The sequence below is a fragment of the Odontesthes bonariensis genome, chromosome 3, assembly GCF_027942865.1.
Source record: "Odontesthes bonariensis isolate fOdoBon6 chromosome 3, fOdoBon6.hap1, whole genome shotgun sequence".
In the NCBI taxonomy this organism is placed as follows: Eukaryota; Metazoa; Chordata; class Actinopteri; order Atheriniformes; family Atherinopsidae; genus Odontesthes; species Odontesthes bonariensis.
Window position 1 is genome coordinate 35,733,113 of NC_134508.1, and position 61,302 is coordinate 35,794,414.

Below are 61,302 nucleotides of genomic sequence, written 5' to 3' on the forward strand. Positions count from 1 at the left end.
CATGTCTTTAGTTTTTTTTCTCATGTTTTAGGTTCAGGTCTTGTTTAGTTTTCATGTCACGCCACCCTCTCCTTCCCTGCAATCAGCCTCACGTCCCTCACCTGTGTTTTCCCCTTCAGCTGCACTCAATCCCTAATCACCCTCCACAGTATTTAGTTTCCAGGTTTCTTTTCAGTTCTTGTGAGATCCTTCCCCGTCACCATCCATGCCACGCCACGCCACGCCACGCCACGCCACGCCACGCCACGCCACGCCACGCCACGCCACGCCACGCCACGCCACGCCACGCCACAGATAAGTTTCCATGCTTTTGTTTTGTTTCGTCATAGATATTTCCACAGTTAAGGTTTTTGTATTCGGCTCAGCCGCGCTTTCCTTTTGATACTTTGTTTTTGTTAAATAAATCTATTTTTACTTTTGGAAAATCCGCATCCGTGTCCTCCCTTAAAAACCCACACCCTGACACAGACTTAGAGAGACTGATCCATGCGTTTGTCTCCAGCAGGTTAGACAGCTGTAATGGCCTGCTCACTGGGCTCTAAACGGGCTGTAAGACAGCTGCAGTACATCCAGAACGCTGCTGCTCGAGTCCTGACTACACTGGAAAAAAAATGCCCCCTCCAAAAATAAGTAAAAAACAACAACTAATAACAGAACGTTTTTGCTTGAAATAAGCAAAAAAAAATCTGCCAATGGAACTAGTGACAATCGGCTTTTTAGGACTTTTGAGTTAAAAGTGATCTTGAAATTAGCTTAAAAATCTCTTCAAATGTAAAAAAAAAAAAAAGCTTGTTTCATGTGAAATATGAAAAGAAGATGTTTTCAAGACTTTTTCACTTAACAAGATATTCAAGACAAATATACTTGGTATGATTTAGATTTTTTCCAGTGTAGTAACAGGAAATACGACCATATTAGTCCAATGCTCAGGTCTCTGCACTGGCTTCCTGTCGCTCAGAGAATAGACTTTAAAACAGCTCTGCTCGTGTACAAGTCTCTTTATGGTCTAGCGTCAAAGTACATCTCTGACATGTTAGAGCCACATGAACCCACTGAGGCTCTGAGAACCTCAGGGAGGGGTCTCCTGCTGGGGCCCAGAGTCAGGACTAAACAAGGTGAGGCTGCGTTTCAGTTTCATGCTCCTAACATCTGGAACAGTCTTCCAAAATGTCAATAGAATGACCATAGAAACACGTTTACACATGGCTCTGTTTTGACAGATGGTCAGTGAGCACTGATTGGTTACCAAGTCCCACTGAAAAAAAATAACATCAAAATTAAAGACTGGACAGTCTGTAGTACACACAGAGAAATGGGGTGATCTTTTCTGTACTCAAAAGGTACATTAAACCGAAAAGTCCCCTGTAAGGTACAGAAATGGTCCTTGACGTAATAACTGTGGACCTTTGTTTCATTTTAAAGGTGCAAATTCATGGCTGATAGCAAAAGGTACAGATGTGTACTTCTAGCAAACTTAAGGTACAATCAAATGGTGCAGCAACTCAGTGCTCACAAAATCTCAATTTAAATATGTAGTTGTATTGTTAGTAATTGGATTATTTTGTAAATAATTATGATTACAATGAATTGAATTCCAATCGGCTTAAATTGGACTTCATTATTTAAGTGCCTTGAGATGACATTTGTTGTATTTGGCGCTTTATAAATAAAAATTAATTGAAATTGAATTTAACACCGTTGTAATAAGGAAACAGTAACTTGTTACTACTCGATACTGAAAAAAGTAGCACAGTTAGTAACGCCGTTTATTTATAACGCCGTTATTCCATCACCGTTCAAATGCCAAGAGGCTGTCACCCTCCTGCCGTTATTTCAACAAACCAACAGAGGTCGGTGTTCTAGAATCCTCGCCATCTGGAGTGGATTCCGACAATGCATTAGAAGTTCAGACGGCGGATATGTCGACCACTTCTGCTTTATCGAGCTTGTCCACAGATGAGCTAATTAAAAAAATAAAACTGAAGCTGGAATACAAATTAATGAAGAGGAGGCAAGGAAATTTAAGGGTAAGTAACATTCCCGCTCACACTACTGTAGGTAATTAACTTTAACTAGCCTGATTCAGGCAATGTATGTTATTGTGAGCTAACTGCTAACATTAACTGCCATTTCTCGTTATTCCAGAGTGATTTTAGTCAAGTGACTGTCAATGTTTGGTAGTTTTATCCTTCAAAGTCTTTGCTAAGTAATGTTGCAGGGTTGCTGGCTGCCATTTACTTAAATGTTCTATATTAATCCGGCTTTTTTTTATGCAAGGTGAACGATGTAATGTCCGCCAGTTGTTAGCTAGCTAACTACTCGGTTTGGTGTGTGTTCGCTTTGTTTCGGGATTCTAGACTCCATGCTGTGGTTTTGGTTTAAAGCTGCAGTCTGCAGGATTTGTTATGTCATACGTAAAGTCCTACTTTTTGGCATTTTAAGAGTTTACATGATCTATCAGAACGTTTGAAGTTGAAAACGGTGACCTCCGTAGTCGCAAAATGCAAGAAATGCTTATTTTTGAACCGAAAAATAAAAAGTTATTCAACTTCCTGTCCCGCCCTATCAAAACACATGAGAACTCGTGCACGTAGACGTGCACGCCAGTTGCGCTTACACGACTCCTCATTCATCAACTCACCTGTCATTTGCGATCATGGAAGACACAGTAAGTAGACTAGCCCGTAATGAAGTTCAATAGTCTAGATAAATAAGCATGGGGACGAGCCTACCTTGTATCGCGCGTGCACAATCGGTGATTGACAGGCAGCAGAGCCCAGCTCGTAAACCTGATTGGTCACCTTTTACCGGTCCGGTCTGCAATTTTGTAAACAAACCTGCTGGCTTTGGAGGGACCTAGCGGGACATATAGGAGACCTAGAGAACTCATTTTTTTTTTGTATTGGGGTATTTTAATGTACTACTTTCAGAATCCCCGGACAGTTCCAGGCATTATGCTTGAAAAAGAGTTGCAGACTGCAGCTTTAAAGACCCCCTTGATGAAAATCGTATTTCATGTTCATGTGGCATTTTTCCGATGCTACAGGCAGAGGTGTCAAGTAACAAAGTACAAATACTTCATTCCTGTACTTAAGTACACTTTTTAGGTATCTGTACTTTACTCCATTACTTATTTTTCTGCCTACTTCTGACTTCTACTCATTACATTTTCACACAAGTATCTGTACTTTCTATTCCTTACATTTTCAAAACAAACACCCTCGTTACTCTTGGCTTCAATTTCCTTTTTTTAACTCTTGGCTTCAGTTTAATGTTTATGTATTTCACGTCATGTGCGCCATCCACACCTAGTGAGAACGAGTGTAATTGGATGAATCATATAACGCAAACACTCATCAGTTAGGCTATTTGTCAGAAACGCTGGTTTGAGTGAGTTTAATCAACTCTGAGTACTTCACCTTGAGTTTTGCGTGTGCGCCACAACTTCAAAAAGCCAGCATCAATGAAGCCCCGATTCGACGAGTCACCATGGCAACGGTGAAGAGGAGGGGCTACGTTTTTCACCAACCTCGAATTGGAAATCGAGGTTGCGCTCATATGGCGAGTTTCAATACGTTTTTAGAAATAAGTGCAACACCGCTGCAGCAGCAAAAGTGTAAGTTTAAAGCAATACTATGTAACATTTCTACCTTAAAATAACAGTTTGAAAAAAAATTGTGCGGCTAGAATGAGTTTTAATATTACGATTGGCCTGTCTCCTATGCCCTTCGGGGGTCTGAGTTGGAAAAACTGTGCTATGTAACTTTGCTGGAGCGGCCTGGGAGCTGAGCGGAAGTACTTCGACTTGCTTTCTGGCACACCTACCGCAAAAACAAATAGACCCCTCTCACGCTCCCAGGTACATTTGATTACTCTTCTTGGTCGGCATAGCTTGCACCTTCTGACTCCTTGCCGGTTCGTCAACAAACGTGAAACGTGAAAGCGAAAGGGTGATGTATTTACGACAGTGTAATCGTACATTACCTCCAAGCCTGTAGGGGGAGCTCCATAATGGCCTTTTTGAGAAGTTACATTGTATTGCTTTAAATGTAGTCCTTTGCAATCAAAATAATATTACAGGGGAAACTGCTTGAATGGTAACCCATTCATTTATTTAATTTAGGTGCAATCTCGCGGGGGAGAAGTGCACTTGGCAGCAGTTTAAGATGAAATATAAAAACATTGTTCAAACAGGTGAGACCTCGACATGGAGGTACCTCATTTTGATCATGTTTTACACTGTAAAATAAATATTAAGAGGCTATTTGACTGTGCAGTTATTTTATCCCCAACATAATGCTGTTTTCACACACATAAACTATGTCTTCTCATCTATATCATGTTCTGTTAAATACTTATGCCTATTTAAACTAACACAGACTTCTACTGAGCCAACAGAAAGAAGGCAGATGCCCGTAAAACGGGTGGTGCCCAGCACCACCACCCCTAATGGAAGGCCAGTGGCTGAGGGAATCCACCCCAAGACACGAGTGTCTTTATAAAATATAATAGGCCTATATATGTCTTTTTTAAGCCTATTCATACGAATATTTATTTGTCTTTTATGTCTTTTTTTTCTTTTGTCCCAACAAAATTCTGATGGTGCCGCTCAAAAAGATAATTGTCTGTAAATGCAAAAATCAATGCGCGGTCTGATAACCATCTCCCGACGAATATTTATTTCTCTGCGCAATAATGCTGCACCTTCATCCACGGGATCGTTGTCAAAAGGACATGTTTGTGAAAAAAGGCATCTCCTACTGTGCGTAATGGACTTATAGAAGTAGAAGAACTCGCTATGCTAACTGAATGAATGAGGAAATCAAATGTTGTGTGTGGCTGAAAGAGGGCGGAGACAGAAAGAAACTCAATGTTTCTTGAGGAAAACCTGGTCCCGACCAGGTTAGGTTCAGAGAGTCTGTTACTCTGGTAACCGAGACGTTAAGTTACCTCTCTTTGTGAAACAGGCTAGAGTTACCCCTCTTTCTCGGGGTTGAGTTACCTCCCTCTGTGAAACGGAAAACTCAGGGTTTCCCTCATTTCAGGGTTAATCAACTCAGAGTTTTCACTAAACCTGCTTCGTGAAACGGACCTCTGGTGTTCTACAAACTGCAAACGCGAAGTGTGTACGCCACAATGTCGGATTCAGAAAAAGATGGCGAAATGTCTCAAAGGTCGGACACAGGCGAGAGCGTATCGGGAGATGGAGACGGAGATCAACAAGACCTTCCTCATCCTTGGCCCTATCTCAAAGAATTTTTCGAAATAGTCAAGTGCAAAAATGACTCGTGGAAAATGCAACGCAAACTCTGCATACCCAAGACCCACGTGTACAACTAATTAGTTTTCAAATTAAGCTTGCAATCCATATAGTGGCATCTTTCTTTTTGTGTGGTTTTTTTTAAAAAAAAGTTGTTTTTTTTATTTAAAGGTTACTTTATACTTTAAGTACGTTTTGGAGCACTTACTTTTTCACTTTTACTTGAGTAAAGAGGTCAAGTTGATACTTCAACTTTTACCAGTGTTTTTAAATTGCATTATCTATACTTCTACTTAAGTAACAAATGTGTGTACTTTTGACACCACTGGCTACAGGACATATCAGCAGAAGAGTAAGTTCAATTTTGAGTACTTCTATCTTCACATTGTTATGAACCAATGGCAGACGCAAGCTGGTAGGGTGGCAATTTTTTTAGGAAGCCCATCTTACTTTGTACTTTATATGAGCCCATAAACAGTTTTTTCAACACCCAAGTGTGATAAATTCAATATTTGGTCTACATACATGAGCATTCCACTTTTTAGTACATTAAAACAGTGTTTCCCTTGGGATTATTGTAGCAGCAGAAATTTTTCCCCCCCATTAACAACAACAAAACATGTATATCAACTGATTGCTATACAGTATCAAATTTACAGAAGCTGTATGCGACGATTGCTGTGCTGTGCAGCAAATCTCTTAAAGGTAGGGTAGGAGATCCTGGATTTTGAGTCCAGCGAAGCTGCATTTTGAAAATACACCGGTGAAAAGTCCCAACCCTTTTCTTCACTTTCCCCCCGAAGGCACGCCTCTAGAGTACATGAACGAGCACGAAGGTGCACGAACGCTGTTCTGACAGCAAGCATCGATCGTTGCCCTATTTAGTATTTAGTATATGCTAACTATACGTTTAATAATGCTAGGTGCTAGCCAAGCTGGCTCTAGTTTAGCTTCCTGCCAAGCTTCTGGACGCGTGATTCGTTCACGGAGCAGGGTACGCGCACAGGGGGAAGGAGGGGGAGGGAGGAGCAGATTGCAGTTTGATAGACGGCATCAGTATCCAATCATTGTGAACGGTCCGTTCACAACGATTGGATACTGTTTTTCCTAGATTGTACGTTCCAGAGCCCACTAAAGCTTTTCATATTTGTGTCAAAACTTTTAATTAATTGGTTGCAACGGGGGTGTGAAGAGTATTTTAAGCAATATGTAAAAAAAATTCCAGAAAAAGATCCCCTACCCCACCTTTAACAAACTCATCCAAATCTAAATTTCTTGCACGTTTAGACTCAATACTGAGAATTCCTAAACCTGTGAGTCTGTTCTCTGACATAGTTGAACGCAGATGATTTTTGATGAGTTTAAGAGCTGAAAAACTCCTCTGTATGGTTCCAAAAAACACAGAAATTCTGCTAGCCTTAGCCACCACTAGCATACTAGCCAACGCCAACTAGCAGACTTTTTAAGAACGGTTCATAGAACAACAATGATATGAAATGCCACAACTTCAATTGGTTTCAGTTCAATATGTCAAAAGCTAGCCAGTAGCTAGCTAGTTATCAACGTTTTTCAGTTAGGTAGCGCCAGCTATTTAGTTACCGAACTGGCTTGAAAAGCTATCTTGTGGCTAACCGTGACATAAGGTAAGACGTAGCTAGCAGTTATGTGGAGATTTTTTTTGTGCAAATCCGTTTCATGAATGAGACCCGAACTGGCTTGAAAACAATAATAATAATACTGTAGTGACTTCACGGAGGCTCTGAGACTGGCGGTTGCCGAACTGCTCTTTATTAAGTTTTACACCAGCAGTACAATCAAAGAACACGGGTGACTTTCAGTCCTGCTCCGCAACCAACCCCAGGAGAGCACCAGACCTGCAGACAGACTGGCCCACGCCCACTCCTCTCCCCCAATCACCAGCCCACACCTGAGTGACATGACCTGCGGTCACTGCTTGTCAGTCGCATTGAACGACCAGAGGGGGTGGGATCACCACGATACTTGGTATTCATTGGATGCAGTGTTGTTTTTGACAACCATCTTAGATTTAATCTTAGTCATAGGCTGTGTTCGAAACCGCCTACTTCTCCTACTAGTCCTACTTTTTTAAGTTCAAGGATGTACACTAGATGCATACTAGATTTGCCGAAATGTTGAGTATTCATCATGAGGTTACTTGTCACACTCAAACTACCCAAGATGCAACGCAACGTGACGTTGCCCATCGCCATTTGAACGGTCAAATTCCGTTAACGGGACGACAGCAGTCAAAACGGCATAACCGGAAGTGCGTTGCTCACTGCGACTAGCTTTAGCAGCGCCGAATTTGTGGGAACACAATTGTAAATATCTGGTATTTTGTCAGATTTTCAACACCTTGGGGGTCTAAATGACTAATTTTTGCCTGAAAATGTTTCAAATGTTGCTAAAGTTATATATTTACAGAGTTTATAGCTTAAGCGAAATCAGCTTTTCAGGCTGGCTGATTTCGGCTCGGGCAGGAGTGGAGTGCACTGTGTGTAAACGCTCTGCATACTGTCTGATCGATCAGTATGCCGTTTTCAAGTATGTAGTATGTAGTAGGCAATTTCGAACACAGCCTTAGTCTTTTGGACTAAAATGCTTATTAGTTTTAGTCACATTTAAGTCACTTCTATATGTGATAGATTTAGTCCAGTTTTAGTCGACGAAAAGTCAAAAAGGTTTTAGTCAAAAAAAAAAAGAAAAAATAAGTATAGTCTTCCGTGTTAAGAAAATAGTATGGTTGTAACTGTCAAACAAACAGAACAAAAATACATAGCTTATTAACTGACCCTGTACTAAAGCTTTCTGATTTTTCATTCTGTACAGTGCGTGTCCCAACTTTACTGTAAGCGCACTAAACGCACAGGTCCTGGTTAGGGCTGCACAACGTCACTTGTGGCTTTTAGGGCGTATTCTGACCAGGAAAGTCCGATAGTTCACTTGCTTTGGTCCGAACCTTTTTTTTTTCATTTTGGTGCGGTTTGCTTTCAGACTGTACATTTCAGTAAACAGACCAAAATATGTCAACAAAGCCTCGCGCCCTGAAGTCGTTCGGCTATTGATCAGAATCGACACGCGCAACACAAAATGCAAAGTCCAAAAGTGAATGTAGCCATGGACGCTTTCCGTGCCGTTATTGCTTTTAAAGCTATGGTAGGTAATCCTAGAGAGCTAGCAAGAGAGCTAGCAAGATTCGAAAGTGTCCCCTCCTCTAAGCTCCACCCCCCCTCCCCATTCCGTCAGTGCTTCATCCAAAGCCGGTAGAACCGCATGCGCACACGGAGCAGGGAGCCGACAGAGGGGGGCGTAGGCAGAAAGCAGAGGCATCTGATTGGTTTTTTGTAGGCGACCGATCCGAGATCTCGGATTGGTCAGCTTTTTCTCAGTCCTGCAGCTGCCACAGAGGTCTGATTATTTTCGTCCCTTTTTCTAAATACATCTTGTATAGATTTCTCTCAGGACAGACGGACCATTTCACCCAGTATTACAAAATGTGTTTCTGAACAGGATTACCAACCATGCCTTTAATATAATCAAAACTATATGTTTTTCAACGTTTTGCTATTTTCACAACTGTGTAATTACTATGCTGCTGTACAAGTAATTTATCAACAACGACGACAAAGGGCAAAGCGGCTACGGAGGAGAACGCTGATTCGGTCTTTCGTTAGCTTTACCACAGCCGGTCTAGTAATTAGAAGAACGACGCTCTGTTCTGTTACCTAGCAGCAGACAAACAACGGATGCTCCCGAGGTACAAAAAAGCAAAAGTCTGGGATTAGGTCCGGTCTGCTTTCACACCTCCAAAAGATCCGCACCAGGGTTCATTTGATCCGGACCGAGTCCGACCTTTCAGCTCGGTCTCGGTCCGCTTGTTTGGTCCGGACCAGAGTTCGGTGGTTTGTATTCAGACCATCCCAAAAGGTCCGAACCAACGAAAATCTGGTCTGTTTGGTCGTTTGGTCCGGACCAAACGAGGTAGGTGTGAATACGCCCTTAGGCTAAAGCTAGCAGACTCTACGTATAACAGTAACTCGACCTGTTAACATATCAAGTTACGTGCAGACAGAACGTACACACAAAGAGATAACCACACCGTCACTCAATGTAAACATGGCTGTTTAAAACCTGCTGCTAAAGTAACACATACATAATGAATTGACGTTAGCGTAACAAAAGCTAACTTTAACCTGAAGTTAGCAGCCCATTTGCGCCAGGAGTATGCGGAAAACGTACTAATATATTAGCTTAGGCCTACAATGAAACGATTATGTTAACAGCATTTGTAAATTACCTTCGAAAAAATATCCCTGTGGCGAGCCTTACGGTGCCGCAGCAGATACTTTTTAAGTTTTAATTGACACACACAATAAGCAGAAATGTCATGCATTTTAAACGTCTGACAGATCACCCACTAACATTTTCGTCCATTCTCATCTTGTCAACGAAAACTCACACACGTCTCGTCATGTTTTTGTCATCAGAGAGCTATGTTTATCTCGTCACCGTCTCATTATCGTCATGAAAAAAAGTGGCGTCAACGAAATGATTTCGTCATCGTCATCATTGACGAAAATAAGACTGACTGGATGTATTTGTGTGACGATGCCAGACAGGAATGCAAATCGAAAAGAGTTGCTTCGGTGCATCTCGATCTCGACTCTGCTTTGGTTGTCCCTGGTCTGATCTGAGCCTGTTGGGCGCTGCGAGCCACCGTCCAGAAATATATGTAGTAGGTGGAATACCAGAAGCAACACCAAAGACAATCGTCCATACGGAGTGTTAGATTCGGTTCTTTTAATTGGAAGCTCAAGAACGGACCGGAGTAATTCAAGACTATCTGTGCGACTAATGCTAACGCTACCCTGCTTTGTAATAAAACTCAGTGTCAGTTGGAATGGAGAAAATGAGCTATGAATGAAAGTTAGCGCATGAACGAAAACCTTCAAATGTACTATAGTGAGGAGTAGGAACATTTTTTTCCTCTATAATTGTAACTGTGTCCTCGTTCTGCTTGTCGCTGGTGTTGGTTAAACTTACCCAGGTGCTGGGACTATTTGAGGAACCTTGTACCCACAGGTCGTGACCTTTGGCACAGCTGCTTATTTTGACAGATGAAGGTCATCAAATAGAATGTCCTTCTGGCCCAGAAGTAGGCTGATTTGCCTTTTTGTTTTTTTTTTTGTTTTGGTTATTAGCTCACGTGGTTCCTTTTTCACTAACCATGGCACGTAATTGTTTCTGTATGTACGCGTAGATACAGTTTAAGTATCAGCATCTCTCTTTACCTCCGCACAATCATGCTTTGAATATCTAATATCGAGAGCCATAGTATAAGCTCTACTACAGTGTCTGTGTTTAGTATTGGTGTTTTTGCTGCTGTTAAGTCTTTTTCCCCCACACACTAAAAGGTAATCTATCTCTCTATAATCAGTTAAAACAACCACCATAGGTCATCAGAAAAGAAAAACAAATCCTAAGTATCTCAGCCTCACCAACCATATTTAAAGCCAGGCAGCTGCAACTCTCACAAAAAACTCATTTTGATGGATGTTTAAAAAGTGCATCTAATTCAGCAGAAGTGGCTCATGGAATGTATATAAACATGGTAGTAATTATCATATATATCTCCTCTCAGATGTGAAGCTAAAACAGACGTGCTATGAAGTGGAACACCATTGAAGGTTCCAGCAAACTCTCACTTAACAAGGATCAGCTTCTCTCATAAAACACTAAGCCAACGATTATCTACAAGTGATTATTAGGATCAAATCTGGATTTGTTTCTCCTGATATGTCCACTGATGGTCATTTTGGAAAAATTTCTGTACCTAATATAAATGGATATCTGGTTCTAAACTCGATGTTGAGGGTTAAAGGTCAAACCTGAGGCTTGAGAAAGTAAAAAGTATTTTGATGCTGGATTGTTTTGTTGTGGTGTTTTTATGAACGTTACTGTGTGCTTCTTTGTAGAGCATTCCTGGGAGCCAAGACAGATTTTAGGGGCATAAAAAACATAAAGCCTCACCTTGTTTAGTCCTGACTCTGGGCACCAGCAGGAGACCCCTCCCTGAGGTTCTCAGAGCCCGAGTTGGTTCATATGGCTCTAACATGTCAGAGATGTACTTTGGCGCTTGACCGTGAAGAGACTTGTACACAAGCAGAGCTGTTTTAAAGTCTATTCTCTGAGCGACAGGAAGCCAGTGCAGAGACCTGAGCACTGGACTAATATGGTCGTATTTCCTGGTTCTAGTCAGGACTCGAGCAGCAGCGTTCTGGATGTACTGCAGCTGTCTTACAGCCCGTTTAGAGAGCCCAGTGAGCAGGCCGTTACAGTAGTCTAACCTGCTGGAGACAAACGCATGGATCAGTCTCTCTAAGTCTGGTTTAGACACTATTCCTTTGATTCTGGCAATGTTTTTTAGATGGTGAAAAGCTGCTGATGTTACAGATTTAATGTGGCTGTTAAAGTTCAGGTCTGAGTCCAATATTACCCCGAGATTTCTAACTTGACAGTTAGGTTTTAGAGAGAGAGTCTCAAGGTGACTGATAACACTTTCTCTTTGTTTCTGTGGGCCACAGACAATGATTTCAGTTTTGTCTGAGTTTAGCTGGAGAAAATTGTTTTGCATCCACATACTGATCTGTTCGATGCAGCGACACAGTGTATCTACAGGCCCGTGTTCTCCTGCCGTCAGTGACACGTAGATCTGAGTGTCACCTGCATAATTGTGGTAGGACACATTATAGCTGCGTATTAGCTGGCCTAGTGGAAGCATGTACAAATTGAACAATACGGGTCCCAGGATTGACCCCTGGGGAACCCCACAGGTCATAGCCATTTGGTCTGATACACAGTTACCAATTTCAACACAATATTTCCTGTCCTCCAGATAGGACTTGAACCAGTTTAAAGCACGACCAGAGATTCCCACCCAGTCTTCTAACCTCTGTAATAAGATTGCATGGTCAACTGTGTCAAAGGCAGCACTCAGGTAAGGCAGAACTAAGAATGTGACTCTACTTGCATCTGTGTTCAGGCGGATGTCATTTGTCACCTTGATCAGAGCTGTCTCAGTGCTGTGGTGGGGCATAAAGCCTGATTGGAAAGTATCAAAAGCATTGTTAGACAGGAGAAAGTCACTAAGCTGTTGGTATACAACTTTTTCTAGGACTTTGCCTAAGAATGGCAGGTTTGATATGGGCCGGTAGTATAATAACAGCACGAAGTATGAGGCATAAAACATAAGAACAATGTAAAAGCAATAATAAACAATAACAATATTAAAACAATAAAAACAATAACAGAATCAGAGTCTCATGCTGGGTCAAAAGCCAGTGAATAAAAATGGGTTTTAAGACGAATTTTAAAAATGAACAGTGAAGGGGCTTGTCTGATTGGGAAATGGGAGATTGTTCCACAGTTTAGGACCGGCAGCGGAAAAGGCTCCGTCTCCTCTGAGCTTCCGTTTAGCCCTCGTTGCCTCCAGGAGCAGCTCATCAGCTGACCTGAGGCGCCGGGCAGGAGCATAAGGATGGAGCAGCTCAGAGAGGTAAGGCGGGGCTAAAATGGGAGTAATGTGCTCCCTCTTACGTGTTCCAGTTAGGAGGCGAGCGGCAGCATTTTGGACTAACTGGAGACGTGCGAGGGAGGACTGGCTGACTCCAAGATAAAGTGCATTGCAGTAATCTAGCCGAGATGTAATAAAGGCGTTGATTACTGTTTCAAAGTGCGTATGTGCAAGGAAGGGCTTCACCTAAGACCAGATACACTGAGACTAAGATACAAAAAAAGCTGGACTTCACTATTGCACCAATTTGCCGGTCCGGTTTAAAATCACTGTCCATCTTAAAACCCAAGTTTGTGACTGTTGGCTTCCTGTATTGCACCAAGGGGCCCAAGTCAACAAGAGGGGATTTGCAAGAGCCACTGGGACCAAACACCCATCACTTCTGAAACAAGAAGGAATGCCGTTGGACCATCGTACAGGATGTGACGGACCACAGTTTCTGTTGAGCATGAAAAATATAGTTTATTATTTTTGACTGGACCACAGGAGTTGGTCCTAAATAGGTGGACTTTGAGCCTTCAGCTGCTGTGCAGACGGGTGAAATGGATCGGTCATGTCAGCTTCAGGGCCTCCTTTTGAGAAGTAGGTAATTTACAGTTTTTCTCGATTGGTTTGGCTCATTTCTTGAAACTGAGATGATATTCCTAAAACTATAGGGTCACTTGGCCAAACAGACTTGCAGTTCTTCGCAACACTTGAGATAACCAGCAAAATGTCATATGTCTCCCAAAACGTTCATTCTTGCTTCAAAATGAAGTCCCTGTCCCATATAAATAGTCAGTACCATAAAAATGGCATAGATCCTTCTCAATTCTTTGGCACATTTTCATTCATTTTGTCCTCCTGTCAAAATAAACTGGACGGTGCAGCACAACTACATGGATCCTCATCACATACTCATATCGCTCCAAAAATAGTTTACCCATGTGTCAAAACTAAATTCCTTTCTCACACAAATCATCAGTGCTTCCAAAATGCATTGTCCCTTTGGCATTGTGTAAGCACTGCAAGTCAAAATGATTAGATGTTTTGTCTTTATGGAAAAGATCTAGCTAAAGGAATACAATTTTCACACCACACACACTGCACTCATTCTGCTGAGGAAATTGTAACTATTTTTATTCACAAGTACATTTTTACACATTACTGTAGGTAGGAAAGAAAAAAACTACAAAGGAAAAGGTATACAATATAGGCCTATGTATACAAAATACAAAAACCTGCAAGAACCAAAACCAAAACCAAAATACATTACAGTAGCCTATGTTACAGTAAAAAAAAAAAAAAAAACAGTCAAGCATCACAAATGAAATACAGTAATATTCTGACTACTCTGTGTCACTTCCCTCTTGCTCCGGGTCACCCTCCTCATCTTCCGGGCCATCCATCCGCTGCAGTCTGTTTGGCCATAAATTCTCGTCAACATCGCATCTGATGTCTTCTCTAGCAATGCACCGTGGAAAGAAGCGCCTTGAATGCCTTAGTCAACCTCTACACTGATCGCCTATGATATCCTCACAGGCAGCATCCTTCGCATTGAGGTGGGACCTCTGGTTCTGAGCATGATGCTCATACACTCTCCATCTCCAAGCAGAGAAAAATTCCTCAATAGGGTTAAGGAATGGAGAGTAGGGAGGAAGTGGGACATTATGCATCCTTGAATGTGTCTCGAACCATGCCCTGATGCGTTGGCCACGGTGAAAACTGATGTTGTCCCACACAACAACAAACTGGGGTAGGTGGAGCCCTTCGAGACCCCTCTCGTTCTCTGGAACTAAATCTAAATATAAACGGTCAAGGAAACGGAGGAGCTTCTCAGTATAGTATGGGCCCAAGCTTGCCGTGTGTGGCCACACCATTTTCAGAAATGGCTGCACACATGGTAATATCCCCCCCCCCCCGCTGGCCAGGGACATCCACTGGTTGAACCCTGCCTCATCAACGAATACAAGTATATGGGGGGTGTCATTCCCCTCTAGTGCCAGGATTCTCTACAAAAGAGAAAAAAAAACAAATCAGTCATATAGATGGGTCACCACACGGTCAATAATACTCTTCACAAAGTATATATAACCTACTGTTCCAAACCTAGAGTGCAGGCATATGCAGAGGTTCTGCAGGTAGTTTTTTCACACAAATAGAAGGGAGACATAATGATGAGAGTGTTCTGTTACAGTTCTTTGGCAAAATACTGGGGTCAGATACTGAATTGTAAAGCTGGATTCCAAAGGTAAGGAGGATACTGGTAATCCTCAGAAATTGGAACCTCTGCATAGTGTAGGCTATACAAACTGATAGAGCATGAATAACTGGCTTACCTGCACATACTGGTACCGCAGCTCTTTCACTCTGTCTGTGTTTTGATCGAATGGTACTCTGTAGATCTGCTTCACAGTCATGAGGTTTTTCTTCAGTACACGGTCTATTGTGGAAATGCTGATGGAGTTGATGTTTTGGAAGACTGTGTTGTTTTGGAGGATTGTGTCACGGATCTGTGTCAGTGTTGCATTATTTGCAATGACCATGTTGCAGATCTCTACTTCTTGGCGATCGGTGAGCAGTCTTCTTCTCCCACCTACATGACGCTGTCGCCCAATCCTGCACATAGACAAAGACAATATGACTATTTTTTTAGTGTTTGTCTTGTGTCTTTGTTACATATTGTCAATCACTGTAATGGCTGTATTGTGTACTGCTTCATTCTGCTATCATTCTATAGCTTTTGTAGGCTACTTACAAATGTACTGCAATATTGCACTACTGTAAACTGAAACACATGTATTTTGTCTAATTTACATTACAATTGTATTTTGTTTGTCATGCTACAATAGTGTGCTGTATCATACTGTGACATTGAGGTGAGATTTTGGACTGGCCTATGGGCCCTCACATACACACACACACTGAATCAAACACGGTAACAGTACAGTAAGGCTTTCTTAGAGAATTCTGTAGTTCCTTCATTGCCTGAGTGCATACCTGTTTTCCCGGCGAAAGGTTTGTATGATGGACGAACCCTCACTCCTCCTCTTCCTCCTCCTCCTCCTCCTCCTCCTCCAGGTGGACGTTGGCCTTGTACTTGCGGTCTGTCCATGTTGACATTGGAAAAAGTACTAGCACCAGAACAAGCTGTATATACAGTATACAGCAATGCCAGCATTCAAAATCATAGAGAACACCTGTCAGGTAACTCACCAAACTGATGGACTGGTCACCTGTAATGTGGGACACTCCTCTTCGTCAGAACCTGCTTTCACCTGTTACCTACTCACCTGATTGTCATGAACGTATGAAATGTTCCAAAATATGTGTATTGTATTCCAATTTCTTAAAGAATTTTGACAATTGAGCAGACTATTCTGCAGATGATGACTTATACAATGAAATTGTGCTGACATGTTTTGGAGAGAACAACCATGACACTGAGAACCAACCAATTGGGATAAATCAGCAAGATGCACTTTTTTGGGAAATGTTCTAAATGTAGGCTGATTGTGTTAAATGTAGGCCACTTGTACATAACCATTTGCAAAGATGTACTAAGTGCTTGAGACATGTACAAAGCATTTGAAATGTGATGAAAGCAATGACAAATGCCATTCTGTTCTGAGACAGTGCCTGTTAGTTTGGGGATTTGTCCATGTCATTTTGAGAATGTCATCTCAGTTTCAAGAAATGAGCCAAACAAATCGAGAAAAACTGTAAGTTATATTATTGATCTTTCTTTTCTGTTGTAAGCTGAACAGATGTTGTATTAAACTTACTCTATGCACGTTTTGGGAATAACTTGTGTGTGTATTAAAATATTGTTCAAAATGTTACTTTTCAACAGGGGTGTACTCATTTTCACTGTGCACTGTATCTTAGTTCATGCACTAGACCAGATTTGAGTTATGTTGTAAGCAAACTTTCACAATATTTCAGTGCGCCAACAGAAGAGCAGTGGACGACTGTAAAACATGTACTGAAATATCTGAAAGGCACAATTGACAAGATGCTGTGTTACAGGAAATGTGATGATGGGTTACAGTTGGTGGCTTATAGTGACTTGGATTGGGCAGGAGATGCAACTGACCGACGTAGTACATCTGGTTATTGTGTTAGCCTATGTAAGAATGGTCCTCTGATTTCTTGGAAGACCAAAAAGCAGCCAACTGTAGCACTGTCAACATGTGAGGCTGAGTACATGGCGTTAGCTGTCACTACACAAGAATGTTTGTACCTGTCTCAAATGCTTAAACATCTTGACTCTCATTATGATGTACCTGTAATTTATGAAGATGACCAGGGGGCAATTGCATTGGCAAAGAATCCCTTTAGCCGACAGAGATGCAAACACATTGACATCAAATATCATTTTGTAAGATCTACTGTAAAAAATGGTGATGTGTTTTTGGAGTATTGCCCAACAGATCAAATGGTTGCTGACCAAATGACAAAACCAGCTACAAAAGGGAAGCTTCTTGCCTTTTCTAGGTTTCTATTTAGGTGATTGCCGAACCAAAATGTGATTTTGCTCTTTGCAATGTTTTTGTTTTTCTTGTTGTAAATGTGAGAACAAGTGGGGGTGTTGATTGATGCTTGTTGAGGGCCTTAACTATCTGAGTGTGCTCTCAATTGACAACCTTGATTGAGGCCAGGTCATGTGACTTTACTTACTAACTCTCTCTGTTCATTTTCACCCAAACCTGTGTTGGTGCCTGTTCATTTTGGTCTTTGTCTCCAGGTAGCAGTTCAGTTTGTAACACAGGGTCTGCATGTGTTCAAGCAAACTTTTATTTCTTTTACTCGCAATGTTTTTAATGTAGGAATCCTAAGACAAGGCCCCTCCTCGCCTTGTAAGGCCAACAAACATGACAAATGTTAGGAGTGACTAAAACTGGAGTGGTGTGAGGAGAGCTCTTGGCTCTTGTCATCCTGTTTTTATAACCTCAGCTTGGTCAAGTCATTTTTAACACCCAACCTTAATCACATCATTTTCAGTACCAAGAAGTTTGTAATGTGTAAAAAGGAGATGAAACAGTGGGGGAAAATGCAAGGAAAGACTGAAATTTCTCAATGAGCACATTGTCCTTACATATGTGATGCAACAGTCCATATGTCACAATTACACCAAGGCTGTGACAATGCGTTGACAGTTATTTTCATGTGCTGTAGCACATAAAGAAAAAGCAGCAAAATTTGTCTGTTGACACAATAAATGGATTATATTTATTTGAAGATTTCACACCTTGTCATGATACCAAATTGCGAGTAGTGACATGAACATAGACAAATTAAACTAATAACGTTCAATATAGTGTGAAACAATAGATTTTAATATAATAGTTATTGCTGCTTTCAAGAGTAATTGCAGGATCAGTATATATGTAAATGCACATATTCAACAGGTAACACTGGTTGATGAACCTGAATCAGACAACTAAAACTGGCTTGCCATCCTTTATGGCCAAATGAAAACAGCCCCCACCCTTTAGCAACGTTTGCTTTGACGTGTGACTTCCTAAAATGTCCCTTTGTTACTGATCTAATCGAGGGTTTAACAGTAAACGAGAACTTCAGTAACCTATTGTCTGTTTGCTTCCTCAGACACTGAAATTTCTATAAACTGCATGTCAGGCTTTCTAAGCTATTCAGATCTGAGCAATTTAAAACCTGAGGGGTTTTCTGGAAAATATAAACATATCAACAAGAGTATTTTATTCCAAATCATCTCAAGAAATGAGAAAAGCCTAAATTAAGAAAGAGAAAATTACATTTACGAGGTAATATCTTAAGCTTTCATTGTAAATGGATAAGAACTCATATTTATCAGAGGCAAAAGCATGCATGTAGTATACTGCATCATGTCCGAATGGTTTTTGATGTACTTCTAAACTCTGAAGACAATAATGACAAATTATGGACACCAAACTAATCTCAATGGACTACCCAAACAAAGTTAAACATTTCAGATATAAACTTGAACATCAGTGTTGGCACAGATCTTTTACAACAAAATGTTGTATTTGGTGGCAGGAGTCTCAATGTTTGTCACAGTATGCTTGTGTTCTTGTGTTTTTATTCTATAAAATGATATACATAATGTGTTCTATTTACAACCAGGATCTACATAAGACATGAAAAAAGTGTTAAACATAGTGCTCAACATTTACTAAAGTGAGAAAAAGCAAGTTTTTGATATGATTTCAAACAGTTTTAGACATGAAAAGGTTCTGCATTCTCTGTGTTAGTTAAAGCTACATAGAATTTTTTTGTTTAGTCTGATCTGGTAAAAGACATTCAAAATGTACTTGTCTGTTGTTTTTGTTTAAGATATTTCTCTCTGTAAAATATCTGGTCAAAAGAAAGAAAGAAAGTCATGCAGGAGTGTGAATAGCTTGGTTTGAATTGATTTGTGATAGTGAATCACCTTTAAAGCTTCCACTGATCTGCACACTGTGCATCTTTAGTGAAGAAAAATGATACTTTATGGAAAAGAAAAGCATATTATCACATCTGGCCCATGATTCTGTGCAAGCATCGCTTGGAGGCTGTGTTCCAGATCAGCAGGGCAGTGTTTGAGTTCAATGTTACCTTTGCTTCAACATTAATCTCACACATTAGAGTGACTGGCTGTCAGCCCGTGACATGTCTTTCATGGATTAACAGTGTTACTGGAACGATTCTTTGTTCCTACTAATGCTGTGAGCAAGGTATCGAGGGAGCTATCAAACAGCAGATAATTAACTCAGGGGCCGACCGAGTTAGTAATAGAATGATGAATTATTCAGTATTTGTAGGCTCTCTCTCCTCATATTGCAGGCAACACAATAGTCACTGAGAGTCATACTCACTGAAAATTAGAAATTCATTTTTGTAGACTGCACTGTATAAATACACTCAGCAGAATGACTCAACTATTTGAATAGATGTGCCCAAGCAAACAAGCAAGTTCTGTGTTAGGTTTTGTTAAGTTTGTCTTTGTTTTATGCTTATTTGTTTTTGTTTTCATGTTCTTCTTGTCTTCCAGAGTCAGTTCCTTGTATATCTCAGTCTTGCTTTTCTGCTCTCTGCTCCCCCCTCCTGGCCATAGATTCCAACAACAGTTACACACAACCTTTTGTGACACTGAATCAACTTAGTAAATCCTCAAGTGAATGAAACAACACACAAAGCTTTAATATGGGCTATCTTTCAATGTACACTGAGTGCAAGTGCACCATCATTTTTATCAAGACCGAAAGCTCATTAAAGATTGAGCTGGAGAAAAATATTTCCATGGTCCAATAATTCAGAAACTCAGAAACGACACAAGAAGAAAAGCTGAACATTGGAAGCTACAAATACGTCGGATGATAAAGTTTCGGTAAGAGCAGAATATCAAACTTGAAAAAGTGAATGAACAAACAACATAAACTGAGACGTAACGGTTGAGCTAACATACCTTATCAGCTAGAAAGAAAAATAATTAGCGTTTATTCATGCTCAAATTGATCAGGAACCTCACCAAAGTAAGTTTAAATAATATAGAAACACAATAAAAACATTTTTTTGTAATTACCTGCTCCTTTGAATTTGATGGAATTACTTTTAAAAATGTTTGAAACATGGATCAGATGTTGCACATCCAGCGCTTAGGAACTGAGGAGACTGTTGATGTCACTGTATGCATTTTATTCACTGAATTACAGGAAAAAGTTGATAAATCAACAACATTAGTGGCTAATAGTGTTTTCTCAGAGGGAATAAAGGGAACCGTTGAGTATTACGGCTTAAGGGGTGATTCTCCCTTCCAGACATCGTTATGATGGACACACCCAATCCAAAAGCAAACAAGTGTGTGTCTCAGGTAAGTTTCAGTTGTTTCTTTTTAGAATTAAAGCAGCCCATTTGATTCAGCTTATTCGTTGAGATACAGCTCTAGTTACGTAGAGCAAATACACTTCTACACTATTTACGACTCTTGTCTTCCTTCAGGCCAAACATAAGCAGGCAAGAGAAGAGAGGAAAAAGCTGCTCACCCCTGCACACAAGTACATGATTGACATCCTGGCTGACCGGCTGTCTTTGGCACCAACAGAGGTGGAGGAATTTGTTTTGGATTCTCCTTCAGTAAGTTCCTCCTCAGTGTGACTCCAAACTGGTACTAATGCTATCAAAAGCAGAAATATCTCACCAACACAAATCAGAAGTCAGGTGATCAGCTGAGGTTTTGTGGGATTGATTCATAACGCGTTATTTTTGTGGCTTTTTCTTCAGTTTGGTGTGATGCTTTCTAAACGTTTCGTTCCAAGGTTATGTTTTGTTTTTGGTTGTTTTATACTTGCATCGTAATATGATGCAATGATTAATAATGTTTTTGTGTTCTTCCTTTTTTCTTGCTGACTAGCTGCTCGCTTTTGATCATTTCTTCGCCTCGGGGGGCAGCAAAACCATTTCGTTTGTGTATCAGGAGTCCGAAGTCCCAGGAATAGGTATGAAGAAATCTGGAAAGTCTTCAATTGGAAAGACTGTCCATGCTTATTTTAATTGAAATTTTTTCCGTTTGACAGCTGTTATGCCGGGTTTTATATACTAGTATTTTTTTTGAAGTAAAATAGGAAAAACGTCCTATTTTCGAAAAACTGAAATACCGATAGATGATACAATTTTAGGGAAAGTCTTCTAATCAAATTTGATTGATTATCTTGCATGATAAAGACCCAGATATTCCACACAACATTATGAACTGGAATGTTTTTTCATCTCTTACAAAACCATTTGGATTTGATTTCAGAATGTGGGCGCGTATATCCTGGACCAAGCAAAGGGGGCAAAGCAATGAGGCTGTTTTTAGCCAATTTAGCAAAAACGTGCCTCACAGGGATCTGCTGCTCCTTCACACGGACCAGAGTGGACATTCCTGTGAACCCAGAAAACATACACGAGGTAAGGTCAAAGGTGGCGTGTCTCAGTAATTGTTAAGTATTTATTCTTGTGTTATGTGTCATATCAAAAGATGTAATCACTTTATAGAAAAGCTTTTGTTTCAGCTTATTCTTTATCACTACTCTATACAAGCTTGATGATTAAAGTGTTACCCTTGCTTCTGGAAACTTTATTGAACAAGACAAAAGATAAAAATGGCACAGCTACGTCTTAGCTTAGCATCTTCCTTAAACCTCCGGGTTCCCTCCCTGAGCAGCTCACCTCATGGCAGTGTGTGTAGCAACGTATTACATCACAATAATAACATTGTTACAGCTGTCACGTCCAGTTATTGTCATACAAAGAGAATCTCTAATAAAAAAGTTAATTCACTAATAAACACTGTTTATACACAAGCCATTTAGGATGGCGAAGTGATCTTTGATAATGCACAATGTTCTTAAAGGGGAACTCCGGGGCATTTGAAGCGTGTTTCCATTGCTAGAGGTTGTCAAATAATGATAGTATGACACAGAGAGGTGCGTATCTGCGCTCCCTGTGTGGAGATTGCTCTGTCCGCACAGCATGTCATGCGAGGCTAATACGTGGTGGCTAAGGGGCAAGCGCTAACCCTTCCACGTAAAACAACAACTTGCACACTGCAGAAACGTCACACCATTTTATAAACCATATGACAATAAAGTCACAAGCCTTACCATCAAAACCATATGCATGGTTCTCACATTACTGGCATGGGGAGGTTACAAAACAACTGTATAAACAGCATGTAACTCACCGGCTGGTTGTAGGCTCGCGCATGTGAAAGCCCAAAAGAGTCGATGGAGGATAATCCCATATACAAAACAATTATATTCTCTAGAAAAACTGCGTTCAAGTATTTAAAACATTACAACAATACATGCCCAGTAATATTGTTGTAATGTTTTAAATGCTTGAACGCAGTTTTTCTAGAGAATATAATTGTTTTGTATATGGGATTATTCTCCATCGACTCTTTTGGGCTTTCACATGCGCGAGCCTACAACCAGCCAGTGAGTTACATGCTGTTTATAAAGTTTTTTTGTAACGTCCCCATGCCAGTAATGTGAGAACCATGCATATGGTTTTGATGGTAAGGCTTGTGACTTTATTGTCGGATGGGTTATAAAGAGGTGTGACGTTTCTGCAGTGTGCAAGTTGTTGTTTTACGTGGAAGGGTTAGCGCTTGCCCCTTAGCCACCACGTATTAGCCTCGCATGACATGCTGTGCGGACAGAGCAATCTCCACACAGGGAGCGCAGATACGCACCTCTCTGTGTCATACTATCATTATTTGACAACCTCTAGCAATGGAAACACGCTTCAAATGCCCCGGAGTTCCCCTTTAAAGTTATTCATTTGTTGGTCTTTTTAACCTAAGGATTAAAACCAAACATATTTTACTTTACTAAGGTTATGTTAGGAGTTTAATGCATTATTAGCAGTTAGCTAATGTTATGTGCTCCACAACGTTATTTGATGACTATGTTAAACTAACGCGAGCAGTAAAACCTCCACAGACAAACACCCCACCGTACAAAAAATGGCTGTTTACTGAGGAGCCTTTGATCTACGGAAACACCGTTTACAGAGTAACGACTCACCGACATGGTGTGCTGTGTTGGCTTCAAACTTGTTTCTCGTCTTGAGCGTGGGAGGGGGCGTCTTATGTAAAAAGATGGCGGACTTTGATGTGGACGGTCTACTTGTTTTTACAAATGCATGCATCTCCTTGTGGTTCTTCTTTTTTGTTGCCCTCCTCTTCTCTACCTTTTTCCTGGATAAGATCTGTGAAGCGCTGAGAATATATTAAGTCTAGTTGAGTGTATACATGCAGGATGGATTCGACTCCCAACTGCATTATCTGCGTATATTAGTCTGGCTTTGAGAAGTTTGATTTCATTCCCTTGGACTGACACGTTTACATTCATTTTTAGTCTGCTCTGGTTTTTCCTGTTGCCCAGATGTGAGGTGTGAGCTGCTGTGCGTTTTGGCCGCTGGTTTATAATCTGAACGTTTCTTTTTTCAACCTCTGTGGGGTCAATTCATATGAATTTACAGAGCTGATTGCTTGTTACTTTTTCAAATGAAGTGGTTTATGTTCTTTACGTGATTTACAGAAATCACGCTCTCTATATTTGTGTACTCTGCTATCTCAACCAGATGCATTATCAGGTACCAAAGTTTGGCACAGCTGATGTAATGTCAGTCAGTAGTTCGAAGCAAGAGCACATTTTCATGAGAACCCTAACATCTCAAACCAAATCATGTTTCTCCCTCACAGTTGAAATGTTTTCTGCTTCGGATTTCATTAAGTGAAGGGTTGTCTTTTCTTGATGCCTTGCAGGAAATCTTTTTCTCAATGATTGATGCCAGGGATGGCCTCCTGAAAGGAATAAGGGATTCCTACGATGCACTGCTTCCAGCCCTTACTACAGGACAGAACTGGGGAGCTGTAGACAAGTCTAGACATGGAGCAAAACTTAAAAAGAACTTCTTCTATTCCTTTAAACATTTTTTGAACTCTTTAGATGGTAAGAATGTTTCACATTTATTGCCAACTGAATGTGAATAAGTTATTGGAGGGTGGCTCTTTAGAAAGATTGTAACTTTAAGCTCCATCTCTCGGGCAAATCTTACTCAACTGATTTAAAACCATCTTATGTTGAAGTACACAATAACAAGCAATACTGTAACCAAAAGATGGTTTGTAACCAGTACTGATGATTTTGTACTTTGTCTTATTTATACTTCAGATATCCAGAGGAGCAATGAGAGCGTCGTTCATCTGAAAACAGTCACAGATATTGACTTGTCTAAACTGGCCTGTCTGGATGATATGAAAGCTGCGGCTGCCAACTTTGACATGGTGCAACGGCTGGAAGAAATTCTGATGCAATGGTGCAAACAAATCGAGCAGGTTGGTAGATTTCAGAGTTTATATTTGATCCAACAACCTTAATTTGTGCTGTTAAATGCTAAAAATGAATTTGCGATGACTGTGATAGGCACAAAGCTCATTGGTTAGAGATGGTGACATCAGGCCAAGATGGATCAGATAGTTATGGAAGATTGGGAATATGATAGGATTGCTCAGACAGCAAAGCTTAATGGTGATGTTGGTGATGTATCCATTGTCATCAGGTCCTGATGGAGAGTGATTTGTTGAGGAAAGAGGATGATTCTGCCGGACCACTGAGTGAGTTAGAACACTGGAAACGAATGTCTTTACAGTACAACTCTATCATCGATCACATCAAAAGCCCAGAGTGTAAGGCGGTGGTGATGGTGCTCCATCTCAACCATTCCAAAATAATGAAGGTACTGACACAAGTGTTCAATGTACACAGAGTAATACCAAAGCTATTGAACATTTTCACTTTGTATCAGTTTTAGTGTATGTAGTTAAGGTTTGCTGCATGTAAAGAGAAATTAAAAACAGTCTGTGATACATAAATCATGACAAATGCCTGAAAATTGCAATGTAGAAGATATCGACGTTGGATAGCTTGCAATGATCATGGATTCAGTGTTCACTGCATGTAGGTGATCTTCACAGATGTATGAAAAAAATAGTTTTTGGAAATGATTATTTGTTAACACAGTACAGTATGTAGCCGTTCTGCATTAAGATGATGCTGAGTAGGCACTGTTTCATTTCACTGGAAAGTGTTGGTGTCACATCTGAGCCTAGTCCTGAATTATTTCATGTATTCTGATAAAATCCTATGCTAAGATCATTTGTGAATGACTAGATTTATTAAATCAATCAATGGATTCCTATTAACGCAGTCTTGTACCCGTGCAGGTGTGGCGGGATCTCGACACGAGGATAACATATCGTGTCAATGAGGCAAAAGACAATTTCAAATTCTTGTCAACACTTGAGAAAGTCTTACATCCTCTGTACAACAGTGACCCCGTATGTACATTTAACAGTTTGATTCTAATGAATAGTTTGTGTTTGGTAACACTGAATTAATATGTCCTTATTACATTGTTTTGTACTATCCAGGCAGCCATTATTTAGACAACTTATATACATTTTTTTTAACAAAGAATTAGTAAAAAGTTTGGAAGTTTGGCAAACTTAAGTGTAGAAATAGATGATAATTCATCTTCATTGACCCTCCTAAATCCTGAAATGTGATTTCAGGTTTCCATGACAGAAAATGTGCCGAAGGTCATCAGTGCCATTCACATGATTTACCGTGTTTCACTATATTACAATACAAGCGAAAAGATGTCTGCGCTGCTTGTCAAAGTAAGTGAAGTGTGTTCAGTTTCTGAAATATTTAAGTTGTCACCGGAAAACGTAACTTTCATGAGAAGACGCAGCGCAAGGATCCAGCTCCCTTCGTAAAACTGTAGCCACACAACTGACCACTTTTCCAGATCACAAATCAGATGGTCACAGCATGCAGATCCTACATTACTGACGATGGCAGTTGTCTTATATGGGATCAAGATGCTGAAAAACTCATCAGAAAAATGCAGGTGACTGAAGCTGATATTACTAAACATTTGGGTTATTATTACCAAGGCTTAAGATTACACATTTTGACATCAGTAGACTGTAGCTGTCATCATGTTTCTTTTATCTTTGGCAGGTCTGTACATGCTTATATCAGGAGTATCAGACCTGTTTCCAGAAAAAAAAGGTACAAGTAATGGAAGAAACTGGGAAAACATTCCTTGAGGTTTCAGAGATGCAGATTTTTTGCAAGTTTGAGAGCTTCTGCAAGCAACTTGAAAAGGTGTTGTCTTTGTTCATTCTCTTAAATCTCCATCCCACTTCTATCATAAGGCCTTGCAATGTGACGACGAATATTGTCTTTTGTAGATCAAGAAAATAATCACAGTGTTCAAGACATTTGAATCTCTTGAAAAGTCAAACATTGAAGGCATTGAGAAATCAGCCAGACAATTCCACACTGTGTCCATGAATCTGAAAAGGAAGAAGTATGACATGTTGTCCCCGAGGACGACTGAATTTGAAACTGATTTTGTGAAGTTCATGGCTCAAATGAGCCACATTGAGGTAAGTGTAATCTACAGCTTGTACCCAAATGTTGGTTCAAGCTCATTTTTTCAGGAAGCCTCAACCAGATGAAGATCTTTAGTGAAAGTTGGGAACAGGTTCATACGTGCAACATCACAGCAACACTCATTTACTCCAAACAGCCGTTGCATTCACACATGGCCACACTTAAAAGAATTACACGTTTAGGAACAGAAAGAAGGACTAGTAAGATTGTAGAATCTCTGAGGAATGAGGATCTACTGCTTGTATCGACACAGCTTGAAGCTGAAAAAAGAAAATAATATTGACGTTGTATTCTCAGAGTATCCCCACAATCTTGTCCTTTTCCACAGAGTCAGCTCCAGGCATTTATGTGTTCGTACTTCTCAAACATCATCTCATCTCAGCAAGCTCTTTGCCTGCTACAGCGGTCAGTACAATTTGCAGAATTTGGAAGTATGACATGAAGACTCTATTCTAACTGTGGCATTAAAAGGAAAAAATAGAAGCAATCTATGAAATTTGTTTTGATAGTTTTCAGAAGCTGAACCTTCCCTGTCTTGCAACTCACATTTCCAACATTTTGGGTGTTATTCTTCAGCACTTTGCTTCAGAGGTGGAGTTTGTGAAAAAGGTATTCAGTTTGCTTGGGCTTAGATACCAAACAATAAACCTTATTAAACGTATTAAGCTGAAAGAAATCTTCAGATGAGTGAAACATTTTGAATTGAAAATGGAAGAAAACTGTTAATGATTTCAGTATGTTTTGTAAACTTCATTTGCAGGTCTTTGACAATCAGAAGGATGACATTCCATTATCCAGAAATATGCCACCAGTGGCTGGCAGGATTGGTTGGGTCAGACACCTCTATAAGAAGATAGAGGAGCCGATATTGTACATGAAAGTGAGACACAGTTTCTATCAGCAAAACAACTTTACAGTTATACTTCACAGTGACATTTTAACGACGATCAAATCTCCCTTCCTTTGCAGGAAAACTCGGACATCCTATGTAGTCCCGTGGGACAAGATGTGGTCAGAATGTACAATGGGACTGCAGCTATGTTGGTCGACTTTGAGCTTCTTCAACACGAAACGTGGATGGAGAAAGTTTCCAAACTAGATCACGGTTGGTTCTCTTGTTCTGATGTCATAATTTGACACTAATGGCAGAAAACAGCCCCTGTCGATTCCATTATTGCACACTGTTAAAACGAGCTTTCTCTGTTCCGTATAACAGTCTTGAACATTACCCTGCTGGTTCGCCACCCAAATACTGGAAAATTAGTCGTCAACTTTGACCCTAAAATAACCGAAGTCATTCGGGAGGCTAAGTGTTTGTTGAAAATGGGGCATAAGGTTCCAACGCAGGCTTCGCTTCTTATCAAGATGGAAAGCAAAATAAATGCCCATCACCTCAGACTAAAGGTAAACCGGGATTTACATTTTTTTTACGGGATTGTTTAACTTAAGAGAATTTGACCTGTATGCCTTTTTATAGACCATTCTGGAAGATTTTGAATCCACTTGTGAGAGCATACCCGCAGACTTCAACAGTTTGATGGCTTCAAAAATAAAAAACGTAAGCTTTTCATACCGTGTGTACGGCAGGTGGTCCGTCTTCTTTAGTGGGAAATTGTTACTTGATGAATGTGAACCCTGCTGTAGGCAGTGGGAAGGGGTTTTGCCGATTTGAGAAATGTCTCGAGCAGACGTGTCCTGAAGAGCTTTTGATTGTAATTCTACATCCTTAAAATGTCCAGGTGGAATCTGCACTTCGACACGGTTCGGTGCTGCTGACCTGGTCTTCCCTCCTCCTGGACAAGTTCTTTCAAAATGTTGAAACTGCTCTGTCTGAGCTCCAAAATCTTGTAAAAAAGGTTTGTTGATGAATAAAAATTCTACTGATACTGAAAAGTATCAACATCAGGTTAAATGTCACATTGTTCAGATATGTTTGGGTTGGTGTGACAGCTCTCTTGGACAAAAGCCACGCTTCTAGATGCCACTTTCTTTTTCAGGTGCAGGATATTTGTAAGATACAAATTGATGATGTCCTCAAAGACATGTCTGAGACTGTTCTGATAGAGCTCCCAGAAGGCCGTGCATCTTTGCTGCAGCAGCTGGTTGACCACAATAAGGCATGATCATCTTATTTTTATTCTCCATATCCATTAAGGGAAGTTAAAGTGTTTTTCATCCATTACGTGAGTTTGAAACAATCATTACTTTGCCAAAGAGCAAAGGCTCGATGTCGTGGTTTGAGTAAACTTTTGAGTTTTCCAATGAACTCTGAATTCTGTTTCATTGAAACGCTCGTAGTGCAACTATTCCTCTTTTGTTTTTCAGAACCGTTGTAAGGAGTGGGCAAAGACACTGGATTACAAATGCAGTTATGTTAAAGGAGCTGTTATGGAGTTGGGTAATGTGTTAAGTGCTATTTATGAACCAAAAGGCACCAAGATTGTGGAGGAACCTGTTCAAGGTGTGTAGCACAAATGTAAATGACTTTTCTTTTCGTATAATTAGCATCTCAGCTTTTTTTATACATATATATATATATTTCAGGGAGGAGTGTGACCTTCTCAAGAGAGAGCAAGAGGCTTTTAGAGGGTCCATTGAAAGATAAACAGATCAAGTTCGAAAAGGTATGATTGGATACCAACTGCAAAACATGTCTTTTCTATAAACTGTTGTGTGCCAACACAGGCATTAATGCCTCAAATAAAAAATCCTCATTTCAGGAGTTTAAGAAGCTTTATGAACTCTTCAGTACAAAGGTATTCGATGCACTTGTCAAAAGCACCAAGTTATCCCTGGAGATCCTTAAAAGGAGAATTTGTGGCACCAAGTGAGTATTTCTGGGTTTAAATAAGAAGAACAGTATCACAAAGAAAGGAAATAACCTCTGAAAGAGTAAAATCAATAAATGTGTATTTTAGCACTTACCAGAGGGCAAAGATTAAGCCGAAGGTGGTCCCACTGATTCAGTCTGAAGCCCAACTGGACAAACCCAATATGGTGAGTTATTTTTTTCTTTCTACTCATGGTTGGATGATTTTCATTCGCTACAATGGTTTATGGTCAGGGGAAATACATTATCTTTAATTCTTTGCCTGTCTTGTCAAGCACTACAATGTTGCTACTATGTCTGATATTTGTCCTCAGGTAATGATTCCCAATGTAGATGAGATCCAACAGGCCATAAATCAACTTATTGACTGTGTGTTGGAGGTTAGCAAGGGTGTTGCTTGGCAGAAGGAGTACAGTCAAGATGACACACAGAACAAAGGTTACTAACTGTCAGCATGCACATACATGACAGCAGACACCTGATAAAACAAGTCCGCAAATGGGGATCTCCCATAAATTGTCATTTGATCAGTTATAATTAGGATTATTTCATTTAAACTTTCATGTATTATATTAGTTTTAATATCATACATTTTTTAAGTTGTTAGACACGAGCATGCAGAAGTCTGTGAAGATGTTTCAAGTGCACTGACTTGTGTGTGTAAACAGGAGCGAGGGGCCTTGGCTGCAATTAGTTATTGTGACGACATTATCACGAGATCATGAGTTTATTCTACTTTTATCTGAGGATAACAAAACTACTTTCCATGGGATAACAAGGTCAATTGCTATAGTTTCCACCAGAAAATGACCGTATAAAGATGCAGCTTATCAGCAGTCAACAAGCAACCTAAATCCCCCAAAAAGCTGTTATCCTGCGTAAAATGTAACTTTTAACAATACAATGGCTGCACAAATACTGCTTTAAAAATGAAATCCCACAACAGACATTGTCAAAATAGCTTACTGTTTTCATCTGACAATCAGGTGTCTGATAAGTAAAACAATCATTTGAACAGGATTGGTTTTGTTCATGAAATTGTCAAGATCAACGTTTGGTTAAAACTGTGTTTAAATTAATTTATTTTCCCTTTTTTTTTGTCCTCATTTCATCACAAAAGGCAACAATTTCTTCCAGAGTGTTTTTGAACACAGGGACATTAAAAAAGTTGTGGTCGATCTGAAAACTGCAATCAGCTCCCAGAAGGAACAAGCAAGTGACGTTTTGAAGCATTTCGATCCTTTCAGGGTGATTTGGAATGTGGACAGGAACCTCAAAGTCCAGGTTTGTTTTCCCTAGAAGACATGTTGGCTGTTTTTTCCCCTATAATGATAACGGTTTAATTGTCTTCATTTTTTTTTTTACAGGAATTTATGGGTAGCAATCCATCCCTGATTCAGATTGAATCTGAAATCCAGTACTACGACTCAGTTGAGCAAGACATTGATGCTATCAAGCCTGAGATTGTTTTTGGGTCTACTGAACTTTCAACAGGTAAGCTGTTGTTTTTTTTTTCCTTTTTTACTTCTATGCTGCCTTGCGAAAGTATTCGGTCCCTTGAACTTTTCAACCTTTTGCCACATTTCAGGCTTCACACAAAGATAGAAAATGTATTTTTTTTGTGAAGAAAACAACAAGTGGGACACAATCGTGAAGTGGAATGAAACTAATTTCAATGTGTCAAACGTTTTTAACAAATAAAAAACTGCACCGCCTTTAGCTGCAATTACAGCTGCAAGTTGCTTGGGGTATGTCTCTATCAGTTTTGCACATTGAGAGACTGAAATTCTTGCCCATTCTTCCTTGCAAAACAGCTCGAACTCAGTGAGGTTGGATGGAGAGCGTTTGTGAACAGCAGTCTTCAGCTCTTTCCACAGATTCTCGATTGGATTCAGGTCTGGACTTTGACTTGGCCATTCCAACACCTAGATACGTTTATTTGTGAACCATTCCATTGTAGATTTGGCTTTATGTTTTGGATCATTGTCTTGTTGGAAGATAAATCTCCGTCCCAGTCTCAGGTCTCTTGCAAACTCCAACAGGTTTTCTTCCAGAATGGTCCTGTATTTGGCCCCATCCATCTTCCCATCAATTTTGACCATCCTCCCTGTCCCTGCTGACAAAAAGCCGGCCCAAACCATGATGCTGCCACCACCATGTTTGACAGTGGGGATGGTGTGTTCAGGGTGATGAGCTGTGTTGCTTTTACGCCAAACATATCGTTTTGCATTGTGGCCAAACAGTTGGATTTTGGTTTCATCTGACCAGAGCACCTTCTTCCACATGTTTGGTCTCCCAGGTGGCTTGTGGCAAACTTTAAACAACACTTTTTATGGATATCTTTGAGAAATGGCTTTCTTCTTACCAATCTTCCATAAAGGCCAGATTTGTGCAGTGTACGTGTGATTGTTGTCCTATGGACAGACTCTCCCACCTCAGCTGTAGATCTCTGCAGTTCATCCAGAGTGATCATGGGCCTCTTGGCTGCATCTCTGATCAGTCTTCTCCTTGTTCCAGATGAAAGTTTGGAGGGACGGCCGGGTCTTGGTAGATTTGCAGTGGTCTGATACTCCTTTCATTTCAGTATGATTGCTTGCACAGTGCTCCTTGGGAAGCTTGGGAAATCTTTTTGTTAGGGATGGCTCGTTTGACACGGACGCTTCGGCGCTCGTTTCATCTTCGTGAAGCAAAGTGGTTCGGCACAATGTTCCGGGGCGTGTATGAAATGGCGCTAATCACGTGATTGATGACGTCCGAAGCGCCGAATGCATTGTTTGGTGGAACCACGGTTCAGAGGTCTCTCATCGTTTGAACACTTGGGCGCGCTATTCTCTATAAAAGGAGAATGAATCCCAAACTGGTTTCCCAACCAGTTCTGTTGCCCTGTCAGAATTGAATTCAATTCATTGCTCTTTTCCATGGCTTCTGGCAAGAAACGTTTTGTGGCTTGGGATCACTTCACCTTGGTTTCTCCTAATAAGGTGATACTATTGTATAGGGGTAGGCGGTATGCACGGTATCATACCTTATGCGGTATTTTTCACCAACGGTAGAGATTTTTTTGCCATACCTTATACCGCAATAGCTCATGAGTCCTGTAGATGGCAGTAATGCAAAGTTTTGAACATCCGCTTGGATATGCCGTGCGACAGTAATCGCAAGACAAGGTAACACGAGTAATTTGTTTTACCACCTGCGGGCTAACCATGCTCCGGAATATGAAACGAGTCAAAGCCGGTGTTCTGTCGATTTCTCCTACTTGTCGAGATTTGCTACTTTGTGGTTTTGCGCATGCGCCGAGACGATTTTATAAGTTTCGTTTTCACGCCCATAATGTTTTGCTACCCTGCGTCTCAGCTGGTGTGTAACGGTAACATCCTCAAAATCCTGATTATTTTCTCTTTTGGAAGACATGGAAAGTAATAAAACACTCATCGTATTAACAAGCAGTTTAACATGCACAAATGGGGTGTCTGAAACATGACGCATATTTGAGCATGTTGAATAAGTGGAAGGCGCCTATGAAAGTTCCGTTATCCAAGAGGCAGCGGCTTTTCGCTCACAGAGTTTATTCGAGGAAATGTACCTTTTCTTGTTTTTTAAATATAAATATAACGTATATATTTTTTATATTTCCTGTGTTTTCTGTTTTGCACAATAAATTTAATTTAATATTGCTGCAAACATCCTGATTGAAAGTGTTTATTTGGTGCTATGGTAACCACTGAGAAACTGTTCTGTTGTAATTTATATACAAAAGTACCATACCGCGATATATACCGTATACCGTCAGTGGCTCAAATTTTACCGGGGTATACATTTTAGGCCATACCGCCCACCCCTACTATTGTACAATATACTATTGTGTGATGTAAGATGTTTGCCAGTTTTTGTTTTTCAAGTGTAAATATAGGCTTTATTATTATTATGGGTATGCATGCTAATATAGTTCTCTTCTTAAAATAAGGGGGCAGCACATTTAAGAATCTAAGTTATGTAGGACAATACATTCATTTTGGACTTGTTTATTTAGCACATATCACAAACAAAGCGCTTGCGGCCATTATTACACAGCTGTGTCCCGTGTACCAAACGCCTCTCTGTCTGTGTTCTGACAGAAAGGTGTGTTAATTACGCAAAGTGTTTCTGAATTATTTAAAACAACTAAAGTGTACTATTATTCTTAGCTATGGATGATGTCTTTAACTAGACATCATGTAGATGGTGGGTTGACGCAGTCACTTAACTGATAGCTCAGTGATTAGCTTAGTGGCTTTTGCATCCAAAGGTTATGAGTTTGAATCCAGCATTTTACAAGTTTGCCCTGCGTTTATTTTCTTGATATGCAGAATTTTATTTTTGTAGTGTCAAGGAAGCAAAAGCTTGATTCTGTGTGGGTGGATATGATTGTTATGGATGTGCAACCATTTTCTATTGTGGAAGATAAAGGTTTCAAGGTACGGTGGCTAGTAGTTCTAGTAGAACTACTAGCCACTTTCAATGTAACACAAGCACTTGTCATATAAAATCACAATTTTCTTTCTTTTACGCTTTTTATTTTGTACATATTAAAGTATAACAAGGACAATGAGGCTGGTTGAAGCAGATGATACTTGCGGTGCACCACCAGATTCCACTGTTCTGTGTGGTTTCAAAGCCCCGAAACTTTGGTTCATTTCCTGGCACAATCAGATGAACTCTGTGGAAGCTTCATGAGGCTTCACCGGCCATCCCTACTTTTTGTATCCAAATCCGGCTTTAAACTTCTCCACAACAGTATCTCGGACCTGCCTGGTGTGTTCCTTGTTGTTCATGATGCTCTCTGCGCTTTGAACAGAACCCTGAGACTATCACAGAGCAGCTGCATTTCTACGGAGACTTGATTACACACAGGTGGATTCTGTTTATCATCATCAGTCATTTGGGACAACATTGGATCATTCAGAGATCCTCACTGAACTTCTGGAGAGAGGCCCCGTTTACACAATAGGAAGACGCAGATATTTTCCTGCGGTTTGGCCTCTCATTTACACCAAAACCCCGTTTTTATCACAGAAAACGATTATTTCTAAAACCTCCGGCCAAAGTGGAGATGTCTGATAACGCCGGTTATGTGTTGCCGTGTCAACTGGGAGAAACGGCGTTCTAGGTTCTTAAACGTCACATTATGCGCCAGAAAATGCTTAACGTCATGCGAGCGCCTTATGTTTACAGTTTGTTTGGCTACTGATCAGGATTATCATGGATGATGTTAAAGTTCTACTAATTTTTACGTTTGTGCAAACGATTCTGGCCTTATTGCATTTGCCACCCCAAACCTGCTCGCACAGTTCAAAATAGAGGAGCATCACTTTTCCGTGGCTCTCCTGCGTCCAGTATCCACTGACTGTCTATATTTCCCTCTTATTGCCTTCAGTTTTGTTGTGATATTTGCTCGCGTTACCTCCTCCTTCACATGAGGAAAGTCCTCGATTCTGAGGATTTTGATTGGCTTGCATGGCTTTATTCGCGCTTTTATGCGGGTTGATGTAAATGACAAGTTTTTTGAAAACGATGTTGTGTGCACGATGTTATTATTGAAAACGGAGGGGGGGAAATATTCGTTTCTCTAAATACCCGGCTATGTGTAACTGTGGCCTGAGTTTGCTGCACTGAAAGTAAAGGGGCCGAATAATATTGCACGCCCCACTTTTCAGTTATTTATTTGTTAAAAAAGTTTGACACATCCAATAAATTTCATTCCACTTCACGATTGTGTCCCACTTGTTGTTGATTCTTCACAAAAAAATAAAATGTTATATCTTTATGTTTGAAGCCTGAAATGTGGCAAAAGGTTGAAATGTTCAAGGGGGCCGAATACTTTCACAAGGCACTGTATCTACGGCCTGGTAAGGATCAGAGGATTTATCCATTATGATCTGTTAAACCTTAAAACTGAAGGAGGGTGTACAATCTTTTTCAGGGTAAATGCTGATTGGAAAACCCATGATATTGGTTGTACCGTCACATGTTAGCCTTTGCTAGTTTTTTTTTTTAATTTGGTGTTTTAAAGGAGTGATTCAAGCTTTACATGGGAAATTCTTTCTCTTTCCTTTTTTTAGGTTTATTAAAGAAGGCATTGATGGCTGAGACCAAAGCCTGGAAGAAACTGATCTGCAGATACTTGAAGGAGGATTACAAGAAGAAAATGATTAACATCAGTTTACACATCAACAAATACCTTGTACAAGTATCGCATTCTGTTTCTAATCTGGAAGATGTGCGTCATGCCATGGGCACCCTGTCAAAGCTTCGAGATGCTGAAATTCAGACTGATATGACGTTAATTTCTATTGAGGTATGACTAGGACGGTCATTCGTTTTTTTAGACATATACAGTACCTTAAGCAGAGCTCCCTCTTTGACCTTTACAGTTGCAAACATTGCAGACTGATAAGAAACATGAAATAATGTTGTTTACAGGAAGCCTTTGAAATATTGACCAAAAATGAAGCAGAAGTGACCAAAAGAGAAGCAGAAGGAGTGTACAATCTGAGGCATCTCTTCACACAACTTCAGTCTAAAGCTGTTAGTACTATCAAGACATTCAGGCTTTTTTCTTTAAATGATTTTTTTCATGATGTGTTCCTCTGTAACAAAGCTTCGATAATGAATTTTGAACTCGGATTTTCTCAGAGATCAGTGCAAGATGAGCTGGTTTGCATGCAGCCCAAGTTCAAACGAAACCTTGTGGAATGTGTTGCTGTTTTCGAGAAGGATGTTTACTCTTTTAAGGAAGAATACGACTCTGTAAGTAATCTGTGAATGACCTTGTTTCTATGGGTGTTTGGAAAAATGTAGACGTTCTTATCAGCTCATATGATCCTGCATTTCAGGAAGGCCCAATGGTTGAAGGAATTCCTCCACAAGTAGCCAGCAGGCAGCTGCAAGCCTTTCAGGTACCATTACTGCTCACTCTCACCGTTCTATATTCCAGTTAATGTTTTACGCTTAAAACATGTGAGGAAGAAGAAGAAAAGCCTTTAGCTTTATTTTGAGTGGAAGATTATCTATTTTGATAGAGACTTATAAAGACAAATTGAAAAGAAATTCAAATCAAAAGACTACAAACTACATGAAACAGCAGTACAAAAATGTGAAATTACATTTAATTTGAATTTTGGTTTTGGTTTTATAAACATGGCAATTTTCTTCTCGTTTGCTGAATCTAATTTTATTGCCAAAAAATGTTCTTTTTACTCAGGCTAGATTTGATGAACTGTGGAGAAATTTCACCACATATACTTCTGGGGAGCAACTTCTCGGCTTACCTGTTACGGAGAATAACTTTCTACACCAGAAGAAGTTTGTTACTATCCTGACAAAGCTTTCTATCAGAGCCATCAATGAAAATTCCATTAATATTAACTAACAAAGATTGTAATATCTTTTAAGGATTTTTCCTTTTTTTTTTTTTAGAAAAGAGCTTGAGCTGCTTCGGAAACTCTACGGCCTGTATGATACAGTGATGAGTAAGATCAGTGGGTACTATAAAATCCTGTGGACAGACGTGGACATTGAAAAGATCAATGCAGAACTTGTGGAATTTCAGAATAGGTGGAGTATTTCTGAGCCATTACAACCTGCTTTGTGCCAGCATTGTATTTTTGATTTCTTTTGTATTCCTGTGATAGATATATTGTTTATCATCTCTATTTGTAGGTGCCGGAAGCTGCCCAAAGCACTAAAGGACTGGCAAGCCTTCCTTGACCTAAAGAGGACCATTGATGATTTCAATGAGTCGTGCCCGCTGCTGGAATTGATGGCAAACAAATCCATGATGCGGAGACACTGGGACCGGATTGGAGACTTAACTGGACACCAATTTGAGGTGGAGTCCAAAACCTTTATGCTGAAGAACATCATGGAAGCCCCTTTGCTGAAGTACAAGGATGATATTGAGGTTCGCTGGAAGTTTGAATACATTTAATTCCACAGTTCTAGCAACAATATTTCTTCTTTTTGTATGTGTCTAACCTCCTTAGCCTGGCTTTCTTCATTCATAGGACATCTCCATATCTGCTGTAAAAGAGAAGGATATTGAGGCCAAATTGTCACAGGTAAAAGACTTGTGGTCTGGTCAGACCCTTAGTTTGATGACATTCAAGGATAGAGGAGAACTAATGCTGAAGGGGGCAGAGACAGCAGAGATTCTTACCATCCTGGAGGATAGCTTGATGGTACTGGGCTCACTGCTAAGCAACAGGTAATACAAGTTAACAACAGCTTCAGATTTACATTCCACTGATTAAATCAGTTCCTAAGGAGCCTTGAACTCCGGAATAATATAATGAAAGTCTGTTAAACTAAAGTGAATGTACGCACTTAGTTAAAGAGGAAGAAGTAGAAATAAACTTATCTTGTTCTTAACAGATTTGACATTTACCAACAGCATTTTACAACACCTTTAAAGTTTTAAAGCTATGGTAGGTAATCCTAGAGAGCTAGCAAGAGAGCTAGCAAGATTCGAAAGTGTCCACTCCTCTAAGCTCCACCCCCCCCTCCCCATTCCGTCAGTGCTTCATCCAAAGCCGGTGGAACCGCATGCGCACATGGAGCAGGGAGCCGGCAGAGGGGGGCGTAGGCAGAAAGCAGAGGCATCTGATTGGTTTTTTGTAGGCGACCAATCCGAGATCAGTGTCCCGCTGATTTCGGATTGGTCAGCTTTTTCTCAGTCCTGCAGCTGCCACAGAGGTCTGATTATTTTCGTCCCTTTTTCTAAATACATCTTGTATAGATTTCTCTCAGGATAGACGGACCATTTCACCCAGTATTACAAAATGTGTTTCTGAACAGGATTACCTACCATGTCTTTAAGTAGCTTGTGTCCTTATCTGCTTTGTACAGGTACAGTGCATACTACAAAACAGAGATCCAGGATTGGCTCTCCAATCTTTCAACATCATCGGAAGTCATTGAACAGTGGGTTATTGTGCAAAACTTGTGGATCTACATGGAAGCTGTGTTTGTTGGGGGTGACATCGCCAAAGACCTCCCACAGGTGCAGTTCATGCTTTCTATCCTGAGGAAAACTACACCTTAGAATGCTTCCTTAAGTAAAATTCAAACCGCCCTTTTTTTTTCTATTACAGGAGGCAAAACGCTTTCAAGATATCGACAAGTCCTGAATTAAGGTCATGCAGCGTGCTCAGAAGGTGCCAAAAGTGGTGGACTGCTGTGTGGGTGACCCAATGTTAGGGCATCACCTACCCGAGCTTCAGAAACAGCTAGAGCTCTGTCAGAAATCTCTTGCAGGGTAATTCTTTACGAACAACATTAGTCCAAATACTTTAGATTGACTCAAAAAATAAGATGTGCAGAATTAAATAGATTGTTGTTATACCAGTGCAGTGGGTGTTGATGTTACGTATTTCTAATTTAACAGTTACCTTGAGAAGAAGAGGCTCCTTTTTCCAAGATTCTTCTTTGTATCCGATCCATCTCTTTTGGAAATCCTTGGACAAGCCAGCGACTCTCATACAATTCAGGTTAGAATGAGTTTGAACATTGTTGTCACTATGAATATATGGATATACATATACCTATATATAGATATATATCATTTTTAAATTCATTTATTTATGTATTCAGTTATTGTTTTAATTAATATAAATTACAGCCATACATCTGAATGTTTGCATGATGTCTTAAAATGAAAATTCAAATAATCACTATGACCTCTTTAAGTTTTACTTGGATAACTTTCAAGTTGACATTTTATCACTTGACAAAAGTCAATTTTGATACAATTGTGTTTCAGTCTCATCTCCTTGGAGTGTTTGACAATGTCAACGAAGCAGAGTTTCATCCAACGGAATATAACAAGATTTTGGCCGTTCTCTCACAGGAAGGGGAGAAATTACCGGTATGTCGTGTGCTTTTAAAGAGTTTAACTGATTCATTTTGGTTTTCTCAACATGTAAAAATATTCCATTGTACAGCCCCAATTCCTAAAAGGTTTGACCACTGTTTAATGTATAATTAAAAACGGAATGCAGTGATTTACAAATCTCATGGATGGTCCCACTCCTTCTTTGTCCGGAGGACGCAGCGTCTGTGATTTCTAAAAAGAATTTTAAATTTTGATTTGTCTAATGACAAAACAATTCTACACTTTTCCTCAGTTCACTCTAAATGAACCATGGTCCAGAGAAGATGGCAGCGTTTCTGGATGGCATTCACATAGGTTTCTTCTTTGCATGATAGAGCTTCTTACTTGCATTTGTGCATGGCAAGGCAAGCTGTTCTCACAGACAGTGGTTTCTGGAAGTGTTCCTGAGCACATGTAGTGATTTCCATGACAAAATTATTGTAAAAAGTTTGTAATACAGAGCTGCCTGAGGGCCCAACGACGACAGAGATTCTACATAGATAGATTCTATCAATCTTTGAATGATATTTTGTACTGTAGACCAGTACAAGCTCTGCAGTTGCCTGATAACGAGCTGATCATTTCAATCAGGTGTGTTGGAGCAGGAAACCTCTAAAACATGCGGGGCAGTGGTCCCCGAGGACCAGGTTTGAAAAACACTGCAGTAGACAATGAAATATTGTGTTACTTTGAGGAACAGTGTTCTGAAATTGCTCCAACATTTGTTGACATAGTTTTTTTGCAGGTTGCTGAGCCCCTGCTCCCTGCTACTTTAAGGGGCTTTTCCAATACCCAGTCATATCCAGCTGCTACACGTTCCTCCAGCTGTTTCCTTTTAGTAGCACTTGCTTTTCCAGCCTATTGCAGATCCCTTCCCAACTTATTTGAGACATTTTGCTACCATCAAGTTCAAAATATTTCATTAAACAGTAAAATGTCTCACTTTCAACATTTTATGTTTTCTTTGACCTAATTTCAACAGAGTGTCCCGACTATATTGAAATTGGGGCTGTAAATCCCTTTTACAGTTCGTGTAAATGGAAAAAAAAAAAAAAAAAGATTTATAATCTTTGGTAGTTTAATCTGTAACATTGCTTGGGTGTATCAATTCTTCGGTTTTTAGAAATCTTTGATAATTGCAGTTTGATAAACGTGTATTTCTGCTTTCAGCTGGACAAATGTGTCATGGCGCAGGGAGCTGTGGAGCTCTGGCTTGGAGAGCTGTTGCTGCAACAGCAAGCCTCCTTACACTCCATCATCAGAGCTTCAGATCTAGAGATAAACGATGAAGACTTTGACCTTCTCACTTTCCTTGACAAATATCAAGCACAGGTGAGTAGACAACATTGTGGCCGCTTGGAAATACATTTAGCAGGTTGATTTCTAATGCAAGCCAGTATCTATCAGGTCGCCATGGCTTGCACCTCCAGCAGGTTGTACTGTGTGATATTTGCTTTTGTTATAGATTTTCTCCACAGCTTCAGTCTTGTACTAAATCTATGACACAACTTTCCTCCTTTGTGGAAAAAAGTTTTTAAATAACAAGTGTGAATATCTTTGGAGTTTTGTACGGAAGCCCAGAGCGGACGTGGTACGTATAAACTTTTGTTTGATGGTTTTCGATCATTTCCAGAAAACAATAATCGTTTTCTCCAGATAACGAGATAATTATCTCGTTATCTGGAGAAAACCATCAAAAAAAAAGTTTATACGTACCACGTCCGCTCTGGGCTTCCGTAGTTTTGAGAGATACGATGGTATCATAATTGATTTCTATATTCATAGAGTTCCCAAGATTCATTTTATTCTGCCTTGTCTGTTTTAAGGTGGGCTTGTTAGGAATCCAGATGCTTTGGACAAGAGATTCTGAAGAGGCCCTAAGAATCGCTGCCGATAAGAAGGAGATCATGCCTCTTACGAAAAAGAGGTTTCACAACCTACTCAGCATGCTCATTAAACAAACCACCTGTGACCTGAGCAAATTTGACAGAGTCAAATATGAAACACTTGTCACAATTCATGTGCACCAGAGTGACATTTTTAATGACCTGGTAAGGTTTTTTTCTTCAGTAAATGTCTGTTCTTTTCTTTCTGTAAAACACTTGAGTTAAGCTCCGCTTTGTTTGCAGGTAAAGAAGCGTGTGAAATGTATCAGCGACTTTGAATGGCTGAAGCAGAGCAGATTTTACTTCAAGGAGGATCTGGACAAAGTCATTGTATCCATAACTAATGTCGACTTCATCTATCAGAACGAGTTCTTAGGCTGTACTGATCGGCTGGTCATCACCCCTCTGACTGACAGGCAAGAAAAGAGAAAATTGATTTTTATAAGCAACTTGCTGTAATAAGTCAACTTTGCTTGTAGGTTTTAATTCCTATGTTGCATTCAAGAACAGTTTTTTTTTTCTACAAAGGTGTTATATCACACTGGCCCAGGCTCTGGGCATGAGTATGGGAGGAGCTCCTGCTGGGCCAGCCGGCACTGGTAAGACTGAAACCACCAAAGACATGGGTCGTTGCCTTGGCAAGTACGTTGTGGTCTTCAACTGCTCGGACCAAATGGACTTCAGAGGACTCGGCAGGATATATAAAGGTACATTAGGCAATGAAACAAGTCATCGAGCAGTGGTGTACAGTTTCATTTATGTGATGTCCTATTGTGTTTTTATTTTCCAGGCCTTGCACAGTCAGGGTCCTGGGGCTGCTTCGATGAGTTCAACAGAATCGACCTGCCAGTGCTTTCCGTTGCTGCTCAGCAGATCTCAATTGTTCTGACATCACGAAAGAAACACAGAAGCACTTTCATTTTTACGGACGGAGACTGCGTGAACTTGAATCCAGAGTTCGGCGTGTTTATCACCATGGTAAGACATGGAAACACACAGTCCTATTAAAAGAAACTCCTTGAAACTAGATGGAAAACATTAGATATACAGTATATACAAAGATATGTCATGCCTCTGTATCTAGAATCCAGGATATGCAGGCCGTCAGGAACTTCCTGAAAATCTAAAAGTGCAGTTCAGGACAGTGTCCATGATGGTGCCAGACAGGCAGGTGGGTCAAGGCTTCTTTCTGTGGAGAGAAACGTTTTTCTTTTTGCTGTGGTCCTAACACATCCCTCTACACTTTTGTCTCCGACAGATTATAATGAGAGTCAAACTAGCCAGTTGTGGATTCAATGAGAATGTTAACTTAGCACAGAAATTCTTTGTTCTTTACAAACTTTGTGAGGAGCAACTCACAAAACAGGTGAGAATCTTGTTAGCATTTCATAAGTCCTATTTTGTTTGGTTATTGAACTACTGACATATAACCTCTGCTATTTGACAGGTCCACTATGACTTTGGACTAAGGAACATCCTGTCTGTGTTGAGAACACTTGGGGCGTGTAAAAGAGCTCGACCTGATGACACTGAGTCCAGCACTGTCATGAGAGTGCTTCGTGACATGAATCTGTCCAAACTGGTATCACACAAACTTAGTTCTTACCAACAGCTGTGATATATTGAATTGTATTGAATTGTGGGTGTGAAAGTATACTCTGTACACTGGATACAGTGCTGTGAATAAAAAAATCCATCTGTGTGTTTCAGGTGGATGAGGATGAGCCCCTCTTCCTTAGTCTTATCAATGATCTGTTCCCTGGTATCCAGCAGGACAACAGCACATATACTGAACTTCAAGCTGCTGTTGCTAATCAAGTTGAGCTTGCCGGTCTCGTTAACCACCCACCGTGGAACCTCAAGCTTGTTCAGGTGCCTTAAAATTGTTGTTTAGCATAATTATTATAAAGTTAGCTTTTGGAAAGTACTTTTCTTACTGGTATATCACTGTTGCTGTCTGGGTCAGCTTTATGAGTCTTCTCGAGTGCGCCATGGGCTGATGACTTTAGGCCCAAGTGGGGCCGGGAAGACCTCGGTTATCAACGTTCTTATGAGATCACTGAGTGAATGTGGAACCCCACACAGAGAGATGCGCATGAACCCCAAAGCAATCACTGCTCCGCAGATGTTTGGTCATCTGGATGCAGCAACTAATGATTGGACTGATGGAATCTTTTCCACACTGTGGCGGAGGTCACTAAAAGCTAAGAAGGGTAATTCCAACATTTTGTCAACATCTAAGCTAAGAAAGTGTTTGTGATTAATACAGATGAGATCCTAAGAAAAAATATAAAACTGTCCAAATGAAAACGGTATTGTATTAAATAATATCTAAGCAATACATAGTATTGTACTTTAGACATTTTTATCATATTACATTCAGTATAACACAATATAAAGGTTGTTGCAATTTTAATGTGATGCTAAATACTGCATCTGCACGATATTACTGCCCAGCTTCAACAAGACAATGAAAATGTCAGCTCAGAAGCTGAGCACTTTTCTTAAAGGGGAACTCCGGGGCATTTGAAGCGTGTTTCCATTGCTAGAGGTTGTCAAATACTGATAGTAGGACACAGAGAGGTGCGTATCTGCGCTCCCTGTGTGGAGATCGCTCTGTCCGCACACCCTGTCATACGAGGCTAATACGTGGTGGCTAAGAGGCAAGCGCTAACCCTTCCACGTAAAACAACAACTTGCACACTGCAGAAACGTCACACCACTTTATAACCCATCCGACAATAAAGTCACAAGCCTTAACATCAAAACCATATCCATGGTTCTCACATTACTGGCATGGGGACGTTACAAAACAACTTTATAAACAGCATATAACTCACCGGCTGGTTGTAGGCTCGCGCATGTGAAAGCCCAAAAGAGTCGATGGAGAATAATCCCATATACAAAACAATTATATTCTCTAGAAAAACTGCGTTCAAGTATTTAAAACGTTACAACAATATATGCCCAGTAATATTTTTGTAATGTTTTAAATACTTGAAAGCAGTTTTTCTAGAGAATATAATTGTTTTGTATATGGGATTATCCTCCATCGACTCTTTTGGGCTTTCACATGCGCGAGCCTACAACCAGCCGGTGAGTTACATGCTGTTTATAAAGTTGTTTTGTAACGTCCCCATGCCAGTAATGTGAGAACCATGCATATGGTTTTGATGGTAAGGCTTGTGACTTTATTGTCGGATGGTTTATAAAGTGGTGTGACGTTTCTGCAGTGTGCAGGTTGTTGTTTTACGTGGAAGGGTTAGCGCTTGCCCCTTAGCCACCACGTATTAGCCTCGCATGACATGCTGTGCGGACAGAGCGATCTCCACACAGGGAGCGCAGATCTGGACCTCTCTGTGTCCTACTAGCAGTATTTGACAACCTCTAGCAATGGAAACACGCTTCAAATGCCCCGGAGTTCCCCTTTAAGCTATAGATGCCAGTTCATGCATATTTAGAGCTAAAATATGAGACGTCACATGAGACAGCCAGTATGGTTTACTGCACAGTGCGTTGTAACCAAAACACAACAAAACAAAATGGTGACCCGCCGAGCTGCCTTGGTCGTAAGCACCTCGTCCCTGACATGTAAACCCACCTTTCAGATTGACACCACCGCATACGGAACTACACTTAGCCTTGTCTGGTCCGAGGGTAGCAGCTGGGGCAAATCCCAGGCTCCTGTTCCTACGGGACCCCAAAACAGGCCCCTTTTAAGTTCTGGGAATGACAGTGGAGATGCTGTTGTCCTTGGCACACACTGGCTCGCCCACTTTTGATCCAGTAGTGGGACAGCGGCTCATTAGTGACTGACAAAGTGCCAGAGGCTGCCGGAGAACTCAAACATTTAATTGCTTCGACGGGTTTACTCTTCAGGGGAAGTCATCTGGATTGTGCTGGATGGTCCCGTTGATGCAATATGGATCGAGAACCTCAACTCAGTCCTGGATGATAACAAAACACTGACCCTGGCTAATGGTGACCGCATCGTCATGTCACCATCCTGCAAGTTGGTGTTTGAGGTGCACAACATGGATAATGCCTCCCCTGCTACTGTGTCCCGTGTGGGAATGGTTTTTATAAGCTCCTCAGCTCTCAGCTGGCTACCCATCCTCCAGGTACTTTTGTGATATCTAAGTGTTGAAGACTTTTTTTTTCCTGAAAAAGAACAATGCTTTGTAAGCAGTGCTTAGATAGAACTTGGCTTTTGTATTGCAGGGATGGGCCAAGAAGCGCCCTGCTAGAGAGGCAGAGAGCATCATCGGTTTATATGAAAAGACATTTGAGGATGTTTACATGTATATGAGGCAAAACCTTAAACCCAAAATGGAGCTTTTGGAGTGTAACTACATAATACAGGTGTGTATTTAAAAAAAAAAAAAGACTGAGAATAAAAACAGAATCAGATGATGCCTCGAAGCCTGAATTGTTTGACTATGTTCCTTCTTCAGTCCGTCAATCTGCTGGAGGGCCTCCTCCCAACCAAGGAGACAGAGGGCTTTGCTGGAAGCAAGCACCTTGAGCGCCTCTTTGTCTTTTGCCTGATGTGGAGTCTGGGAGCTCTTTTAGAATTAGAGGACAGAGACAAGCTGGAGGTCTTCATGAGAGGTCATGAAAGCGAAATTGATGTGCCTCAAACCAAGCCGGGAGAGACTATATTTGAGTACATGGTCAACACAAACGGTACAGTTATTTGACACGTAAAAGAGCATCAATTTGATGTTTTTTTTGTATAGTTTAAAGTGAACAAGCATTTGAATGTGGTGGCATGGTGGTTAAGTTAGCACTTCACAGCAAAAAGGGTATTATTGCGGGGTTTGTGTGCCCTCCCTGTATCTGCATGGCTTACACTGTAGTTGCGAGTGTCTGATTGTCCGTCTCTGTATTAGTCTTGTGTTGGACGCTCTAGCGTCCCTGCCTTCTTAACCAATAGCAGCTGTTAAAGGCTTCAGCCTCCTGCTACCCTCAACAGGGTTTACAGAATCTGGTCTCATTCCAGAGGCATCAGATTCGGAGATTTTGTTAAGACCCCTTCGCACTGCATATACCCACCTGAGAGTAATCTTTAGTATCAGTTATACGTTGTTAATTGTTGTGAAATAAGATGTATTAGAAATATTTGCTTTAGATGTCTGATACTGCCTCGAGTGGTGCGCCACAGCACAGACATGAAAGGACCCATTGTGCATACGTTCAGCACATCGCCAGCTTTGACAACGATGGGATGAGAATGGGTTTATATGTGACTAAAAAGAATGGCGACTTTTGTTTTAGGTGAATGGTGTCACTGGAACAATCTTGTGGAGGAATATGTCTATCCAACTGACCATGTGCCTGACTACACCTCCATTCTTGTTCCAAATGTGGATAACGCAAGAACCTCTTTCTTGCTGGAGACTATTGCCAAACAACACAAGGTGATCTTGTGGTTTTTAAAAGAATATTTAGATAATGTTTATACTTAAAAATATGTTACTTTTTGTCTAAACTCTAAATGTTTTATATGTACAGGCCGTACTGCTTATTGGTGAACAAGGGACAGCGAAGACAGTGATGATCAAAGGCTATGCAAAGAAATACGATCCTGAGACGGATCTGTTCAAATCACTGAACTTCTCATCTGCCACAGAGCCCTTGATGTATCAGGTAAAAGATATTTTAAAATGCTTTTTGTGCTTGAATTTTTACAGTCCTACATTGGTTCATGTTTGCAAAAACTTTCTTCGTACACAGCGATCAGTGGAAAGTTACATTGAGAAAAGGATTGGCAGCACCTATGGACCCCCAGGAGGACGCAGGATGACCATCTTCATCGATGACATAAATATGCCTATTGTCAACGAATGGGGAGATCAGGTGTTGCTTTCTTTTTTTTTTAATTAACATCTGTCTGTCTATCTGTCGCTTTAATCTGATGAGTTACTTTATGTGGCTATCCAACCAGATCACAAATGAGATAGTCCGCCAGATGATGGAAATGACTGGCATGTACAATCTGGATAAACCAGGAGATTTCACCACGATTGAGGATGCACAGATTCTGGCTGCCATGATCCACCCTGGTGGGGGTAGAAATGACATCCCACAAAGACTGAAGAGACAGTTTACAGTCTTCAACTGCACTCTGCCAGCCAACACCTCCATTGATAAGATCTTTGGTAGGTTGGTCTAAAATAATCCCATTTGTTCTGCTTCCATTACTGTAGTTTTCATTTTACAGTTAACGGTTTCTTCATGTTCTTTTTGTGCAGGTGTGATTGGCTCTGGATATTTCCATGAATGCAGGGCATTCCAGCCAAGCATATCAGCAATGGTTAAATGTCTAGTGTCTGCTGGGAGGATCGTTTGGCAGTGGACAAAGGTACTTACCTGGAATATGATGAGAAGTTTATAATAGGAATTGATTATAGGTATATGGTATTGATAAGTTTGTTAACTTGTTTTATGACACCACATTGAAGGTCAAAATGCTTCCAACACCATCAAAGTTCCACTACATTTTCAATTTGAGGGACTTGTCCAGGATCTGGCAGGGAATGTTAAACGTTAAGGCAGAGGAGTGTGGTGACATCTCCACCCTATTGGCTCTTTTCAAGTGTGAATGTACAAGGGTGATAGCAGACAGGTAAAATCCTTTTTTAAGTTAAAAAACAAAAAGTTGGAAGAAAGCATTACTCTAAGACTTTGCTTTGTTGCAGGTTTATTTGCTCTGAGGACAGAGATTGGTTTGAGAAGGCTGTATGTCGTGTCATCCAAGAGCACGTTGACCCAAACCTCGTTCAAGAGCTTCATTCTGAGCCGTATTTTGTGGACTTCCTCCGAGATGCACCTGAGCCAACTGGAGAGGAAGACGATGATGCCTGTTTTGATGCCCCTAAGATCTATGAACTGGTGTGAAATCTGAATTCGTACATCAGCGCTTGATAGTTTCATGGTAGTAAGTTGATGGAGGAAACTGTCACCATAATCTGTATGAACAACTTGTTTCAGGTGCCAGATTTTCAGTTCTTATCAGATAAGCTTGTGATGTATCAAGCTCAGCACAATGAGGTAGTAAGGGGCTCCACCCTGGATCTGGTTTTCTTCAAAGACGCAATGACTCATCTTGTCAAGGTGACACCTGAAGCGAGTATAGCTGATGCATTTCTTGTAGACTAGGCTAGATATAATACTGATTCTTTTTAGATTTGCTCCTCTTTAGGTCTCACGAATCATTCGCACTGACAATGGAAATGCCCTGCTTGTGGGAGTGGGAGGATCAGGAAAACAGAGTCTGACGCGCCTGGCCTCATACATAGCTGGATACAGCATCTTCCAGATCACATTAACCAAGTGAGATGAGTCATAGTTGTGAGAGCTCTGTTTGTAGGGACTTTAATCACACTGATCAAACTGTTCTTGGGGCTCTCTGAGGGTTAGAGGCGCTCTCCAAAGGACAATGAACCATCAGGGGCTTTTTTTCTGCTTGCATTCAAGTGATATAACCTGCAAACCTGTCTCAGTCGGCCTTAGGTGTCACTTTAAGTCCATTCCTCTGTTTTAAAAAAAATAATAATAATACAATAATTTCTTATTATATATTGCTTATAGGCAATGTTTTAAATAGGTTTGTTTGTTTTAGTTTTTTTACTTCTCTTTGATAGTAGTGGTTCCAGTGGTGTGTTCATACCTTCAACCAGTCACTGTACACTTACCTCATCTGGACCTATCACGTCACCTTCATGTCTCCGTTATGCTGGGAAAGCTCCCGCTCCAAAGTAGAAATGAAAGACGCCACAGAAGGAGTTCTATAAACTCTGAGCTCCTACTATAGACGTTCTTCCAGGGTCTCGGGTGATTGGTCAAGCACATGAATACAGTACTAAGATCAGCTCTAATTAACTGCTATTAATTTTATCCTTAAAAGTAGGAAACAAATAAAAAGTTCAATTCGATAAACGTACCTATTAAAGGCGGGGTAGGGGATCTTTTTCTGGAACATTTTTTTACCCCCCCCCCCACCCCCCCCGACCGTTCCTTCTCCCTGTGCGCGTACCCTACTCCGTGAACGAATTACACGTCCAGAAGCTTGGCAGGAAGCTAAACTAGAGCCAGCTTGGCTAGCACCTAGCATTATTAAACGTATAGTGAGCATAAACTAAATACTAAATACTAAATACGGCAACAATCGATGCTTGCTGTCAGAACAGCGCTCGTGCACCTTCTTGCTCGTGCGCGTTCATGTACTCTAGAGGTGTGCCTTCGGGGGGAAAGTGAAGAAAAGGGTTGGGACTTTTTACCGGTGTATTTTCAAAATGCAGCTTCGCTGGACTCAAAATCCAGGATCTCCTACCCTACCTTTAAAATACAAGAATGAGTGTCCTTTGAAGCCATGAGCTGTTTGTAGTTGCATTTGCACTGAAAGTGAAATGCTGGGCCTTCTTTCCAATTATGTGGTGTTTATTTTTCCTTACTTAGAACATACAACATGAGTAATTTCATGGATGACCTGAAACTGTTGTATAACACAGCGGGGGCTGAGGGCAAAGGCATCACCTTCGTCTTTACAGACAACGAAATCAAGGATGAGGCTTTCCTCGAGTACCTCAACAATATTCTCTCTTCTGGAGAGGTGAGATCTCATAAAGGTATAAAGGCGTATCTGAATATCTGCTGATTGTGTAACTGAACACTGGAATCTTCAGTCTAATTGAAACGGACTGGAATTGGTCCTGTATGACTGAAACAAAGAGGTGGGGCAGAATGTAACGTCTCAAAGGAAAAGCTTCGCTGGTCCTGACCATGTTGTAATCGTTTCAGGTCTCCAATCTTTTTGCAAAAGATGAGATGCAAGAGATCACCCAGAACCTGATCCCAGTTATGAAAAAGGAGTTTCCTCGAATTCCACCAACTTTTGACAATCTTTATGACTACTTTATATCTCGGTCAAGGAAGAATTTACACGTTGTTCTGTGCTTCTCACCGGTAAGTTGAAACTTTGTATATTTTCTGTTTATACCCAAAAGCAACCGCCCAAACTTTTGCTACTTTTATTCCAAATCTCTTTTTATTCACAGCATGTTTAGATGCTCAACAGTGACATTATATATACACTTACACCCATAACTACCTCCATAAATGAACCTTTTCATTGGAGTTTTACTCTACTCTTGTTTAAAGGTGGGGCAGAAGTTTCGCTCCAGATGTCTGAAGTTTCCGGGCTTGATTTCCGGCTGCACAATGGACTGGTTCACCCCTTGGCCCAATGAGGCTCTGGTTGCTGTGTCCACCTATTTCTTATCTAAGTTTCACATGGTTTGTCCAGCTGATGTGAAGACTTCAGTGATGACCACCATGGGAACCTATCATCACAAAGTATCTGAAACATGTGAAAGTTACTTTGAAAGGTATCACATTTACACAAATCCAATTTGTTCAGAAACATACGCTATCAAACACAGTCCTAACGCTGTATGTTGTTCATCTCTCAGGTTTCGAAGACGAGCTCACGTCACCCCTAAATCTTACCTTTCTTTTATAAATGGTTACAAAACATTATATGCCGAAAAGCACAACTATATCAACACTTTGGCAGAGCGCATGAATGTTGGTAAGGAATTTGAACAGGAAGGCAGTTGTGTCTTTATAAAGATTGTGTACTTTATGGAGGATTTTGTATGGTCTACTCCTGTAAAAGATTACACCAGATGTTACTGATTTCCAGGGTTGGACAAACTGATGGAGGCCAGTAAGTCGGTGGCTCAATTATCAAAAGATCTTGAAGTAAAGGAAAAAGAGCTCGCTATTGCATCTGCCAAAGCTGACGAGGTAAATCAGATACGTCCAAGCTCCTGTGACCTGCAGATAAGATTGATGATGGATGGATGTTTATGAGCAACTTTCCTCCAATCAGTACTTCCACAGTAATGTAAAACCATAAAATTAAGAACAATTTGAGTTCTGTACATAGTGAGGTAGCAGAATCAGTTTATTCATAGGTTCATTGTGGAAATTAGCTTCTGGTTTGATGTGAATAGCTGACAGAGGTTTTGTCATTTCTGAAAAGCTGTTTGAAAGCTCAACACCATGGACGCACGCGTATGATGCATTTGAAGGCATGAGATGTTTATTTTTGCATTCACCAAGGTGCTGGCAGAGGTGACAGTCAGTGCTAAAGCTGCAACCATTGTGAAGAATGAGGTCCAAGTTGTGAAGGACAGAGCCCAGAAAATTGTGGATGGAATAGAGTATGAGAAAGCTATAGCTGAGGAAAAGCTGGAGGCTGCCAGGCCAGCTTTAGAAGAAGCTACAGCTGCACTGAATGTGAGATATCTCTGACTTATTTGAAGATATTTACACCGTGCATTCTACGATATGTTACATGATATACTTAAAAACTCCACAGACCATCAAGCCAGCTGACATTGCCACAGTGAGAAAATTGGCCAAGCCTCCACACCTGGTCATGAGGATCATGGACTGCTGTCTGATTTTATTTAACAAAAAGTTAGACCCTGTTACATGTGATCCAGAACGAAGCTGTCTTCAACCATCATGGTCAGAAGCACTGAAGGTAACAAATTTCCTTTTTCTAAAAATTCAGTTGTTGCAAATGATAAATATATGAATTCCACTCATATATTAAAGGAGACACATTGTGCCCTGAGGTCTTAAATGTGTCATGTTTGGTTGAAATACTACAGAGATATAACACAGCAGCTCTTTTCAAGCCCACATTTGCAGGCCTTTTTTTCAGTATTAGTTTTAGGAGGTGGAGTGAGCCAGCGGACTCAACTCTGCTCCTCACAAATGGCATTTGCATGAATTCATTTGTTTTGTCCTTTTCAGCTTATGAGTGGCTCTGGTTTCTTGACAAGCCTCCAGCAGTTCCCAAAGGACAGCATTAACGAGGAAACTGTGGAACTACTGCAGCCTTACTTTGACATGGAGGATTACACCATGGAAAATGCCAAGAAAGTGTGTGGTAGTGTAGCTGGTCTGCTCGCATGGACTCGTGCTATGGCCTCATTCTTTGCCATCAACAAAGAAGTGTTGCCACTCAAGGTAAAGTTAAAGTTCATCATGTTGGCGACTGTTTTTTTTTTTTTCTTTTTCATTTTAGATTTGTCGTAGGCGGCTATTCTTCTCCAATAATGCCATTTAAAACTCTCTATTCTCAGCCTGTTTGAATCCATTTTAGGTAAATAGGTGATTAAACCTCATTTTTAGCCCAAAGCCTTTTTATGCTACAGTATAACTGCATTGTTTGTTTCCAGGCCAACCTTGCCATTCAAGAGAACCGTCTAACTGTGGCTAATAACGAGCTGTGCGCGGCAGAGACTCAGCTGGCTGAAAAGCAAGCAGAGTTTGACAAAGTCAAGGCCAAATGCGACGCTGCAATGAAAGAGAAACAGGTGTGACGCACCCTTTTGAAAAATGTCACGACTGCGTTGACTTAAATCTAGAGATTGTAGCTGACACAGGCGTCTTGTCTTTCAGGAATTGGTGGATGATGCTGAGATGTGTAGGAATAAAATGCAGGCTGCATCTGCACTTATTGACGGACTTAGTGGAGAGAAAGCTCGCTGGATCGAGCAACGCAAAGAATTTAAGTCACAAATAAACAGGCAGGTTACAAAGGAAATGCAATTGAATATCAAAATGTTATATTCCAAGGGGGGTTAGTCTTTAAAGAGGTTCATTACTAGAATTAAGGATTGGTTCTTCAAGGACAGATTTAAAAGGTTTTGATAATGGCTTTTATATGAGTCCAGCTGCTTCTGCCTTTGTTTTCAGACTTGTGGGTGACGTACTCCAGCTCACCGGCTTCTTGTCGTACTGCGGTCCATTCAACCAGAGTTTCCGTGATATGTTGTTGAAGGACATCTGGGAGGCGGAGCTCCGGAAGCACAAAATCCCTTTTACAGAAAATCTCAACATCATTTCTGCCCTGGTGGATGCTCCCAATGTGAGAACAATGCCAGCCTATTTTTATTTGATACTAGTCCTGTGAAAAGTAAAAAAAAATCATTTGAACCATTGACTATCATTTTTAATATTTAAGATAAGTGAGTGGAACCTTCAGGGACTCCCGGGAGATGACTTGTCAGTTCAGAATGGCATCATCGTCACAAAAGCAACAAGATATCCCCTCCTCATCGATCCACAGACTCAGGGAAAAGCTTGGATTAAGAAAAAGGAAGAGGCCAACGAACTTCAAGTATATAGCCAAATGATTTTCACTTGTGTCATTTTTACCCTAATTACACGCTTAAGTAAAGCATGTCGTAGAAGTAAACTGATTTCATGTTCAGGTCACGTCCCTCAACCACAAATTCTTTCGCACACATTTGGAAGATTGTATTTCCATGGGACGCCCAATGCTCATTGAGGATATATTTGAGGAGCTCGACCCAGCCCTGGACAACGTGCTCGAGAAAAACTTTATCAAATCTGGGACCAGTTTCAAGGTATTTTTAACCTTCATGTCCATTCAAATTTACCAATACAACTTTAAAATGTGTACACTCTTAAAATTGTCTTCAATGTTTTTTTATAGGTCAAAGTAGGAGACAAAGAGGTAAACGTAATGGATGGGTTCCAGCTCTATATAACTACCAAACTGCCTAATCCAGCATACACTCCAGAGGTCAGCGCAAAAACATCCATTATTGATTTCACTGTAAACATGAAGGGCCTGGAGAACCAGCTGCTCGGCCGAGTCATCCTCAAAGAAAAATACGTGAGTGTGCCGTTTGTTCCAGAAACGCAGCTTGCTTTCCCCATTTGGTTTAAAAATATAACTTTATCTGTGATTGTTTTAGATAACTGTTTTTCCAGTGTAAGAATATGATATTGACTGGCTCTTGGTTTTTTTTCACTCATCTCAACAGGAGCTAGAAGCAGAAAGATTGAAACTAATTGAGGATGTAACTGCTAATAAAAGAAAGATGCAGGAGTTGGAAAACAATTTGCTGTACAAACTCAGCAGCACTAAAGGTCCTATAGTTACTGTTGTAGACTAATGCCAGTTTCTCCAGTCATACCTGTTCTTTTTCCTAAAGTGAAAGTGTGTCTGTTTGTCTGGTTAAAGGTTCTTTGGTTGATGATGACTCCATGATTGGCATTCTGACCACGACTAAGCAAACTGCTGCGGAAGTTAGTGCAAAGCTCAGTGTTGCAGCTGAAGCAGAAGTAAAGATCAATGTCGCTCAAGAAGAATACCATCCAGTTGCCTCTCGAGGAAGCACATTGTACTTCCTCATCACGGAGATGAGCATGGTCAATATCATGTACCAGACCTCCTTGGGTCAGTTCCTCAAAATCTTTGATCTGTCACTCGCAAGGTATGGCTTTATCGTGATTTAAGAAGTATGTCTGCACAGTCTTATCATAAGATGTTTGAGATTAAAGCTCGGAAACTATTCCAACCATTACTTCCTCTAATGACCAACAAATTTGTCTGGAAAGAACAATAGGTTGACAAAGATGTTTCTTTAACCACGCTGTGGTGTGGTCGTATTCTTCAAATATGCTTTGTTCTCTGTGTCTTTGCCTCCCTCGTTTTTTTATGCTGATTTTTTGTTTTTAATTAATGCGCTTTTGCAGGTCTGAGAAGGCCTCCAAAACTCAGAAGCGGATTGCAAATATTATTGAATATCTGACGTTTGAGGTTTTCCGATACACAGTCAGAAGCCTTTATGAAAACCACAAGTTCATCTTCACACTCCTGCTGGCCCTCAAGATTGACTTACAGAATAACAGAATACAACACAACAAATTTCAGATTCTTATTAAAGGTAAGGTGTGCATCATTCCCAGGAAAAGTTGAATTGCCTTTTGGACTTGACATCTCTGAACATAATTGATGAAACAATAGGTGGCGCAGCTCTTGACCTGAAGACCTGTCCATCAAAGCCATTCAGCTGGATCCTGGATATGGTGTGGCTGAACTTGGTAGAACTCAGCAAGCTGCCACAGTTCACTAACATTATAAACCAGGTAAGCCATAGATCCACGAATGATCTGGACATCTGAATTCTTCATCTGCTTGTAGTGTCATCAGTTTTGGTATTGACATGGTTTGTAGGTGTCCCAAAATGGGAAAAACTGGAAAGCATGGCTCAATCTTGATGCCCCAGAGGAAGGCGTCACTCCAGATGGATACAACTCTCTTGATGTTTTCCATAAGCTTTTGCTGATAAGGTTGGGTCCTCCTACTTGAATGTTGATTACATGTTTGAATACACCATATTATAAAATGCAATCACCTCACAAGCATTTTTTCTCACAGGTCTTGGTGCCCTGATCGCACCTTGTCTCAGGCCAGAAAGTATGTGGGAGACTCTTTGGGCATGAGATTCGTTGAGCCTGTCCTCTTGAACCTTCACAGCACCTGGCAGGAAAGTGATCCTCGCACCCCCCTCATTTGCTTCCTTTCTATGGGCTCAGATCCCACCGAACAAATCGAAGCACTTGCCAAGAAACTTAATCTCGGTGAGTTTGCCCTGTCCTGCCCCATTTTTTATTTTATTTTACTGAACTTTTTTATTTTCTTTTGAAGATGTAATGCCAAAATCTCCTGACGTCTGATTGTGTTTACATTCAGACCAGTTCCCAACTTGCGACGCTATCTACTTTTGATTCAGTTAGAACGGTATGAAACCCAAATTTTGTGATTGATGTCCCTGTGACCGTGGTAACCAACTGTATCCTGGATGTTGGTTGCTGTGTGCTCTTTGCAGTGGCACCTTGGGTGTTCACTGGGCAATCCAGCTCATGTATTTGTTTTCCTGAGCATAAATTCATTTGATTGTGGCTGTTAAAATTCCACTAATTGAAAGGTCTGTGGTTTGATCCGTGGCCCTTAATTCCCCGTAATGTTTCATCCTTGTGTAAGTGTGTGTGTTATGTTGTGTTAGAAAGATAATTATGTTTTGTATGTACAGTATAGTTAAAGGCCTGTGGCTTGTACTGCAAAGTCCTGAGTGGTGGATTAGACCAGGGGGGAAAGCACTATTTAAATGCACTCTATATGTTCATGTCTATGTAAATACTCCCACTGTTTCGGTTTACAGAATGCAGAGCAATATCTATGGGACAAGGACAAGAGGTGCATGCAAGGAAGCTGGTCAAGACATCAATGACAGAGGTGCTTTTAGAAGTTACTGAAGAAGTATAATGCATGAGTTAAGCCTTTCCAACTGAGGCAGTTCCAGGATTGGTACCAGTTCTTTGACCAAGAACCCCTCAATTCAGGGTCTGGAGGGAACCTGTGAACTCTGAGACCAGCTAACAGTTTGACCGCCATTAAAAAGATAAATAAATGAATACTGAGCAAGGGGAACATTTAGACGTAAAATCGATATAGCATCGAAAAGCTAATGATGTCATCTTTCATCTGATGTTTTAGATAGTGTTAATATTGCCAGTTGTGGTTTGCAAATGGCCATACACACAGAATTGACCATGTCTGAGTGGGATTTGTAATGGAAATCAGAGTTTATAAATAGCATTGCAGCCAGGGCTTAGAAATGCCAGCTGGCAGTATTAAAACATTACATACCATTTATAAGCCTAGATGCAAACTGCATTTGTGAAAGCACCCCTCATAGGGCGGTAATCATAAATGCTGACTGTGTTGTTGGAACGAACGTATATGACCACAAGGCTCAGGAGTGGCTCTCGTGCATGTGGACAAGCAAATGGTTTCATAGAAAGTTCACAAAGTAAAGCAGCTTCCAGCAGGTGACGGCATCTGGTGAATGCTTTCATGTGGGAGTGTATTGGATTGTCCTGATGTGCAAGCTAGAGTGTTGCTTCTTGCTTTCAACAGCAATGGCTGACTGTTTGACCTGATCCGTGGCTTTTGTGTCTGGATGTGTACAGGGAGGTTGGGTCCTTCTGCAGAACTGTCACCTGGGGTTGCAGTTTATGGATGAGCTGCTAGAAACTATCACAGTTACAGAGAGCATGCATGACACGTTCAGGGTGTGGATCACCACAGAGCCACACGATCTGTTCTCCATCACACTCCTACAGGTGAGACTTGACAACATCGTCATAAAAAGGAAGGTGTTAAAAGTTTTTGTACACGCACAGACTGTCTCTCACTCTTTACCTTTTAAGTCTTCCATCAAGTTCACCAACGACCCCCCCCAGGGAATACGTGCTGGTTTGAAACGAACATTTGCAGGAATTTCACAGAACCAGTTGGAAGTCAGCAACCTGCCCATGTGGAAGCCTTTGCTGTACGGTGTGGCCTTTTTACACACTGCTGTGCAGGTACTGCGCATTCTAAGTTCACGCGTGTCATAGTGGAACTTTATTTAAAGGAAATATTAAAAAAGAATGCATGCTTTGCTCCTGGCACAGGTTATATGAGAAACAGAGTGAACTAACCATATTTAGAAGTACCGTAACCTTGACAATGGCACTACTTAATTTGGTAGCCTTTTTTTTCTTATTAATTTCATAATTGATAATGAAATCAATTGTGCCATTTTAATAATGCATTAGGCAAATTTTCCACCTCATTACCATATTGAGAATGTGTTGGCTTTAGTTTATTTTATAGCCTTTTGAAGTTTGAGTGGTTTGTATTTTCCAGTGTAGCACAAATCAACTCGTGTCTGTGACTTTTTTCCTCCAGTAGAAGGAAGGCTGTTCGTCATAATAACACAGGGATTTTCTGATTTTACATGGTAACCTTTTCTTTTTTTTTGGCTTTGTAAGGAACGACGTAAATTTGGACCCTTAGGTTGGAACATACCTTACGAGTTCAATTCGGCCGATTTCTCTGCAAGTGTTGAATTTGTTGAAAGACACTTGGATGATTGCGGCCCCAAGAAGGTGAGCGTTTTGCAGCCCTGGTTTAATATTTGTATGTCATCCTCCCTCCCTCACTCACTACTTTGTGTCCCCCCCCACAGGATGTGTCATGGATAACCTTGCGATACATGCTCGCTGAGGTGCAATATGGAGGGTCACAGATGACTATGACAAACGCCTGTTGAAGTGTTTTGCTCGTGTAATAATCCCAGTTTTTTTGTTGATTCGTGTGTTACAACTCCCGGTGTTTTATGTTGCATTGTATTACATTTGATACGACACGTGAAGCTCAATGTTCTTAATTACAGGTGTGGTTCAGTAAGAAGATGTTTGACCCAACATTTTGCTTTTACACGGGCTACAAAATTGCGGTGTGTAAGACAATAGAAGAGTACATGGATAACATTCAGAGTTTACCCACTGAGGATTCACCCCAAGCACTGGGGCTGCACGCTAATGCTGATATCACGTAAGGAGAGTGTCGTCATGATGAGGCATTAAAGCTGCGGTCGGCAACTTTTTTTTAGTCATATTAGCTTGAACTGTCATGGGATTCTGGAAGGAGAATATTAAATAGGCTGTTTAGGAAAAATAACGAAATCTGTAGCTCCCTCTGAAGCCTGTAATCATGCTTGCAAAAACCGAGCGCTCCCGGCTGTTTTTAACCAATCAAGTTAGGGTGGAGGAATCCTACCTGTCAATCACAGCTTGTGCACACGCTGCTGAGCGTGAGTCTGCCCCAGCTTGTGTGCGCTCACACTGGTGTGAACTCACGTGCACAACCTCGTCCACAGAGGGGGAGGGGTTTGGGGGGCGATTCGGAGCTTGTTAGAGGTTGGGGGAGGGACCTGAGAGTGTATCAGTTTGAATTTTCCGACTTTAGACTCGGAATTTTGAAAACCTGCCGACTGCAGCTTTAAAAGCGGTCTTGTTGTATTTACTGTACTTAGAGTCTCTGAGGTTATTGCATTTCTCTTCTATAATGAATGTTGACCAGATACCAGACAAACACATCTGCTGAGGTGTTAGACACAATCACAAATATTCAGCCCAAGGAAAGTGGAGGGGGATCTGGAGAGACTCGGGAGTCCATCGTCCACAAAATGGCAGAGGACATGTTGGACAAACTGCCCGCTAATTACATTCCACATGAGGTCAGTTGGTAGGATCATTAGGCTTTTTACAGGCCAATGTACACGTTCTCTTAATCTAAACTCTGTAACTTTGATGGGTTCAGGTCAGAGCCAGACTGTTGACAATGGGAGCTCTTAACCCAATGAACATCTTCCTACGTCAGGAAGTGGATCGAATGCAAAGGATCATCTCTGTGGTGCGCTCGAGTCTGACTGACCTGAAGCTGGCCATTGATGGCACAATAATAATGAGTGATGTAAGATTTCTGATTCCTCAGCACATCGCTTCATATTTGCTTCTTAAGATACGCACTTCTCTGTATGTTTGTTACTCAGTTTTTTCATCAACGATTGTCTGTTAGAGTTAGAATAGATTTTCAGGAGGCTTTAAAATGCTTTCAAACTCCTGGTATGTACTTTGTTCCTAGAACCTTCGTGATGCTCTGGACAATATTTTTGACGCTCGTGTGCCCAGCCTGTGGAGGAAGATCTCCTGGGAGTCTTCCACTCTGGGCTTTTGGTACACCGAGCTTATCCAGAGAAACAAACAGTTCTACAGTTGGGTGTTTCAAGGAAGGCCCAAAGCGTTTTGGATGACGGGTTTCTTTAACCCTCAGGGTGAGTTTGTGGTTTTGATGGAATGAGGCCTTTTACAATGTCAAACACTGAGTTGGCTGCATTACTGGTTAAGACCTTGAAGTTTTGAGCATGATGGAGCTGACACGTCTTAAAGACTTCCAGCAGCTAAAGTTACACGTTATTAGACCTAATGTTTACTTGAATGTTTGCAGGTTTTTTAACAGCCATGAGACAAGAAGTAACCAGGGCGAACAAAGGCTGGGCTCTGGACAGAGTCACACTGAACAACAATGTCCTGAAGAAGTCAATGGAGGAGATCACAGCCTCGCCAACGGTGAGTGGGTGTTTTCTGCTCACTGGAAATATGAAAGGAATTTAACCGTGTGCTATTTTGTTATTGAATGCCTTTCCTCTACAGGAAGGGGTTTATGTCTATGGTTTGTTCCTGGAAGGGGCTGGTTGGAACAGAAAGAACATCACTCTCATCGAGTCCTCACCCAAAGTACTCTTCACACCCATGCCTGTCATCCACATGTTTGCCATCAAATCCAATGCTCCTGTGGATCCGAAGCTGTACGCCTGCCCCATCTACAAGAAACCAAGGCGCACAGACCTCAATTACATCACAGCAGTGGTGCTACCTACTGTCCAGTCACCAGACCACTGGATCTTACGTGGGGTTGCTCTGCTCTGTGACATCAAATAATAAACTGTATTACTTTTTAATGTTGTCCAAAAAACAAATAAACGTTTTTTCTGCAGATTAGGTGAATTACTTGTTGACTATGTATGTGAGACTCATCTATGGAGCCATTGATCAACTACTTAAGTGATAAAAATATTACATTAGTTTGCTTTGAGGGCTTACCACTTATCACAAGGACGTTAATGAGCCAGTGAGTAAGTAAAAGCTCCGGTGGCTCCAGCAGCTCTTTTCTTACCATGGAGATCATATATGATGTCTATGGTCTCACCTCGCCCTTCTTCTTCTTCTTCTTCTTCTTCTTCTTCTTCTTCTATTTTGTTGGCGGTTGGCAAACAACTTTTGGAAGCATTACCGCCACCTATTGAAATGGAGTGTGAGTCTGGGCGAAAACTATCTCAGCTAAATATAAAAAAATAAGAATAGATAAATAATTAAAAAAAGGTATTATATCCTTCTAATCAGTCATGTGGCTTCTAGATAGTGAAAAAGGTACTTAAAGCACATCTCACTTGAGTTCTTCTGTAGTATTGTTTTAATGTTTAATTGCACACTTTCCGACTCTAGTCCTAGGATGAGGTGCTGCCTCTCCTGGTCAAACCTGACACGTTGCTCTATT

At 40.7% G+C, this 61,302-nt stretch overlaps 1 pseudogene; it reads left to right on the forward strand.

Annotated features, from left to right (window-relative positions):
• Positions 1 to 20,643: 20,643 nt before the first annotated feature.
• On the forward strand, positions 20,644 to 60,686 carry LOC142376987 (dynein axonemal heavy chain 8-like; annotated as a pseudogene).
• Positions 60,687 to 61,302: the final 616 nt, after the last annotated feature.